This window comes from Callithrix jacchus, chromosome 14 (genome assembly GCF_049354715.1).
Source record: "Callithrix jacchus isolate 240 chromosome 14, calJac240_pri, whole genome shotgun sequence".
In the NCBI taxonomy this organism is placed as follows: Eukaryota; Metazoa; Chordata; class Mammalia; order Primates; family Cebidae; genus Callithrix; species Callithrix jacchus.
Window position 1 is genome coordinate 114,380,504 of NC_133515.1, and position 71,446 is coordinate 114,451,949.

Consider the following 71,446-nt stretch of genomic DNA (forward strand, 5'->3'; position numbering starts at 1 on the left):
TTTCTGATTTGGGCACCTGCTTCCCAGGGTCAGGAGTGTGAGCCCAGCAGAGCTCCCAGTGCTGAGCTAATGGTTCGTCATGCCAGCATCTCCAGAAATGCAGTGGGTCTGTGGCATCTTCCCAAGTGGAAGCGCAGCTCAGCCGTGGTGTCAGTGATTCACATCTCTCCTCCTCCTGGTTGGGAGGAGCAGCAACTGCCTCAGGCTCCTGTGCTGGCCTCCCTGGAGCTGGAGCCACCGACTGTGGGCACTGTCTGTTTCATTTGCATGTGGGTTTTCTCCTGCTGTAGAAATTGTGAATTCACTGTATGCAGAGGAAGATCTTGACCCAGGGCAGTGGAGGGCGGAGCGTCCGTGTCCTGGGCCGTCTGATTTTGTGGGCTCAGGAAAGTGAACATTTTCCTTTGTTGCATTTTTCTGCTTCCTACGGGTCTCTCCACCTGTGTGCGTCTCCCTACTCTCGCTGGCTTGTCTCCTCCCTGGCAGCTTCCCCGAGTGGCTGCGGCTTCTCCATTGCAATAGAATCATCTCAGGTTAGAGTTTCCCACTCTATCCAAACACGCCGGCCTCAGCCTTTCGCAAAACCCAAGGACGTGCAGCTTTGCTGGCATGCAAACATGAGGCCGATTGCATTTAAATTAGTTGAATTAAGTAAGTTGAGCACCCCGGTTCCACTCACACTGGCCAGATTCCAGGTGTGCAGTGACCATGTGGCCAGGACCCTGGCAGAGGATGGGCAGGTGTCAGCCCCCACAGGGCCTGCTGCTGTCCTACCTTGCACTGGTGCAGTGGCCAACTCTCCCTTCAGGTGGCTGGAGTTGTGGAAATAGACACAGTGGTTCTTCTCACCCACTGAGGTTACTTTTCCTGCCTTAGACGGGCATTGATAGTGATATGCTTCTGAACCACAGCCAGGGTCTGGGCCAGAACAGACGTTGGCATCTTCAGTGAGTTTACACCTGGATGTCGCTCAGCCACACAGCTGCCACGTTCATTCCAGCACAGGGATTCCTGTCAGACCACACTAGAATTTTATTGGAAATTACCTTAATAGTAATAGGTCTAGTTTTAAAACAATATTCAAAGTATGTGAATTTCTGTTTTACACACCATGTGTAGACCAGAACACAGTTGGCACAGGCCACTTTCAAAAATCAGAGCCAGGGCATTTTACATGATAACACCTAAAATAACTCCAAATAAACAACCTACCTCTACTCATTAGACTAGACACTATGACCAGCAGTAATTCCTCTCCCGTTTATTTTTAATCTTTAGAATTGCATGTGGCTTCCAATAACCTTTCATCAGAAGTGATGTGTTTGTAATTTAGAAGAATACTGTTTTGTATACACCTATGTACACATGCATTCATATATAGGTGTAGGTCTGAAGTGATGCTATGGAGAAAACATCATCCTTTGAGCAAATACTCAATGCATCATCTTAAAGGCCAGGGAGCATTTTTCACAGCCCTCTGTTGGAAGGCGACCTCATATTTCAGTGGCCACTTTCAAGAGCAGATGCAGGGACCACTCAGAAGGATTTGTTAACAGACGAACAAATGAAGCCTGACCTAAAACAGATGGGGCCTCCCTCTGCGACTTCCCGTTCACCGATCACAAAGGCAGACGGCTTTCACTGATTTCATACCATTTCTTTTTTGAATGGGGCTAACGCTTGCTCTGTTGACCCTTCCCCCAGAAACTGAAAGTGAGTGAAGCCCACAGTTAAGGTCTGGATGGGAGATTTTCCCAGCAACACGTCATGGGCACCAGGACCCCCTAGGAGGCCCCACTGCCTTGTGGGTGAGTGGGGCCATGATGGGAATGAGTTCCCTGCACCCAGCAGGGGTTACTCTGGGGGGTCAACACTTATTCCGACACACACTTTTCTGGCATATTTGTAAAACTCACAGTTCTTGTTAGGTCTTTTCTTTATATCTTAAAAAACTTGTCTGAAATAGGTGTTTAAAGACTGATAATAATGATGTAGTAATATTAAGTTTGGGTTTCATAGATGAAAAGTTTCTTTCTACTATTTTTATGATTGCCTTAGAGAAAACCACCCAAAGCAATAATCGGTTGTAAATGTGAATTGGCTTCCTCACACAGTCCTGGCTCTAGTTTTCTGATAGCTGAAATGAACCACTAGGAAATCCACATGAGGTTTTGCACTGTTCTTTCAGTGGCAGAATGGATAACCCGCCTAAACAAATATTCCTAAGAAAGTGGTTGTATACATGTGAAAAGTTCTTATGAACCAACAGAGGGAGGCTCCAGGCTCTGGAGGTCGAGGCGTCACTCCTGGCAAGCATGTGGTTGGCACCGTCCTGGGAGAGGCTTTACTGGCACGGCTTTGTTCCCTCTGCCCAGCCCCTCCCTAGTTGTAGGTGCTCTCACTGCAAAGCTCAGAACGACCCAGGAAGAAGAGGGACTGATGGTTCTGAACTTTTATCTGCTCCATTTGCAGTCTCGGGAAAAATAAAGCAAAATAACAGCCAGTGAGCAGACCCTGAAGCAGGATTCCCTGAGCAAGCGCCTCCTGGGGCTTCTTCGCCGCACACTGGCTGCGGTTTTGAGAAATGAGGGCCCATGGATTGCTCGTGTTAAGAATATTGAAGGAAGAGCTGGAGAGTGGAAGTGCTTCTGTTCACCCGGGTTTCCTGTGGCTGTGGGGCTTTGACGTCCACACTGCCTGCTCCCTGTGCGTCACTGCTGCTGGATGCTGGTGGCACCAGCCTGGTGGTCAAGGCAGCTGCCATCAGACCCCAGCTTCCTCCTCCAGCGCACAGCTCAGCGCCATTTTTCATCTGTAGGAACATCCCATGTTCCTTCTGATCAGCCTCAGCATGTCTCTGCCCTTATTACATTTCCCTGTTTGCTAGCAGTAACTGTTATTTATGTGAACCATTACCTGCAAACACTACTCACAGTACAGAATTTATTTCAATTAAGGACAGAGCTCTTCCTTTCTAAATGTCCCAGTTCTTTCATTTCCAGATACAATGAGCCAATGTCTTGTCACAGTCCCAGGACACTTTTAAGTCATTTTCATCAATGTTTTCTAACTGTTCTCAAGTTGTTCTGCTTATACAATGCAATTAAAATAGAGGTTCATTCTAATTAGAGAAGCAACAAAATAGATTAGTGTTGGGTTATAACTCAAAGTGTAAAACACAATATCCACGATTCCATATTGGTATACATGTTCAAAGAAAGAATAAAGGAAAGAAAGAAATGGGGAGAAGAGACAAACTGTTCATGCAGTACAAGTCCAGAAAATGTATCGATAAGGGGTGTATAACTTCCCGTTGTCCGTGTGTAGCTGCATGCAGATGCTGTGACCCCGATGAGGGGTGTATAAGTTCCTGTCCTCCGTGTGTGGCTGCATGCAGATGCTGTGACCTCGATGAGGGGTGTATAAGTTCCCATCCTCCGTGTGTAGCTGATACAGATGCTGTGACCTCGATGAGGGGTGTATAAGTTCCCGTCCTTCATGTGTGGCTGTATGCAGATGCTGTGACCCCGATGAGGGGTGTATAAGTTCCCGTCCTCCGTGTGTGGCTGCATGCAGATGCTGTGACCTCGATGAGGGGTGTATAAGTTCCCATCCTCCGTGTGTAGCTGATGCAGATGCTGTGACCTCGATGAGGGGTGTATAAGTTCCCGTCCTTCATGTGTGGCTGTATGCAGATGCCGTGACCTCGATGAGGGGTGTATAAGTTCCCGTCCTTCATGTGTGGCTGTAAGCAGATGCTGTGACCTCGATGAGGGGTGTATAACTTCCCGTCCTCCATGTGTGGCTGTATGCAGATGCTGTGACCTCGATGAGGGGTGTATAACTTCCTGTCCTTCATGTGTGGCTGCATGCAGATGCCGTGACCTCGATGAGGGGTGTATAACTTCCCGTCCTCCATGTGTAGCTGATGCAGATGCTGTGACCTCGATGAGGGGTGTATAACTTCCTGTCCTTCATGTGTGGCTGCATGCAGATGCTGTGACCTCGATGAGGGGTGTATAAGTTCCCGTCCTCCATGTGTAGCTGATGCAGATGCTGTGACCTTGATGAGGGGTGTATAACTTCCTGTCCTTCATGTGTGGCTGCATGCAGATGCTGTGACCTCGATGAGGGGTGTATAAGTTCTTGTCCTTCATGTGTAGCTGATGCAGATGCTGTGACCTCGATGAGGGGTGTATAACTTCCCGTCCTCCATGTGTGGCTGTATGCAGATGCTGTGACCTCGATGAGGGGTGTATAACTTCCCGTCCTCCATGTGTGGCTGCATGCAGATGCCGTGACCTCGATGAGGGGTGTATAACTTCCCGTCCTTCATGTGTGGCTGCATGCAGATGCCGTGACCTCGATGAGGGGTGTATAACTTCCCGTCCTTCATGTGTGGCTGCATGCAGATGCCGTGACCTCGATGAGGGGTGTATAAGTTCCCGTCCTTCATGTGTGGCTGCATGCAGATGCCGTGACCTCGATGAGGGGTGTATAACTTCCCGTCCTTCATGTGTGGCTGCATGCAGATGCCGTGACCTCGATGAGGGGTGTATAAGTTCCCATTCTTTGTGTGTTTGGCACAGAGTAACTTCCTCCAAGTCAGGCAATGTAGAAATGGGGTAAAAAGAAGCACTTTGTCCTGGAGAAACCTGGTGACTCTGCCCCAGCCAGGTACCTGTGGTCATTCCACAGTCATCAGTCTTGTGGAGAGCACGACATGACCCCTGATACAATATCATGGAAGAGTCCCTTCACCTCTGTGGTCCTCCCAGCAACCCATAAACTTAGCATCATCATGAAAAAAACATAAATTTAAATTGCATGTTTTAACTCAATTTTGTGAAATATCCTACAAAATATTTGACCAGTACTCCTCAAAACTGTCAAGGTTGTAAATAACAAGGGAAGTCTGGGAAACTGCTGCATCTGAGAGCTCAGGACCAGAGGAGACACAGCAGCTAAAATGTCATGTGATGTCCTGGATGGGATCTTGGAGCAGCAAAGGGGCACAGTGGGAACTGAGAAACACGAACGAATGACGGGCTTCAGTTGCTAATAAGGAGTCAGCATTGGCTCAGCCGTGTGGTAAGTCAGCCATGCCAATGTGAGATGCCAACAAGAGGAGCTGGTGACGGGCACGTGGGAGCTCAGTACTATCTCCACAAGCTTTCTGCACATCTAAAACTGTTCTAAAAACTAAAATCTACTTTTAAAAACATGATACAGATAATTCCCAATTACATTCAGAGATTTTTATGCCAGTTTTTTCAGTAATTGATAGAATAAGTAAATAAAAATTCAGTAAGGATATACAAGAAAAACATAGCATGTTAACCAACTTGACCTAATTTTCATTTATAGAACAACACCTAAATGCAAAAGCCACAGACTTCTCAAGTGCAAATGAAACTTTCTTCAAGACAGACCATATGCTGGGCCATAATGAAGGTTTAAGAAATTTAAAGTATTAAAAAACATAAAGAGTATATACTTTATCTAAAATGAAATTAAATTAGAAATCAATAATAATAAAATACCTAAACATTCTAAAATTTGTAATACACTTAAACAATGGATAAAGAGAAACTCTCAAGAAAATTAGAAATATCTGGAATTTAATAGTTATACCAGTATAATTTATTAAAATATATTACAGTCACCTACAACAGTATATGTGTATTATAAGCAGAGGTTTTAAAATCAATAAGCTTCTGTTTCACAAATGAAAAGAGCAAGTTAAAACTAAGATAATTAGAAAAGATAGTTTAAAAAAAGGAAAAATTAGTTGAATTAAAAAATAAAACAATATTAACATTATTTTTTGAAAAGCTTAACAAAATTGATAATTTTAGGAAAAAGTGAGACAATGCTAATGATCAGTAGCATGAATGACAGATGAGACATCACTACGGATCATACACACAGTAACAGGAAAAGAAGGAAATATTATGAACTGCATTACAGATATATATTTGTCAAACTTGAGGAAATAAACACATTCCTTGAAGAGTACAGCTTATCAAAATTGACACGAAAGGCTGAAAGCTTATATTTATTAGAGCTATTTAAAACATAATAAAAAAATCTTCCTAAAATATAATACCACAGGCATGTAGCCTTACTGGTGAATTGTATCCGTCATTCAGAATAGAAATGAGGCTGGGTGTGGTGACTCATGCCTCTGACTCCAGTGCCTTGGGAGGGTAAGGTGGGAGGATCTCTTGAGTCTAGGAGTTCGAGCCCAGTCTAGGCAACAGAGAGAGACCTGGTCTCTACAAAAAAATAGCCAGGCACAGTGCTGCGTGCTTGTGGTTCCAGCTACTCAGGAGGCTGAGGTGGGAGGATTGCTTGAGCCTGGGATGTTGAGGCTGAGGCTACATGACTGCACTACGGCATTGCCTAGGTGACAGAGCAAGGCCGTCTCAAAATAAATAAATAAAAAGAGAAAGGAGAGGAAGAGAAAAAGAAATCAGAAATGATACCAATCTTGCACAAACACTTTCAGAATATTAAGAAAGAAGGAATATTTCCCAACTTATTTTCTGAGGTCAGAACTACTGTGATGCTGCAAAGGTGCAGAAGGAGATTTTGGAGGTGATGATGTAGTGTTCCACACCCTGGTTAGGGTAGCTGATTTTTATTCACACTGCTGGATACAATTGCCAAAACTCAGGAAGTAGTGCAATTATGATTTCAGCATTTGGTCTTATACAAATTATACTTCAATACAAATTACACATGAAGAGACACATCTCAAATAGGCCTTTCTTTTGTTATTTCTGCTTCCACTGTCCTTCAGAGCAGCAGCACTCAGTCAGACTCTCACAGTCATTCCCTACTAGGCTGTGTTCCTTCTGATCCTCACACACCCTGTGTGTCCCATATTCAGGCTTCTCTTCCTAGAACACAGAGTATGTTATATCTCTCATGCTCCTAAATAGCTCCCCCTCTAAAGGCTGCCCATTGCTTTTAGGATAAACCCAGACTTCTCAGTACAGGCCTGCAGGCCCTGCCTGGCTCTCACCTTCACACCCTGTTCATGGACTCAGACAGTTTCTGCAATGGACACAAGAGTGGAGTGCAAGGGTGGCAGACGTGGCTGCTGTCTGGGGACACAGCCAACCTCATGCATAGTAATACCCATATGACTGAACCAGGAGAGGGACGTGCAGGGCCCACGTGAGCTGCCTTGGCTTTCTACATCTTCCATCTCTCAACAACTGAAGGGTACATCCTCCACCAAGACCCCCCAGGTCCCTGGATGCATCTAGATTGTTGTAATTTTTCATTTTTGATGACTACCAGATCACAAGACGCTTTAGGGCAAAAACAATCTTACTTCTCAGCAGTATTAACACCAAAACAAGACTGAGTATGCAGTAGGTCCTTATCCTTGAAGGCATGAATGATTTTGACTTTTACTAGTTTCTGTGTTCCACCAGCTAACTAGCTGAGCAGCACGCACCGGTGTTCACCGAGCCTGTGGCTCACCTGGCACTGCCGTTTCAGTGCTGTTCTGCGGAGCAGGGCATTGCTTCTCTGGGCTCTGTGGTTTTCAGATTCCATGTTGGTCCACTGTACTCTTCACTTCTATCTCCTCTTACAATATGAGACACACAATGAATTAAGCTCCATTTATTGCAAGTAACTTGGATTTTGAATTTAAAAGAACGAAAAAAAAAAAAAAAGATTGCACCAACAACATACCCAAATGTGCCCGTGATGGCCCCTTTCTTGAAGCTTTGTTGACTGCATGATTAATGACCTGTTTTTAGAAAATTGCAAGCATATTTTCACTTCTAAGTCATGTTACTTAACCTTCGATTTATTGACTGGTTAAAAAAAAAAACAGAAGATGTTATTTTATGTGGCAGACATTGTTAATTTGAGACTGTAGAACTGTAAAACAGAACTTCAAATTTCGATTATAAAACATTTAAATTGAAATCATAGCAACCTCACTTATGCCTCTCTGTTTTCTTAAGGTGGAACTAAATGATCATTTTCAGGCTTTTAACCTGTCATCTGTTTTTCCAACCCAAGCTATCAGCCAAATCAGTTAAGGCAGAAATACAAGGGGCTGCCAGCTGAATTTGGAGGGCCCATGGGTGGGCTGGAGCCGCGGGGTCATATGCAGAACCCAGAGTCCCGTGCAGCCCATCTTTCCTCAGCGAGAGCCAGAAGCTGGATCCGCCGCTGTGGTGGGAGTTCAGGGAGGAGGGAGGGCTCTGGCTCAGGTGCTTTGGATGTGGAGATGCTGTCTTGATATGTTAATTGGAAGCAGATTCAGGCTAAGGCCTCTGTTTCCTCACTGCTTGGCTTTGCGGGAAGTTTCGGTGAGACTTTTGGAAAAGGAGCTTTTATGTGCACATCTTGGGCACCAGCAGTGAATGCAGACATGCGAGTGAAGCCTGGTGCACAGCGGGCACTGGGTGAGTGTTCACTGAGATGGTGCTGGGAACTGCCCTGCACTTTCGATGGACTGTGAGTCACCCTATTTATCAGTGATGCTGCTTAAATGTCTTTTAACAAAACAACTCCTTGTTTTCTTTTCCATAGATTTTAACTTTATTGAGGCTCATGGCTTCTTGCCAATATTTTTGCCAAAACTCCCTAATCAGTCTTACTTCTTTTTGTCTTGCTATAGCAACTCACAGCCCAAACTGTTCTCTTCTCTGTCTTGGCATTGGTCTTCTAAAAATATCACGGAGTCACCTGAGTCCTCCTAGGTAAGTAGATGACTTTCCCATCACAATTCATCAAATTCCCCATCAGGCTGCAGCCATCTCTCTCTGCCCCACTGACTGAATGACTGGGAACCATTAGAATCTCTCAGACCCCATGGTCATGAATCCTGACCCTGGCATCTGTCCCCGCAGTCATGAAAGACTTCACTCCTCCCCATACTGAGCAAATTCCTGGGATCCTTCGATGTCCAACTTGCAAGGCCCAACTTGCTCCCCTGGAAGATGGTTCCTGGCACTTCATGGACATTGACCCACAGTTGTGCTGTAATTGTTTGTGGATGATCTTGTCCCACTGTAGAAAGTAAGACGCTGGGCAGCCTCTGGCCTGTCAGAGCAGGTGCAAGCCTGAAGCTCAGCCAGGCAGGTGCTCTGCAGAGGTCCCTGAGGATGCCTGACAGCCTAGGCTCATCTTCCCCACAGCTGGCCTCACGAGACAGCCTTGAATGATGGGGTTTAACACTTCCAAAATGTGTTTATGTTTTTTCATTTTTAATCAGTTTATTTTTCCCCATTTTAATTTTTAATCTTCATAAGCACACAGTAAGGGCATCTATTTGTGAGGTGCATGAGCTCTTTTGACATGGATATATGATGTATAAGAATCGCATCGGGGTATATGGAATGTCCATTGCCTCAGGCATTGATCACTTCTTTGTGTCAGGAACATTCCAATTCCACTCTTTTGGTTACTTTTAAATGTGCTACAAACTATTGCTGATTGTAGTCACCATATTGGGCTATCAAGTACTAGGTCTTCTTCTATCTACTATATTTTTGATCCATTAACCATTCCACATCCTCTCAACACCCCACTACCCTTCCCCACCTCTGGTAAGCATCATTCCCTACTGTATCTTCCTGGGTTCAAATTTTAGCTTCAACAAATGAATAAGAACATGTAAGGTTGTCTCTCGATGCCTGGCTTTTTTCATTTAACACAATGACTTCCAGTTCCATCCAAGTTGTTGCAGATGAAAGATCTCCTCTTTTTGTGTCTGAATAGTACTCCATTTTGCACATGAACCACATTTTCTTTACCTATTCATGTGTTGACGGACACAGGTTGCTTCCAAATCCTGGCTATTATGAGCAGTGCTGCAGCAAACATGGGAGTGCAGAGATCTCTTCAACAGATGGGTTCATTTGGGGGGTGGCATATATCCAGCAGCGGAATATCTGGATCATATGGTAGCTCTATGTCTGGTTTTTTGAGAGACCTCCAAACTGTTCTTCATATACTAATTTACATTCTCACTGGTGCAGGAGGGTTCCCTTTTCTCTACGTCCTTGCCAGCTTTGCTATTGACTGTCACTTGGATAAAACTCATGTTAACTGGAGTGAGATGGTGTCACATTGTAGTTTTGATCTGCATTCCTCCGACACTCAGTGGCACTAAGTACACTTTCTTATGCCTGCTTGCCATTCGTATGTCCTCTTGTGAGAAATGTCTGTTCAGTTCTTTTGCCCATTTTAACTGTGTTATTAGTTTTTTCCTATTGAGTTGTTTGAGCTTCTTTTATATTCTCATTATTAATTCCTTGTCAAATGGATAGTTTGTAAGTATTTTCTCCTATTTTGTGGGCTGCCTCTTCACCTTCGATTGTTTCCTTTGCTGTGCAGAAGCTTTTTAACTTTATGTGATCCCATTTGTCCATTTTTGCTTTGGTTGCCTGTGCTTGTAGGGTATTGATCAAGAAATCTTTGTCCAGACCAGTGTCCTGGAGAGTCCCCAGTGTTTTGTTTTAGTAGTTTCATAGTTTGAGATCTGGGATTTAAGTCTTTAATCCATTTGATTTGACTTGGCAAAAGAGAAAGGTTTAGTTTCATTCTTCCACATATGAATATTCAGTTTTCCAAGCACCATTTATTGAAGAGACTGTCTTTTCCCCAGTGTATGTTCTTGGTATCTTTGTCAAAAATGGGTTTACTGTAGGTTGTGGATTTGTTTCTTTGCTCTCTATTCTGTTCCTTTGGTCTATGTGTCTGTTTTTATTGCAGTACCATACTGTTTTAGTTATCATAGCTCTGTAGTATAATTTGAACTCAGGTAATGTGATTCCTTCAGTTTTGTTCTTTGTGCCCAAGATAGCTTTGGTTTTTCTGGATGATTTGTGGTTTCACATAACTTTTAGGATTTTTTTCTATTTCTGAGAAGAATCTCGTTGGTATTTAGATAGGAATTGCATTGGATCTGTAGATGGTTTTGGGTAGTATAGATATTTTAACAATATTTATTCTTCAAATCCATGAACATGAGATATTTTTTCTTTTTTGTGTGTGCTCCCTTTAATTTCTTATATCGAGGTTTTGTCATTTTCACTGTAAATGTATTTCATTTCTTTGGTTAAGTTTATTTCCAGTTATTTTATTTGTAGCTATTGTAAATGGGATTACTTTTTTTTGATATTATTTTCTGTTGACATATAGAAATGCTACTGATTTTTGTATGTTGATTTTTTATTCTGTGACTTTAGTAACTTTGTTTCTCAGTTCTAATAGTTTTTTTTTTTTTTTTGGTGGAGCCTTTAGGATTTTCTATATTATCTGCAAAGATGAATAAATTGACTTTTTTCTTTTCAATTGGGGTGCTCTTTGTTTTTTATCTCTTGTCTGATTGCTCTGGCCAGGACTTCTAGGGCTGTATTAATAGTGGTAAAAGTAGGCATCCTTGTCATATTCCAGATCTTAGAGAAGGCTCCCAGGATTTCCCTGCTCAAGACTTGCCTTGGGTCTACCATATATATGGCTTTTATTGTGCCGAAGTATGTTCATGCCATATCCAATATTTTGCAGGGTTTTCTTTTAATCTTGAAAGAGTGTTGAATTTTATCACATGCTTTCTCAGCAGCAGTTGAAATGATCATATGGTTTTGTTCTTCACTCTGCTGATATGATGTACCACACTGATTGATTTGTGTATGCCGAACCATCCTTGCATTCCAGGGATAAATCTCACTCAGTCATGATGAATGACTTTTTTGATGTACTGCTGAATTTGGTTAGATACTATTTTGTTGAGGATTTTTGCATCAATGTTCATTGGCTATATTGACTTGTATTACTGTTATTATTATGGCGGTATCTTTGGTTTTGGTTTCAAGGTAATACTGACCTTGTAGAATGAGTTTGGAAATCAAAATATATTTATATTTTAACAAGATGATCTTTAGCAAACAACCACACAAAAAACAAGTGAACAAATGAGAAAAGATTTGCTATGGAAGCCAGTGGCCTAGTAACTGGAAAGAGGATGCCATGGGACCACCCCTCCCACTGGCTGCCTGTGCCTTAGCAGCAGATGAGCTGCCTTCTAAAAACTCTTGCCTGGTGTTTACAAATCATGCAGTCATTTACTTCTGGCACAGATCTGCAGAGAAATGGAGATTTTTATTTTGCAAAATAAATCATGAATAGACTCCAAACTGCTGTCACTTTAGAATAGCCTTAATGAAACAATCGGTGGATTAGATGATCTTTGGCTGGCTCTGGGAGGCTGGAAACAGGAGGCCTGGTATCCTGAGGCTGGACTGGACCCATGGTGGCCAACGAATGCTCACTGCTTTTGGCTAAATGGATACACCTTTTAACTTAGTCTCCCACAGAGGCTGCTGACAGCATCTGCACAGCATTTCTCCTTCCCTCCGCCCTCCATGCATTCCCCTCACACCACACACATTTTGGCATTAGAATAAAAAAAACTGGAAATGTAGTGAGCATTGTGGTGTCAAAGTGCACAGGGGACAGGGGCTGTGGCACGGAACAGGCATAAGCCCATCGTGGACTGCATCCTGTTCTGACTTTACTAAAACTTACCACATGATGAAAATAAAATGGAGATTTTGTGTCATTATTCCTGGTGCCTAGGAAGATCTAATATGCCATGAATGGCTTTATCTGTTGCCCTGAATTTATATTTATCTTTTGACAATAGTGTTTACGTCAATGTTCCCTATAGACTAGAAGGAGCCTGATGCTCTAGAACACAGTCAGTAATAATGGAGAAACTTTGATGCGTGCATTTTCTAAGTTACTGGGTGGAAAATATGGGAGGCTGAGGAGACTGGATTTTCTCTATGTATTTAGTCTTGTAAAAAGCATCAGTATCACACATTGCACATTAGATAATGGATACAGGTTCATTTAAAGCTCAAAACAGCTTTGTGCATTCAGGTCATTATTCCTGCTTTACAGGAGCCAAAGCTGAGCTTCGAATTACACCCTGCTCTGGTGACCAGACAGTGATGGCAATGCCGAAGCCAGAGGCTGTATCTTCTGATTCCAATTCCCCACCTCTTTTCTCAGCACAGGCTTGCCCTAACTAGTCCCAAATGAAGTTAAGGACCGGCCTGCTGTTGTGGAGACAGAGTCTTCTCTGCTTTGCACATAACATGTTATTTGTTTAGGTTACAGCTAAAATACAACAACTCTTTTGGTGAATTTCTGTTGTTGGAGAAACAGCAGCTTAGACATGTGCACAAGATGCTGGCTACATGCACAATGTGGCCACAGGCTTTGAACTAGACCAGGAGGCAGAGCGCTTTGCAGGCAACATCCCAGGCCCCTTTGAAAAAGCCAGGTGACCGTGGGCAGATGCTGCCCAAACCCGTCAAGCCCAGGGTGTTCACAAGCCTGTAAAGAAGGATTGTGCATTTGCCTTGCGGATGATACTAAGCATAGGTGAAAGCAGGGGCTTGGTTTAGATTTTGGAGTGGAGGCCAGGGGAGGCTCTGGGCTGGCAGGCTGAGCAGCTGCTGGACTTCAGGACAAGCTCCCAATGTGGGAGGAGAGCACTGGCCATGCTGAAGAGGAAGACGTTGCACGCTTTGGCAGACGCAAACGTCTTAAGGGTGGGAAAGTTGGAGTGGCTGTAAGATAACACCATGGTGCTCAGCCGAATCTGCTTTCAATTATGATGATGTTGTCCCTAGAGCTATTCACAGCATCTGGGTATCAAAGTCCGTCCAGCGGTCTTCTGTCTCAAAGAACACGATCTTGAGCCAGCTCCTGTTTTCCATTTCTGAAGGAATGGAACTGCGTTTGGCCTCCAGTCATGCAGGCCGCCCAGATGCAGCACAAGTCTATGAATCATGTAATTGCTCAGCACACAGGAAATGTGCAGGGGGAGGCTGAGAAAACACAGAGGGGCAAGGGGGTGCAGCCTCTGCCTCAGCTCCAAATGTGGGCAAATCAGAGGCACATTCCTCTCTCTCCTGCGACTGTCCCATGGACCCCTCAGATGTGAAAATGTGCAGGACTTACTGCTTCCCCCACCCCAATTTTTGTTAAGGTCATTCACATAGGTGTTTACAGATTCAATCAGCTACGCTACAGAATATGAAAACTGTGTCAGAACCCAGAGCAAGAAGTGAGTTACAAGCACCAGGGAGATTTGCTTGAGATCGAATTTTCAGCCCAGAGGCTATATTCCTAATGCCCCATACGCAACTAATCCCAGTGAATGTGTATTCTTATAAAAGCTTTTTCCACACCCCATGCTCTGCTCTGGTGGCTTATGTAAATACATATGTTATTTGAGACGTGACTCTTATCAGGGGTGACTGTAAGGGAAAACTGTCATGTTGTCTTTTTTGGCATTTTCTCCTTTCATATTTCTGAAGATTATCTTCTGTATATACTGGAACTCTACCTATTGTCCAGCCTTACCAGGATGGCCAGGGACCCGGCCAGTGGCCCTCATGCAGATCGGCCCTGTAACCTCTCTCCTCGTGAACACCCAGCTTGTTCTCACCCTCTTGAGGCCTCACCAACACCCTAAAGAGCTCTGAACTAACACTGGGTGCCTCTCCTCTCTTGCCCTGGGGTTTAATCAACTTCTACATGGCAGTCTTTCATGTATCTATGAACAACTGTTCTAGCTCTGACCATGGACTCCCCCTCCTTGGCTCCTCAAGTTTTCTTTACTTAAAAGCAAAACAAGCTAGTTCCTTCAATAGTCTTCTCAGGACAAGACTCTGAGAGCTTCTATCTTCCTTGTTTCTTAAGTACATGTTATCGACCATATAGCGCGTGTCAGGCGAAGCCCCAACAATCAGGAGAGAGAATGATGGAAACCAAACCCTGAGCTTCAGAACTCCTCAGGTTTCTCTAAAACTTTGCTGTCTCCAAACATCCCTGCAAACCCTGACCAAAGGCGCCCCATGGAGTGTGGTGAACAGCTAAGGTCATCTGTGACAGGTGGACAGGTCTGGAAAGGCAGCCAGGCTGGAGTTTGCTGGCAGCCCCTTTCTCAGGAGCTTCTGTGCCTCCTCCCCACTCTGGGCGTTGGTCCCCAGCACCATTTTGTGAATTAAACAAAGCAGCTTCAAGGCGGCGGTTCTACCGTGCCGCTCCTCTTCCTCCACCTCACTCTTCTGAAGCTTTTTGTGCGAACATGAATGTTTTCTCAAGAAAATTTTCTAGTCTCCAAAGTGCTCAAGCACCTTCAGTCTCCCTGATATAGCACCCATATTGCTTTGGAGGCCACGTTGTCTTTGTTCCTCAGCAAGAAAAGCGAGCACATCTTCAGACACTGCTGAAGCTGTTCCCATGTAACTAAAGATCAGGATCCTATGGTGCCCAATCCGGAGGAACACATGTGTGAAAATAGCAATGTTCTGCGGAGAAAGAGAATGAATGGAATGGAGAATAACCTTAAAGACATTAAAAAGCACTAAAAGGTACAATAGATAAAAAGGCTGGTGGTAATATCAGACCATTCATTCATTCTTTCATGTCCACTCAGCAAATGTCTCCTGTCCACAAGTGCTGGGCCCTGCTGTGAGTGTGAGGGACCCACAGGGAGTGTGGCCAATGGGAATCTCTGTCCTGGAGCACTTTGCCCAGATGAGCAATTAGCCACGTGGATTCCAATGAGGTCAGGTGGTGGGCAGCGTTAAAGCAGGGGCTGCAGCGACATCTGGGAGGTGATGGCGGCTTGGGCTGACGTGGTTGAGATGCACGTGTGAAACCCACGCATTCCAGACAACTCTGAAAGCAAGCGACTGAAACCGGAGTCATGGGGAAATAAAGAAAATAAAAGATTGCTCCAAGATTTTAAAAGACGAAGTTGCTATTTCATGGAATTAGAAAGACTGTTGGGGGCCAGTTTGGTGGCGCAGGAGGTCAGTTTCAGAAACGTCAGCTCTGAGCTTCCCGATGATCATCTAAATGAAGATGTTCTAGGGACGCCAGAGATAAGATGGCGCCTCTCAGAATGGGGATTCATGTTACTGTTTGCCTTAGCTGTTCTTTAAAATATTTTTAAGTTTTCCCAAGTGATGTTTTATTAAGTGTGTCAGTTTAAGACGTATTTTTTCGGAGACATTTTCTCTATTTGGCTTAGCTTTCTGTCCTGTAGAGCAGCTCTTTGAGGGACAGGCCCCAAAACATATTAACTGAAGTGTTCGCAGCACTTTCGCTCCAAGATACGTTTGCAGAATGAAAAACCAATGAAGAGGAGCGTCGTGGCTGGCGACGTGTTTATTATTCCTCGTGAACCCCGGGGCTTTTTCACACATTTTCCTGGTCCGCATGGACTCACTGCTGCTTCATGTTACGGTTCACAGGGAGGGACAAATCCCTTCATGGGAAGAAGCGGGTGGGCCCGGGAGCTCATCTGCCAAAGGCCGGGGCTCTCAGGCGGGGCCGGGGAGGGCGGCCAGGGAGGGCCACGGAGGGCCAGGGAGGGCCTGGGGCCGGCTGCCACCCCGCACGTCTCCTCTGCTGCGAACATCCGTGCCGCTGCTGTAACGGGTAGCAACTGCTTCAACAAGAAGCTCGGAGCAGGTCGCTACTGTGCAGGAGGGCTCCGGGCACAGCTCCGGAAGCAGGGGCCGGCGTCATTCAACCCGGGGATGGAGCCCTGTCGCACATGGAAACGGCATTTGAATTCAGATTAAAGCCCAAATACAGAAGAAAAAGGGGTTTGCGAGCACCAGGCCGAGGGGGCAGTGCCCTTTGCAACTCCAGCATGCGCTCAGAATTAGACGTTCTTACCGAAGACTCAGGGCTTCCTCAAACAAGTCCGCGCCCTCGGGACCCTGGCACCACCTCCAGGGAACTGTGTCACCACCGGGAACTGTGCCGCCACCATACAGGAACCCTGTCGCCATCATCCGGGAACTGCGCCGCCAACATCCGGGAACCCTGTCGCCATCATCTGGGAACTGCGCCGCCAACATCCGGGAACTGTGCCGCCACCATCCGGGAACCCTGTCGCCATCATCCGGGAACTGCGCCGCCAACATCCGGGAACTGTGCCGCCGCCATCCGGGAACTGCGCCGCCAACATCCGGGAACCCTGTCGCCACCATCCGGGAACCCTGTCGCCATCATCCGGGAACTGCGCCGCCAACATCCGGGAACCGTGTCACCAGGGGGACCGTGCTGACACATCAGGGAGTTCCCAGATCGTGTCTTCCCTCTTAAGCCTCACGGGGGGCTCGGCTCCATTCAGACGTGGCTGGGCGCTGGGGGACGGTTCCAGGCACCCCCAGCACCGAGGAGTAGATGCGCAGTTGCCCGGCAGAGACTGAGCGGAGGAGCTGACATCCCTCTGGCCACAGTAAACAGCAGCACGTGTGGGCTGGAGGGGCCGCGTTTCCCGTCCACGGCAGTCCCCGGCGGCCAGGCCGGGCGCGTGAGTGAGTGTCCGCCTCGCCTCCGTCCGCGTGGACCCTGCTGGCTCCGCACGCTGGTCCCAGATGTGCTCCCTGAAAGTGCTCAGCACGCGACCCCTCTGGTTACGGGTTTCTTTTCCGTTTTGCTGCTGTCCCGGGCGCTGAGTGGAGCCCGGCTCCTTAATGGGCGCGGGACGCTGCCCACCCCGTGCCTCCGCTCAGCCTGACGCATCCCTTCTCCAAACCTAATTCCCCGTGTCCTTTTTACAAACTGGACTCTGCGCTGCACATTTTAAAAACGTCAGAGGACGTACCTCTCCAATCATCTGCATCATGTAGGGACTCCCATCGCCTACATTTCATCAGTGAAAAACAGAAACAGCGGAGAAGCATAAACTCCACCGGAGACGGGGGCTGGTGTCCCAGGGCGGCAGCTACAGCCTCTACCCTGGACTCTCCCTGGCGGACGCAGGGCCCTCCCAGCCCGGCCCCGACGCTACACTCCATGAGCTACTGACTCATCTTCCTGAGAAGAGGTCCCCGCAGCTCCCGCAGGGCCCCGGCCACCCGCTGCCCATCACTGAACGGTACCTGAGTGCATAAGTTAAATTCCTAACCAGCTTGCAGGTTCTTTAAGAGCAGCGATGATTTCATCTTCACCCTCGAGTCTGCTCTCTGCTTAGATCACCTCGGCAGGTCTTCTCTTGGCCAGGGATTTAATGGTACAGTTTGTCCCTCACAGGCTGATTCTGTTCTGTGCGGCGCTGTTTGAAAGGACATCTTTAGAAAACACGGGCCTTCTTGTGTTGAGGGGCCCTGGCGACGAGCGCTCAGAGCTCCCCTTCCAGCAGAGGTCTCAGTGGGCAGCTGCCTGAGGCAGGCCCCTTGAGCAGCTGAAACCCCACAGATAAGGAAAGGAGAGCTCAGTCAGATGCATCTGAAGCGACTTCCCACAGACCGTCGTGATCGAAATTCTACTGTCTGTGTGACACTTCGTGCTAATTGGTAGAGATCTCATCTGAGGACTTGAGTTTCTGTTTTTCACTGATGCTTTTTAACTTGGCATCAGGCTTCAGTGCCTTTAGCAACAGAAAGAGAGTGCTAGGTGTTTGGGAACCGCCAATTGGGGTCAGTACTGGTCTGGTGACTTTTCTTGCACATTCTGAATGCAATCTTTTCACGCCGGTGGTGGCAGGAGTTGGCTGTCCCTGTAGGAGTTGTGTGGATTATACAGAAACTCTACTGATATTTCTGCTCCCTGGTCAGGATAGGCAAGGCCACTGCAGGATGACAGCATGTTCACAAATCCGGTGGGTTTATCTGCACCCCACAGACGTGCTTGGTGTAGACTGTGGCAGATGTGGATTGAGATGGGTGGAATTAAGTCTCGTTAGAAACTTACTTGGCTCTAGGAAATTCCTTAGAATGTTTTTCCATCTAACTTTTATCTTGAAGGTTCTTATTAACAATCATCTATGCCATCACGGGGTTTGGGTTTGTGGAGCCTGGGCCGAGTGCCCCCCTTCCACTAGAGCAGCCTTGGGCAGGTTTCCTCATCTGGAAAACGGGTCATAAGAAGGACGAGCTGCCATTGCCAGGGGCGATCCCGAGGACCCTGGGAGCCAAGAGTGGCTCAGTTCTCACTCAGTGCCTGGACGATGAGTGGCTGGAGAACATGGAAGCTCACGTTGGAGGAACACTGTTTTACAAGAGCAAGGAGGAGAAAGAAGCAGCCATTTACCTTCTTACTTGAAAAAATTAAACCCTGTGAGACCCAAGGATTGTACCAGAGTCACCGACGCTTTGAGAGTAAACGAGCAAGAAGAACTGCTTGTGGGACAGTGTGTACACACACAGACAAGACACAGCAGAGAGCCAGAGGGCTGGTGAATGCCCTTGCCTTTGCCCGGCGTTGGCTCCTTCCTGATGCCGGTGAGTCCTGCATTCCTGTGCAGCTGCCCTGCTCCACCAGCCTAGTGGTGCTGACCCATCCTCTCACATACAGCCTCAGCCTGCAGCTTCCCCAGCAGCTCACACTTGGCTGCCGTCCTTGCCTCGGCCATGACTCACGAATGTGGCCTGAACCCAGGGTGCAGCAGGTTTTGCTGCTGGTTCCCTGCATGACTGAACCAGAAGCACCATATCTCCCATCTGGCTCTGGCTCTTCTTCACTGCCTCCAAGAGGACATATGCAGCCTCCACTGTGTCCTGGGTGTGAGCTGGGCACCCAGACCCCAGTTCTCTAGAAGGAGGTGCAGGATGAGGAGAGGTACGGTTGAATAGAATTCTCCTACGGGGTTTGTTAATACTGAGGGGACTGCCCTGCATCCCCCAGCTCCCTCCCATTCTTCCTCCCTAGCCCCACGTGGCATCAAGCCCCAGCTCATCCTGGTTGGTCCTGATGCTGGATGGCACATAGAGCTGGGCTTGGAGTTGGAGTCTGAGTTTCCGGCAGCTGTATCTTCAAGGAAACTCCATCCCATGTTTTTGACACAAAAATATCGTGCTGTTCCAGGCACAGGTGCTGCCCCCCAGAGAATCTCACAGCTGAGAATGCATTTACAGATGGAGGTGGCGTGACCTTAGCTCCAGAGGTATCCCCAGATTCAGTGTAGGTTGGGTAGATTATACGCTTGGAGATTTCTTAAGAAGAAAAGGAATGTTAATTAAAAACCAAGGGACAATCTCAGACGCAACAGCAGGATTTCACGCAGAGGAAATAACACGTCTGCTCTCTCCTTCACCTCCTTCCCACCTTTCCTTTTTCTGACCTTTAAAATTTTTGGAGGGTAGCAAATGAAGGAAACAAAGGAGATAATAAAAACCCAAAAAGGAGACTGCGTTCATTCTTAAACTATATTAATCATCTCTTGCATGTACAGGTGAAAGTCACCGTGGTAGAAATGAGATGTTTTTAATGAGGGAGATCTGGAACTAACCCTCTCTCTGCTTATCTGCTTCGTGGCCAGGGGACTGGGGATTAAATGCATTCAGGGATGCAACAGTCTTCTCTGATGTGGCGATTATTGTGATGATCGGTTTTTAGGTTTGCTCACAGATCCTGACCTCAAAGGGGCTCTGAGGCAGGTCCTCCATTCCCAGGTGGAGCCAGCGGAACAGAAGGATGTCAGCAGAACAGAAGGATGAGCGGCAGCAAGAGCTTTTCTTTCTCATTTTGGTCTCAATCGGCCCTGTCTGGGCTGCTGCCTTTGCAATCCAGCTCTCAGACAGAGACAAGTCACTGACACTAAGGGCAGCCTCCCGTCCTGACTGTGAGGAAAAGGGTGAGTGTTAACAACCAAGTCTGAGGCCTGAAGTCGACACACGTGGCCTGCCTGGCATGTTGGAGTCATGGAAGGATAGGGCTGAGAAAAGCTCAGCCAGCAAGGAAGAGCGAGCAAGCCCTGTGCATGCAGCCCGCAGGAACCATGCACAGTGTGACCTAGGACTCACTGTGCCTGGGATGTCACTGTGCCTGGGGTCCCACTGTGCCTGGGATGTCACTGTGCCTGGGGTCCCACTGTGCCTGGGATGTCACTGTGCCTGGGGTCCCACTGTGCCTGGGATGTCACTGTGCCTGGGGTCCCACTGTGCCTCCAAGATGAAGGAGTGCCACCCATTGAGGACATTGCTTGTGAGGGGCTGAGGCTCAAGTGCCTGAGGTTCTGCTGGTTCCAGATGTGGGGAACTTGTGTTGCCCGTGTTGGCTGCCCTCCTCCTGGGGCTGGACGTGGCTGTCCACCCACAAGGTGGCTGTGCCTATGGCTGATGTGTAACCTGGCCACCCAGCACTCAGCCGGCTGAGGCACAGCTCTGGAAGCAGCACAGACCCCAGGTGAACAGTGGGTGTCCCCCCCCACACGGCAGCCCCTCGGGGTCTAGGTCTTCTCCTGCTACAGCCACCTCATCAGAGCTGATGGTGCCCAGAGCATTGCAGAGCAGAGACCTCACACTGTTGAAAGTAGAAAGTTTCCCTGGAATTCCAAACCTGCTGAAGTAGCCTTCACAACTGAAGTTGAGAAAAGTACATTTTCACTTAAATGAAGGCTGAGAGAGAATGTGTGGCCATCATACCCAAATCACAATAAATGCAAAATAAAGTTGTTCAGGACAAAGAAAAATGATAACAATTGGAAATTCTAGCTCACACCAAAGATTAAAGAGTGCCAAAAATGGTAAATGGTGGAGGGGAAAGAACTGTTTTAATGACATCATCTGGGAACTACAACATATGCAGAAGAATAATCACTGACAACACAGCACAAAAGCCGAGAGGAGGGTGAGGTAAGGATTTTATAGTTGCATAAAGTGTTATATTTATTAAATCTAATACTTTAAGTATTTATATTTTAATTTCCAGATGACTCCATGAAAATAAATAAGGAGTCATAGTTTAAAACACACACACACACACAAGGTACATAATCCATACTAAAATAAACATCAAAAAACCCTTACAAAACAATGACAATCCAGAGGATCAGGAAGGCGGAACAGAGGAAATAAGAGTTTCAGACGTCGACTTCAACCCAGCCACATCACTAGCTCCGATGTGCATGGACTAAACACTGCCACTGAGAGAGACTGTCCGAGCAGGGCAAAGGCAAGCCTCCATATACGCTTTTACAAAGAAACACTCTTTTGCGACAAAGATGCAAATAGATTCAAACTGAAAAGACAAACAAATGTACAGCACAAAATGCTTGTTATCAAGAAGCTGCACAGGTGTACCTATTGCAGATGAGACAGATGGTGAGAAGGACCAGCATCACCAGGGACAGAGAAGGATGTTTTCTAGGAATGAGTCCACTTGCTTAGGAAACCTAATGATGATAAGCACGTATGTACCTGATACAAAATAACAAAGTACGTGAAGCAAAAATGATCACAGTTAAAGGATAAATGCTTAAATTCACAGTTTGACAATTCTGATAACTATATATCAGGAGTTCATAGAAAAAACCAGTCAAATGACCAGATAGAAGAGATTATAACTAGAGCACTGGGAGAAAACCACAAATGCAATGATGAGCTAATACTTTAGAAATATTTAAAAATGTGGGACACTAAGGAAAAGTATATGGGCTGGAAACCCTAAAAACCAGCATCAGAAGGAAGTGGGAAAGGAAATGTCAGAAATACATCTGGAGGAAGGAAAACACAATCAAGGATAAAGTTTTGCAAATCCAAAATCACATGATAGAAATAAGTTCAAATATATCACTTTTTCCTACCAAACACAGAGAGGTTAACCTCACATATTAGAATACAAAATTATCAGTAGCAAAGGAGAACTTACAAACCAAGGGCAAAAAAATAAGGAAATGAAACCACTAAGTATTCACAGAAAGAAAGTTTCTATGGCAAAATTAATCTTAGCTCAAATAAAATTTAAGGAAGAAATAATAAACAGCAGGATGGACACTGCACGTGAGCAGTAGGACCAAGGAGGTGATGAAGTCCAGTGCTGGCCTCACCTCCAGGACGTACAGGCAGACTGACGAGAGGAGCAGATCCAGAGAGGAACGCTGGGATCCGTACTTCTCAATTTAAATGGAAAATAGACAGAAACGTTAGGGTTTATTAAAGGTTTAAAAGCCACAACACATACTGAATACACATTATTTTCTAGTACATGTGATACTTATCAAATAGGATCTGTATTAAGTTGAAAACAAAATTACAGAAAAAAAAAAAAGACGTGGGGACCAAACAATTAATAGAAGTCAAAACAAAAATCAAACCTGGCTGGGCACAGTGGCTCATGTCTATAATTCCATTACTTTGGGAGGCCGAGGCGGGCGGATCACCCGAGGTCGGGAGTTTGAGACCAGCCTGGCCAACATGGTGAAACCCTGTCTGCACTAAAAATACAAAAATTAGCCAGGCGTGGCAGCAGGTGCCTGTAGTCAGAGCTACTTGGGAGGCTGAGGCAGGAGAATTGCTTGAACCTGGGAGGAAGAGGTTTCAGTGAGCCAAGATTGTGCCACTGCACTCCAGCCTGGGTGACAGAGGGAGACTCCCTCTCAAAAAAGAAAAGAAAAGAAAAAAACCCACATATTATATTTTGGGGGAAATGGCACAGTGATTAAATGGTAAATCACTATAAATGTTATAAATGTGAAGGAATTCACTTAGAATAAAGATAAAATGCTAGAGTTCAATCCACAATATATGACAGCCTGGCATTCTGGAGGATGGCACAGAAAAGGGTGCTGTCCCAAGGAAGGGTGGCCCTCAGGTCATGGATGGGGAAGGAAACCCCCAGTCCTGGATAGAGAAGGAAACCCCCAGTCCTGGATAGAGAAGGACACCCCCAGTCCTGGATAGAGGATACCCCCAGTCCTGGATAGAGAAGGACACCCCCAGTCCTGGATAGAGAAGGAAACCCCCAGTCCTGGATAGAGGACACCCCCAGTCCTGGATAGAGAAGGACTCCCCCAGTCCTGGATAGAGGATACCCCCAGTCCTGGATAAAGAAGGATGCCCCCAAAACCTGTATGGAGAAGGACACCCCCCAGTCCTGGATAGAGAAGGAAACCCCTAGTCCTGGATAGAGGAGGACACCCCAGTCCTGGATAGAGGATACCCCCAGTCCTGGATAAAGAAGGATGCCCCCAAAACCTGTATGGAGAAGGACACCCCCCAGTCCTGGATGGAGAATGCTGTCCCTCAGTTTCCTAATGGAGACAAATACCTTTGGGACCTCATGGGGAAGGATGGGAAGGAGCCTTCCCATCCATAGTTGTCCTGACCTGTTAATGTAGATTTGGGGAAATAAACATGAGGTTAAACTTTACTTCTAACCCTTTCAGTCAACATTTTATAAATACTAGATTTCATTTTATAAAGATAAATCAAATGTGTAACACAAATAGGGTATAACAACAGATTAAACCTATTTTTCTAAATCTGAGTCCTGGCAATGGGCTCTATTATTCTGTATTTGTAAAACTTTTCAAACTTGAAAATAAGAGCTCATTGAAGAAAACGTGACCGTTCAAAAATTAGTTTATTCTATGGACTCCCTTGGAGGGGTTATGATCTACAATTCCTAGTGGATATATATTACGAGCTCAGTGGTGAAAACACACAATAAGAAAATATTCTATTTTGTTAGAAATTAATGTTGAGTGAATACTAATCAAAACTTTAAAACCCAAATTGGGCATAAGAATAGATTATTCCATTTAATTCTCTACTGACTTTAAATGTAATTGCTAAATTTACCCTTTGCCCATTTCACCTCCTTCAAATCTCCCAGTAATTCTTTGTTTTCCTCTCCTGTCAATATTCTGTTCTCATTTATTTATTTTTTCCTATTTCCTGATTTTTTTGAACAACTCCGAGGGACTCGTGTTTTGTTTGCATTAGGATGAGTTCATTACACAAACCCCTGAAGCAACTACACCCTCACCACAGAGAGCACCTGAGACTCCAGACGGAGCATGGGGCCTCTCCTGGCATCGACTCAGGCTACCTGACAAGTGAGTACAAATTGTTTAATTTTTTAGGTCCCTTATGGAAAAAGAAGGATTTTAATAACCATTCATTTAAAATGCACATGGACATTTTATAACTGACATTTCTTGCCCTTTCTGCACTATGGCCTCGTGAGTAACTGCCTCTGAAGAAGGTCATGTTCCTCGGTCTCCTCGTGCTCCCCAGGCTCCAAAAGGCAAAGGCAGAAATTCCGTGGATATAAAACACTGAAATGTTCCGTTTCTGAAGGAAAAGGCTATAGAGCAAAGAGAAGAATGGGGATAGAATGTCATGCTATTGCCTGGTGGCATTTCATTTTGATTTTCATACCTTGCCACAGATGGAACCACTAAGCCCAACCCAGTGACTTGTCTCTTCTGAGAAGACCTATGATATTCCTTTCCTTAGAATCACAACTTTCTCTTTTCAGGTGAGACGAAGCTCTTCTAGGTCAAGGGTTAAGTAACTTCTGTAAGTTTACTTAGCCAGTGAAGGGTAGGGTGGGAATCAGCTGGAACCTTCCAGAATGTGAAGCCCATGCTGCAGATGCCCTGCCATGTGCTCACCCTTTGCTGGGGTTTCTGCATCTGAAATTGTGACATGGGAAATGTCCACATCACACATGTAACATGTATGCTTTCTGTGCCCTCTAATCTGATAAGAGATGTGGGTGTTTTTCTTGTTTTACTGATTTAATATGGCAAAGACCTTTCACTGGAAATGGAAGGAAATCTCCCTCTCCAGTACAGCTGGGAAGCTGTGAGGACAGTGGGGGAGGGGGTGACGATGACCCACGAGAAAAGAAAGGGCAGGAGGGGAGACACAGCCATGGAGTACGGGGGAGATGATGACCCAGGAGAAGGGAATGGACAGGAGGGGAGACACAGCCATTTAGTCGGGGGAGATGACCCAGGAGAAGGGAACTGGCAAGAGGGGAGACACAGCCATAGAGTCGGGGGAGATGACCCAGGAGAAGGGAATGGACAGGAGGGAGACACAGCCATGGAGTTGGGGGAGATGACCCAGGAGAAGGGAATGGACAGGAGGGAGACACAGCCATGGAGTCGGGGGAGATGATGACGCAGGAGAAGGGAATGGACAGGAGGGAAGACACAGCCATGGAGTCAGGGGAGATGACCCAGGATAAGGGAAAGGACAGGAGGGAAGGTGCCAGCCAAGGTGCCCTGGTAATTTGCATTTAATGGGGAGCCCCACAGGAATCTGGGTGAATGTGATACTGCCTTTGTCTTCACGAGGCCACTGTGGTATTCATGGTATCTGTGTGAAGAGCAGACTGAGGAGTGAGATGGGAAAAGCTGTTTCTGACCGAAGGAGGGTGCTGCCAACAGGAGAGGGAGGGTCCGGAAAGGTGAGAGGTGGCCCCAGCAGATTGCACCAGGAGGCTGGAGAACAGCGAGGTGAGGTGCTAGGTGACTAGAGTCACGCAGAGGAGGAATCAGATCAGGGTTTTGCACAAGGGGGTGGATAGATTGCTGTTTATCCTGGACCTCACCGTCCTGATTTGTCTGTACACTTTGTACGTCCAAGCCATCAAGTCTGGGATAATCGACTCCAACAGGAGCGTTGAAGCTCTCAGACGTTCACGCACAGAGCGGTGCTTGGAGCTGACTGACCTCCTGCAGGAAGCAGCAGAGGCGCCCGGGGCTCCGTGTCCTCAGACAGTGACCCAGAGGATGCCACAGACCCATTTTCTCAGAAAACAACCAAGAGATGCAGAGGGCTCTACGTCCTCCCACATGACCAGGAAGAAACCGAGACCGCTATGTCTTCAGACAGTCCAGGAGGGACGCCGGGGGCCCCATGGTCAGGACAGCGGGGTTCTAGTTCTTCCTGAATGCCAGCCGGTCCCTCTATCTTGAACACTTTTTGTCATTGAAGTAAGGATTGAGGGTGCGCTTACCTGCAGCCAAAACAGTCTTCAGTGGTGTAAACGTGCAGGTGACTGAGTCTCTATGACGCGTGCGCCTGGGAACCCGGCAGGTCCGTCCCTGGGCTGCGGGGGGCGTTCTGCAAATCTAACTACCCAGAGTCAAGGTTTGCTCATGTATGAACGTCAGTCGTCCCCACAGCCATTTACACCAAAACCACGGGGAAATGGCACGGATTTATCCAAGGGTAGTAGCAAGTGCAGCTGTTTCCTAAAAGGTTCCAGAAGATTGCCCAGAATCTCAAAATGCACAGGAAGCCCCAGTGCCTGGTGGGAACCTGACAGGCTCACCATGGCTGGAAAATGCTGCCACTTTTTGTAAGTCCACTTTTGAAAATGGGCATGAACATGAGAACGTGACCATTCCTATTTTGTTCATTTCATGTATTCAACAAGTGTTTTCAGCCGTCCTTGTGTTAGGTGTAGGGTAGATGCCAAAACATGGAACGCGCTGCCCTTCAGAACACCGTCAAGTGGGGAGGAGAGGCCTTGAGTCAGTGAACCCACTGGTAGCTGGTAAGTGTGCATGTGTGTGAGAGAGAACGACTGTAGAAATGATTTTGAGGAAAAGTGCATTGCTGAGATATTGTGGAAATTTTAGCCCAAAAATATGACTTTCAAAAATAGGACTCTAGATTTTCTGTTAATGGAAACTCTTTTCAGAAATTTGGCTTAAAAAGTATCTTTGAGATAGTATTTTTGAAGGGGAGGCTTGACCTCACTTTCCTAAATAATAGATACCCCTGAGAGTTTACATTTTAATAGGTGAACTATTATTGACTCTTCAAATTCAGGTGCTTATAAACAAAGCAGACACCACCAAGACTTACATGAAGCAAGAGTCTAAGGAAACAAAACCACTGGAGCCTGGAGAGGCAGGGCAGGAGGCAACGCCCTGTCACCGGGAACTGGGGAGCCGGCCCACGCTATCCCCCAAAAAGAAGTGCCCAGTCTCCACGCCCTGCAGAGCAGGCCCACGCCGCCCCCAGGACATGGTGACAGCCCAGGCAGAGCAGAGAGGACCCCAGATCAGAACATGATGAGGGCAAACCTAAAAACATGAATTGTAAAAGCCACTGTCTTCCTAAAAAGATGAGTCTTAAGGCTGCCATCCTAATAATACAAAGCATTTAAATGTTTCCCATGATGGAGAAAAATGTTAAGTGTTCCTTTTTTCTTGTTTCATGAATGAAAACCCATACTAAAGTATAACATACATCATTTGTCTTTAGCATTATATTTTAAAATTTTAAATGTTTCACCAGGATTTGGAAAAATACCTAAAGTATTAGAGCCATCAGAGAAACAACACATAACTTTTTGTGACTTAAAGAGATTAGATGCTGGCGCTGCGGGTGGAGGCAAGTCCCATGGGGTGGCATGTCGTGACCACACAGGAAGCTGCCTTAAGAAGCCGCTTTTCCCCTCACCACACACTCAGCCACCATGTCCTGTGTCACCAAAATATTTGAACCAGGGTCACAAACAAAGTTCTATTCCTTACCAGATTTTAAAAAAGTTATTAGGTCTTTTAAAACCTAACTTGTCAAATGAGAATAAAGCTCCTCTCTGTGAAGCACAAATTAAACAATTCAGGAGCCAGATGGAAAACAGCTTCTGGTGCCTGCAGCGGCTCAGGGAGCTTCAGGTCGCCACTGAACTAAAACGCTTTATCAGGAACGAATAGAAAACAGGGGTCATTATAATACATATTAAGAACCAGGTGCTGCACCCTCAAGAGGCCTCACACCTTATACACCAGGGGGTCAGGGGTCCAGGTCAGTTAACCAAAATGAACAGGATTTGGCACAGGACAAGTGGAGTAAAATTCTGGACATTCCGGCTGCCATGTCCGTACACTTGGACCACTTGCTCACCTGTGTGAAAGTCAGGATAAGACAGCACTTGCCTCAGCTCTCCCAGGACCTTCCTCACATCCTACTGGAACTACAGAGACCCTCCCCACCTCCTCCTGGGAACACAGGACCCTCCCCACCTCCTCCTGGGAGCACAGGGACCCTCCCCACCTCCTCCTGGGAACACAGGACCCTCCCCACCTCCTCCTGGGAGCACAGGACCCTCCCCACCTCCTCCTGGGAACACAGGGACCCTCCCCACCTCCTCCTGGGAGCACAGGGACCCTCCCCACCTCCTCCTGGGAACACAGGACCCTCCCCACCTCCTCCTGGGAACACAGGACCCTCCCCACCTCCTCCTGCGAACACAGGGACCCTCCCCACCTCCTCCTGGGAGCACAGGACCCTCCCACCTCCTCCTGGGAACACAGGGACCCTCCCCACCTCCTCCTGGGAACACAGGGACCCTCCCCACCTCCTACTGGAACTACAGAGACCCTCCCCACCTCCTCCTGGGAGCACAGGGACCCTCCCCACCTCCTACTGGGAGCACAGGGACCCTCCCCACCTCCTACTGGGAACACAGAGACCCTCCCGCCTCCTCCTGGGAACACAGGGACCCTCCCCACCTCCTCCTGGGAACACAGGGACCCTCCCCACCTCCTCCTGGGAACACAGGGACCCTCCCCACCTCCTCCTGGGAACACAGGGACCCTACAGGACCCTTCCCACCTCCTCCTGCGAACACAGGGACCCTCCCCACCTCCTCCTGGGAACACAGGGACCCCCCTACCTCCTCCTGGGAACACAGGGACCCTCCCCACCTCCTCCTGGGAACACAGGGACCCCCCTACCTCCTCCTGGGAACACAGGGACCCTCCCCACCTCCACCTGGGAACACAGGGACCCCCCTACCTCCTCCTGGGAACACAGGGACCCTCCCACCTCCTCCTGGGAACACAGGGACCCTCCCCACCTCCTAGGAACACAGGGACCCTCCCCACCTCCTCCTGGGAACTACAGAGACCCTCCCCACCTCCTCCTGGGAGCACAGGGACCCTCCCCACCTCCTCCTGGGAACACAGGGACCCTCCCCACCTCCTCCTGGGAGCACAGGGACCCTCCCCACCTCCTCCTGGGAACTACAGAGACCCTCCCCACCTCCTCCTGGGAACACAGGGACCCTCCCCACCTCCTCCTGGGAACACAGGGACCCCCCTACCTCCTCCTGGGAACACAGGGACCCTCCCACCTCCTCCTGGGAACACAGGGACCCTCCCCACCTCCACCTGGGAACACAGGGACCCCCCTACCTCCTCCTGGGAACACAGGGACCCTCCCCACCTCCTCCTGGGAACACAGGGACCCTCCCCACCTCCTCCTGGGAGCACAGGGACCCTCCCCACCTCCTCCTGGGAACTACAGAGACCCTCCCCACCTCCTCCTGGGAACACAGGGACCCTCCCCACCTCCTCCTGGGAACACAGGGACCCTCCCCACCTCCTCCTGGGAACACAGGGACCCTCCCCACCTCCTCCTGGGAACACAGGGACCCTCCCCACCTCCTCCTGGGAACACAGGGACCCTCCCCACCTCCTCCTGGGAACACAGGGACCCTCCCCACCTCCTCCTGGAACTACAGAGACCCTCCCCACCTCCTCCTGGGAACACAGGGACCCTCCCCACCTCCTGGGAACACAGGGACCCTCCCCACCTCCTCCTGGGAGCACAGGACCCTCCCCACCTCCTCCTGGGAACACAGGGACCCTCCCCACCTCCTCCTGGGAACACAGGGACCCTCCCCACCTCCTCCTGGGAGCACTGGGACCCTCCCCACCTCCTCCTGGGAACACTACAAATGTGTAGTGAATCCTCAGCAATAGAAGACAGGTTTCAGTTCCCACCCTGGGCACCAGTGACCCCCGGAGAAGGCAGGTGTGATCAGAGTGTGGGAGTGGCCTCCCCAGACAGTGTGGTCAGCAAGACGACTGTGAAGGATGCTGAGGTCTGGTCGGCCCCTGCTCGGGTCCTGAAGTGGCCAGAACACACCATTCTCTTCTGAAAATCAGACATCAGCCACATGGGAATTGATCCAATAACCCCAGTGTCCCCAGCAAGGAAAAATGTCGTTTCTTGTGGCATCACTCAGTCAGCCCTGCTCCACACCATGCAGTGCCACTGTGGGCTCTGAAGACCTGTCTGCATCTAAGGGGACAGGAGTCAGGAAAGCACAGGCATTTATTCACCACATGCCATGCACAGGAAAAATCACTATTCGTTGTGTTTTCTTAAATGAGGAAGCTGAGTACAGAACAAGTAATGTTTCCTGAAGCCACAGTCGTAGCTGTTTGTGGGAACCTGGAGTTTGTATTCTGGAGGGATGTCCCTGTGAGCCGGGTGTGGTGATTCCCGGGAGCCACGCTGTCCCCTCGCCATTACTGCAAGGACGGGGTGCTGTGGACATGCATCCTAGAAGCCTGTTCTGCTGTGATCCCAGCCCAGGGGTGGAGAGCAGGAGAGCCAGTGCCCCACCTGGACAGCAGGACTCCCCACGGAGAAGAAAGTCACATGCTACCATCTGGGGTACAGTCAGAAACTTCTGTGGGGATGAAGTGTTTGAAAGAAACTTATGTGACATGCAGCTGCATTCTCATATTCTGAAGCATTTTTTGGAAATGCTTAATCCATTGATGTAGAAATGGGACCCTGCCGACACTCAGCCATCCATATGCAGAGGAGCAGGCTCGGTCCAAGCCCATGGCCACCAGGCATCCTGTGTACAGCTCTGATGTAGGAATGCACATTGCTTCTGCAGCAACACTGCGCTCCAGCCAGGCTCAATGAAGCTGTTTTTGAATAGGCTTGCCTCTTCTTAGCATGGAAGAGCTGGTCAGTGTGCGGCGGTGGTTGGGGCAGAGCTGGCTAGGAGGTGAAGGACATCGTAGTTTTAGCATAAATTGGGTTCAGAGACTCCTCGAGATACACGATGTGCATGGGACGGACTGAGGATGTTCTGCTTTTAGATACACTTTCTGTCTCTGGCATCAGCTCACAGATATACAGACATGTCTCTGTTTTGTGGGGCAGCCAGAGTCGAATAGGCACAAAGGGGTTGCTGGAAGCCATTTTTTCATTTGGCAAAGTTTTGGTTAGTTGAGAAACTGGATTTATTTGTTGAGCACTGTATTTGCAAGCGTTCGAGAGTCATCACTGAACAAAACCATCCCAAGCGCATGCCCTGGGGAGCTCACAGTATGTGGGATGAGTGCTGAACACTAGCAGGTATTTTTAAGTAAATTGTGTTATGTCAGAAGACAGCAGGTGCCCTAGTTTTTGGGTTTTGTTGACAAGGCTGTGGTGCCTGTGGCCATGCAGGCAGCATCTCAGGGCAGCCTTGTGGATACCCTGCTGTCCGGGAAGGAGGGCAGCCTTGTGGATACCCTGCTGTCCGGGAAGGAGGGCAGCCTTGTGGATACCCTGCTGTCAGGGAAGGAGGGAAGTCTTGTGGATACCCTGCTGTCCGGGAAGGAGGGCAGCCTTGTGGATACCCTGCTGTCCGGGAAGGAGGGCAGCCTTGTGGATACCCTGCTGTCCGGGAAGGAGGGAAGTCTTGTGGATACCCTGCTGTCCGGGAAGGAGGGCAGCCTTGTGGACACCCTGCTGTCCGGGAAGGAGGGAAGTCTTGTGGATACCCTGCTGTCTGGGAAGGAGGGAAGTCTTGTGGATACCCTGCTGTCCGGGAAGGAGGGCAGCCTTGTGGATACCCTGCTGTCCGGGAAGGAGGGAAGTCTTGTGGATACCCTGCTGTCTGGGAAGGAGGGCAGCCTTGTGGATACCCTGCTGTCCGGGAAGGAGGGAAGTCTTGTGGACACCCTGCTGTCTGGGAAGGAGGGAAGTCTTGTGGATACCCTGCTGTCTGGGAAGGAGGGAAGTCTTGTGGATACCCTGCTGTCTGGGAAGGAGGCCTGCGGCAGGCACTGAGACAACAGAATTCATACAAAGAGAACAGCAGGTGGGGCTCTGACAGGGATGTCTCTCCAATGGCTAAAGAACAGGGAAGAGCCTGTGGGCCGAGGACACAGGATAGTGGGGGCAGTGGTGGGAATGGTAGATAGGTAGGACCTCCTGAGACCCTCGCAGTACCCAAGAGTGCATGGACAGCTCTTACCTGAGAGCGTCTGGGTGAATCAGGAAGCCTCGCAGGATTTTAAGCAAGGAAGTGATGGGATTTGTCACCTTTTAAAGAGGATTGTCGGGCTTCTCAAGTGAGCAGGGCTGGGCTAGGAAGGTGGCACCTGCCCCAGTCAGAAGGGGTGTCTGCACAGTTCAGGCCAGTCTGGCAGCAGCAGTCCCAGGAACTGCTTTCTGTGTGTGCAAGTGGGTCCCTTGGGATTTTCTGAGGAATTAGATTAGGGTAAGAAAGAAAGGAAGAAAGAGATGAGTTATTAACTCAACACATTTGCATAAGCAGCTGGGGGAGGTGCTGCCGCACCTGGGGTGGGGTTCACGGTGCAGACGGTACTCACGGTCCTGGAGCGAGTGCCCGAAGGCACTGCATGCAAGTACCTCTGTGTCCCACCTCTCTCACTGCAGGCTCCATCCCAAGACTTATTCTGGTCACATCATCTCCAGGCAGAAGCAGGTGGAAGCCAGCGCACCTTCCCTGTTTCATTCTTCCCCATGCAGAGACCTCAGAAGCCTCACCAATGACTGTGCAGCAGTAAGACCCTGAGTGACTGCGTGGAGCAGAGCCCTCTGCTGACAGCTGCGCAGCTTCCATGGGTGAGAAATGAGTCTTCACTGCCTGCAGTCACCGAGGGTGGGGAAGTTGGACATTCAGTTCTGAGCCTGTTGAGCTCCCCATTAGATGTCCAAGTGCAGACATCAAGCAGGAACTTGATACATGAGTGAGCAGTCTGGAAGTGCATGAACTTTATGTCATGGAAAATGATAACCACCCCCCAAAAATGCAACTCAGTAGATAAACTGAACTAGTTTGAGTTTCTAAAGAGCAAGCCGTACAATAAAATTAATGTGAAGGAAAACTATGCAAATTAACATGATGCTGTAATTCGTAATGTTAGGTGACTAAACCTTTTTATCTCAGTAATAGTTTGCAGAACATTGGTCAGTTTAGAAAATTGCTGAGGCATGGTGAAGTTGCCGAACATCCCAGAAACCTTGCTCTGTATCCTGTCATAAAATTGATAATATTAAAAGCCATCATCTTTAAAATGAAGATGACCCCATGACATTTGGGCATAGGAGTTCCCCAAGGTCTTATAATTCTTTAATTTAAACTTTGAATGGTGTTTCATTTTCAGCAACCACCTGCATAAATAATTCATCCTCTTTAAAGGGAACTAAGCAGCTGGGATAACTGACCATTTTGAAAGGGAGAAGACGAACGTGCATGTTATGGAAAGGCCATGTTTCCTATAAGGTTTTGTCTCTGAGGATTTGTGTGGTGCTGAATGAAAAAATATCAAATCAACTAAAATATTTTTCTTGAAAATATCATAAAGTTACAAAATAAAGTTTCTTTTGTGTGATGTTAAATAGAAATGAAATTGATAAGTAGAATATTTAAAATACATAATACAGCCTCCGTGTAGATAATTTTAATCCAGTCCAGTCTTTTAAAGCCAACATAGTTTTTTGGTTTCATGTTAAGTATAGACATGATTTTTCAATTGCTTGTTTCAAATTTTCTTAGAAAGAGACTGTATGCTGCTCTAAATAGCAAGTACAAGGTTGGTAAGGTAGCTTCAGGGATATTGGCTGTTGACTGGTGATATTAAATTCACCTGATTTCCACTCTGTCATGCTGGAGCCTTGTTCCATTTACAAAGAGATAACAATGTAAGTCCAGTAAACCAGCAAGTTTACTTTTAAACAAAATTCTCTGCATTTCCTGAGGCCTCAGGTACCAGACATGCACGGTCAGCTGCAGGTACTAAAAGGCGAACAACTTGGTCTCCCTTCTTCACTTGTTACTAAAACAAGAAATTATTTAAAACATGAAAAATATTGCTCATTAAAAAATTAAATATAAATATGTTAAATATAAGGCCAGGATTTATAATTTACTTAAAGAAGTGGCCATGTCCTAGCTCTACTTATGGAAAAGTCCCACTGCTAGACTGACTCTATGATGGCAAAGGCATGTGGCATCTTTTTTTAGCCGACAGGAGAAATGCATGCTTCCTGAGCCACCTGAGGTTGATGGTCTTGAAGGGATATTATTTATGTCTCGGCAAAAGATCAGTGGAGACAGTGCTGTTTTAGCTAGGGCCTTAGGGATGAGCTAGTCACTTCTTTCTCTAGTTTCTTTGAGTTTGATCTGATATCAATGTAAATCATAAAAAAAAAGAAAAATTGGCAGCAGCACTGTGGCTCCCTGTGGAAATGCTGTCACTGAGCGGCACTTCCATAGGTGCCTTTATTTACCTTTATAATTCAGCGCTATTTGTGATCACACGCGCCTAAGAAATGAGCCCGGATTGAATATGAATAACACCATCTCGTAGGCAGCCTCTACTTACAGCTCTGTAATTGCCCCAGAGAGAATTTCTTTTCTTGCTTTTGTCCCCGAATCTAGGATTGTTTCAAAGTTCATGTATTGTATCTGATGAGTTTCTCTCCATCCTGTTTCTTTAAGACTTAACTTTTTTAGCAGGGTTTTAGAATCAGGGCAAAATTGAGAGAAAGAAACGGAGGTTTCCCACATGTCCCCTACACACAGGCTGACAGCTACCAGCCTCTTCCCTGCTGAAGTGAACAGTGGTTCAGTGGATGAGCCTCCAAGCGCATGCACTATCACACAGGTCCACAGCTTCTTTTGGGGTTCACTCTTGACCTTTGGCCAGATGGAGAAGCGTGGAGAGCCTAGGAAGTCGAGTTTGCTCCTGGGGGTCCTGCAGGGGAGCCTGTATTATGCACAGACCTCCAAATTCTGCAGAAGAAGAGGGGTCACTTTGAGCGCATGTTCCTGAGAAATGGTCTGACTACATGCACATTTAGAAAGAGGGCCAAGGAAAGGAGAGATGTGCATTTAGCTGGGCTTCAGAAGGATCCAGAGGTCAGAGAATAAAGGAACTGACAGGGATTAAGGGTGTTTCCTCCAACCCCATGCCCAGCACGGAGTGCCTGTACTCCCACTGACAAAGGCCTCTTTCTCCATCATGCTGAAAAACTCGTGCTTTGAATGAAGAGAACTTCCAAATGGGCTTTGTATGAGCAACATGACTGTTTATTCACCTGGGTGCAGGTGGGCTAAGGCCGAAAAGGGCATTAGCAAAGGGCAGTGGGATAGGAGTTGGTTTTATAGGTTTGAGTAGTTTTTTGGGGGGTGGGGGTGCTGCAGAGTAAGTTCAGTTACAGTGGTGGGGGGTAGGGACAAGGGAGTATACATAACCACAAGTTCAGTTACAATGGCAGGCTTGGGTGAGAGGTACTTACATGGTCACAAGAAGGGTTAAGATGGCAGGGCTGGGTGAGGGGCTTGTCCGGGGAGGCTCCACCACCGGCCACTCAGGGACCATGGCAAACACAGGCAAGGGCGGGAGACATCAGTCCAAGGAAGCAGGACTTCAGACTTTTAGGCTCCAGGCTTGCATATGGAGACGTGACATACCTGTCTTTCTGTATATAGAGGGAAGAGGGGGTGATCACAGGTTTTAGGGAGTGGGGGCGAAGTTTCTCAAGGCTTCTTGGAGTGGGGTTGTGGGCAGGGGAAACCTAAAAATAGGAAAGAATTTAGACTGCTGGGAGATTTGGGGGAAAGGGGTAATGTTGTGGGTTGTTAGAAGGAGCATTTGTCATATTGACTGGTTTTTGCTTGTATATGATTTTGTGGGAATTGAGAGATTAATGGTTTAAGAGAAGGAGAAAGACAGTATTAGAAGAGGTTAAGTGTGTGGAGGGAGAATTTTTGTTTCTATGGTGTATGAGGAAGCCTGTGGTATCATAAGCAACCACTTTTATTAACAAGCTTGGGTTTGAGCAGAGAACGGGAGCTGGATGAAGAGTGAAATGTTCACTGTAGTTGCCTGGAGGAAACATGGAAATCAGCAACTGAATAAAAGCAGAGCGTGTGAAAGTCAATGAGTGCAGGGAATGTGGGCACAGTCAGGAAACAGCAGGGACAGACTTTCTGAGATGCGGTTTACGAGCAGGGGCGACTGCATAAAGCTGGAGAAGGCGAGGGGCTGAACGGAAGTGTGTGAGGTGTAAAGAGAACGCTTTGGAGGCGGTGAGAGCCAGAGGGTAAGTGGGGCGTGGACTGCAATTCTGAGGGGTTCTAAGAGCATCAGGGCAGCTGCTGCTGCTGCGCGTGGTCACGAGGGCCAGCCCAGGGCTGGGAGGTTAAGTTGTTTGGATAAAAAAGGCCACAGGGCATGGGCCTGGCTCCTGTGTGAGAATCCTGACCGCACAGCCCTGGACTTAGCAGCATATAATGAAAAAGTGTCGAGACAGGTTGGGGAGAGCCAGGGAGGGAACAGTTTTTAGAGCTGTTTTTAAGGAGCGAAAGGAGGAGTGAGGAAAGGATTTGGGATTAATAGGGTTGGATGTTTTCTTTAGTGAGTTTGTACAATGGCTTAGTTGGAATAGCAAAACCTGGTATCCACAGGTGAAAGCAGAAACCACACCCAGGAAGGAGAGAAGCTGTTGTTTGGCGGAGGGGGTTGGGGTTTGGGAAATTTACTGGATACGGTTGGCAGGGGGAGCGTGTGTATGCTGGCGAAAGATTATAACAGATGGGGAAGAAATTTGGGCTTCGGAAGGGGATACATGATACCCCTTTGAGTACAGATGCTGAAGAAGCAGGAGAGTGAATTAAAAGGCCATGTTGCAAGAGACAGGTGATAACAGGGTTTATGCCTTTTAAAGCCTGTTGTGGGATGGGGTACAGGGCTGGGCAGGGTAAGGGTCGCCAGGTTCTAAGGGGATGAGGAGGGGTGACTGACTTGTAGCAACAGATGGGAAGGTGGTATTTCACACCCTAGGGTCAAGGTTGGGGAACACAGGGGAGCTATTGACGAAGGTACAGGTTTGGGGAGGCGGGTGGCAATGAGGCGTGGCTGTAGCCCAGGAACCGTGAAGGAGGCAGCCAATTTCACTAGGATATCCCGGCCTAACAGGGGAACTGGACACGTGGGGATGATTAGGAAAGAATATGGAAGGGAGAGCTGGCCTGAGTGACACCAGACCTGGGGAGTTGTGAGAGGCCTGGAGGCCCTACCGTCAAGTCCCACCACAGTTATGGAGGCCAAGGAGACAGGTCCTTGAAAAGAAGGCAGCGTGGGGTGGGTGCCTCCGTGCTGATTAAGAAAAGGATGGACTTACCCTCCACGTAAGAGCTACCCGAAGTTTGGCATCTGTGATGGTCTAGGGGGCTTCCTAGATGCTCGGGCAACGTCAGTCTTCAGCCGCCAAGTCGAGGGTTGGAGCTTCAGGAGCTCTGGGAGCAGCGACGTGAGTCAGACAGTCGACTTTCTGTGGGGCCCCGCACAGACGGGGCAGGGCTCAGGAGAAGTCCCGAGCTGCGGGCATTCCTTGGCCCAGTGGCCAGGTTTCTGACACTTGAAGGAAGGTCCGGGAGGGGTGGCTGGTCGCGCTGCAGCCTGAAGCTTTTGAGGTCTCTGTGAGCCTGTGATGTGGCTGGGGTTTGTCTTATGGAAGAGACAGCATCTGCAGTTCTGAGATGTGCTACCGCCAGGCAGATTTTTCCCTATTATCGAACACCTTGAAGGTGAGCTAGCTTAATTCCTGTTGTGGGGTTTGAGGGCCAGATTTTAATTTCTGTACCTTTTTGTAATGTTGGGGTTGACTGGGTGATAAAATGCATATTAAGCATTTTTTAGGGGTGAGAGTGGAAGGGTGACATTTAAGTTACTCCAGGTGGGACTATTGGAGTGGGTGAAGTATTGGAGGATTTGATGAAAAGGAGCCTAACTAGCGGCCAGTTTGGGAAACGCTGGATAAAGGAAAAGGGATGTGCACCCTAACTATGCCTTTGGCTCCAGCCACCTCTGGAAGGGGGCATTGTTGAGCAGAGGCAGAGGAGTCAGCTGCAGGACTACACTGTAAGCCGGACGGCGTTTGAGGTGGGGAGGTGACAGGAAGGGCATGAGGAGGTGGGTTGTGGGCAGAGGAAGAAGAGGAAGGCTCTGGGGGTGGGGTTAGGTCCTGGTTGAGGGCCTGGTTCAGACAGGTGGGGAGGAAAAAGGGTCGATGGACAAGGATGGGGATGCTCTGGCTTACCCACAGAGCGCAGAGTAAGGAGGGGCAGACGGAAGGGAAGAGGAGTAGAGATTAGGGAGGGATTGGTGTGTAAAAAAAGTGCCTGGACATAGTGAATTTCAGACCATTTGCCCTTGTTGTGACGAAAATTGTCTAAATTTTGTAAAATAGAGAGGTTGAAAGCGCCATTTTTTTGGCCAGTTGGAGCCATTGTCTAACTTGTATTGTGGCCATGCAGTGTTACAGAAGAGACATTTGGGTTTTAGGTCAGGAGACAGTTGAGGAGGCTTGAGGTTCTTTAGAACACAGGCCAGCGGAGAGGAGGGAGGGAGAGAGGACAGGAGTTTGCCCAAGGTTCTGGAAAGGCAGCGGAGATAAGGAGAATGGGCACGCAGCCCAGCCGCTCAACAGGTGTCCCTCGGTGAGCCTGGGTTGAACCTCGTCATTGGTGAGCGGTCAAAGAGAGCGTCCTCTACATTGACCTGCCACCAATATCAGCCATGAGCCTGGTGGGCGGGCGACTAGGGTGAACGTGTCCACGATAGTCAAACTCCTGGGAAAACTGAGTGTCTGGATCCCTGACCTACATAGGATTTTCCAGTCATGAACCTCACGGAAGAACCTAGTTTACCTGATTTTCCTTGTCTTTGCAGTGGAAAAAGGATGAAACCAAAAGTGGGGGGAAGTGGAAAGGACAAGACAGAAGGATGGGAAAGCAGAAAAAAGGGACTGCTCACCACAACAGTTTGGGTAGCTTTTGGGGGGCAGGGGTGCTGCGGAGTCAGTTCAGTTACTGTGGTGGGGGGTGGAGCAAGGAGTATACATGAGCACAAGTTCAGTTATGGCAGGGCTGGGTGAGAGGAACTTACTTACATTATCACAAGAACAGTTAAGATGGCAGGGCTGGGTGAGGGGCTCGTCTGGGGAGGCTCCCGCAGGGCGATCACGGACAATGGGGAACGAAGGCGGGGGTGGGAGGCATCAGCGGAGGCAAGCAGGACTTCAGACTTTCAGGCTTCAGGCTTCAGGCTTGCATATGGAGACCTGATACATCGTTACTTCTTTATGTTTTCACTATATACACATAGAAAATAATACACAGTTATATATCTGCCACGTGTATATGTACTTAATATGTTATTATTCAGTGTAATATGCATATTAAATATTAGGTTGGGGCAAATATTAGGTGTCTCCCGTGCCTGGCTGTCACTCCCTGTGTATTCAGACACGCTCCCTGTGAAGGTGTCTCCCGTGTCTGGCTGTCACTCCCTGTGTACTGGGACACTCTCCCTGTGAAGGTGTCTCCTTTGCCCGGCTGTCACTCCCTGTGTAGTCGGACACGCTCCCTGTGAAGGTGTCTCCCGTGTCCGGCTGTCACTCCCTGTGTACTGGGACACTCTCCCTGTGAAGGTGTCTCCTGTGCACAGGTGTCACTCCCTGTGTACTGGGACACTCTCCCTGTGAAGGTGTCTGCTTTCATGCCTTTCTCACATCCTAGCTATGGCAGGAGCCCTGGGGTCGGGCATTCTTTAGAGCTGATGCTGCAGTGGAGCTGCCACCACTGATGGCACAAACGCACTCACACACTCTATGTTGTTCTCTCCAAAGAGCCATTTCTGCTTTTAAAAATAGGACCACAGCAGATATTAGTTTCCAGAAAATGCTTTTGGGACATCTTCCCAGCACAGAGCACCACCCTGTTGTAACCTCAGGAGCCTTTTCCAGCCACAGGAAGCTTCCAGGAACGTAGGCCAGCTGAGTAACTGCACGGTGTCAAGTGCATTGCCGTGCTGGGCAGCAGCATCAAGGAAAGCAACTGCCTCGAATTTCATAGCCTCTTGCCCATCCACACAGAAATCACTGACATTAGTGCTAGATATGTGTGATAAACAGCAAAGATAAGATAGGTGTCTTTCGAAGGCACCTATTAAAATGAAAAACTAGCCTTATTCTGTTAGCACTTGGATAGGACTTCTTGTTTTTCAAACTAGCTTTTGATATGGCTTGAGGCAAAGTACCCTGAGCAGCTGAGGCAGCACAAAGTGAGAACCCAGAGAGGGGTGTGAGGGACTTGGCGTGAGCTGCGGCTCCAAGGGGCAGGGACAGGAACATGCCCTCCGGGCTCGGGCTCTGCGTCAGGAATCCGCCAAGCACATGCTCATGGCCCCTGCCATGAGTCCATCCCCGCCATGCGCACAGCGAGGGAAATGTCACTGCCTCTGTGGTAATGCATGTGCCGGCAGCCAAGGAAGAGAAAACACAATTGCAGTAAAGGAACAATATCACAAGAAAGCGAAAGATGATGAACACAGCCTAGACGGGGAAGCGCTGCGGCTGGAGCACTGCCGCCCTCCGGAACCTGTTCAGCAGGCAGGGCAGGGACTTCCCGCCATGGCCTCTCCTGCTGGCTGGCGTCACTCAGCTCCACAGTCCTTACTGTCATCTGTAGACAAATGATCCCAAGCTTTCGTCTTGACTCTGAAGGCCTCTCCTGAGCTCTGGACTTGTGATACTTCATGTTCCAGCTCAGCTGTCTCACAATGTCTGGACAAGAGGTAACAGGCACTTCTGATGCCAGGGAGAAGCCAGCAGGACCTGTGGACAGACCCCACAGCACCACACCCACCCGCGGCTCTCACAGAAGCCTGGAGGTCCAGCTTCCTCTGCTGCAGAGGCTGTAGCACATTTCAAAGCTCTCGTGTTTACCTGCAGGCCCTCCTGGTTATTTCCCCTGGGGAAACTGAAGTGAGGAGGGAGGTGCCGTCAGGGTGGCATGTGGGACTCACGTCTCAGACAATGTGCAGGGCCCTTGTGAATACCAAGACGCTGAATCTTTGAAGCAGCTCATTAGCTGTTACTCATGTCGTTCTACACATGAGGAAACTTTCAGAGAACTTAACTTACCCCAGTGATACAGACGATGGTTATGGAGTGGTAGCTCGTGTTCTAGGCATAGAGAATCCATTGGCAAGCAGCAGAAGGCCGTTATTCAAAGGATCATGCAGGACTGGATTGCAGAGGGAGCTCTGAGATTAACTGACCTTGGGTTCTCTCCAGCGCACAGTGTCACAGGAGATATCCTACAGGAAATAAGGAAGCTCAGCCTCAGTTCACTGACTCTGCGCTCTGCAGCAGCAATGATGCTTCTCAACCTGCGTGGGCATCAAGAGAAAGGACAGATTAGGGCTGTGACATAGGCCACAGTCATCTCACCGTGGCGGAAGGATGTGTGTGTTTGCGACTGCATGCTTGATCAACAGGATTCTCAAGAAAGAGGCTGAAGTGAGCCTTCCAAAACGTTTTTCTGCAGTCAGTTTCCATCTCTATGTAGGTATGTAAAATAGGGCACCCGTGGCTCAAGCCTGTAATCCCAGCACTTTGGGAGGCTGAGGCAGGTGGATCACGAGGTCAAGAGATCGAGACCATCCTGGTCAACATGGTGAAACCCCGTCTCTACTAAAAATACAAAAAATTAGCTGGGCTCGGTGGCACGTGCCTGTAATCCCAGCTACTCAGGAGGCTGAGGCAGGAGAATTGCCTGAACCCAGGAGGCGGAGGTTGCGGTGAGCCGAGATAGCGCCATTGCACTCCAGCCTGGGTAACAAGAGCGAAACTCCATCTAAAAAAGAAAAAAGGAATTGCTCACTGCTTTTCCAGTTCTGTAACTGGGAGGTTGACATGAAGGAACATGCTTATCAATCACCTGGATTCCATTGAAATTCCAAACCTCTTCTGGCTTCATAGATTTCATTCCCTATTACTTTCTTTCCATTGAAAAAAAATCAGATTGTTACATTCACTCATGGTGAAAATGTTTGATGATGGAACAAAACCTTTAGTTGAAAATAAAATTGTTCATTATATGCAGGGAAGTCATATCCTGAAAAAATAAGCTGCAGAATTGAAGAGAAAAGCCTCCTTCAAAAACTGTTCCCTGCTTTCACTGAGGTCGCAGCGTCTCCTGGAAAATGCTGCAGGGGTGTGAACAAGGGATGGTGGCGATTCTCGGTGCTTCTTCAGCTCCTGCTGCAGGAGGGCAGACAGAAACAGGCCATGCAAGGATGCAAGCAGGGCAGGCACCAGCTCTAGGCTCCAGCAGGGCCAGGAGGGGCATCAGGAGGAGAAGGCAACATAATGAGTATGTGTGAATAATTTAACAGCAAAGAAGCTGGCAGGTTATTGTGGCCTAAAGACTCACAGGTGAGTCACGGGCTGAAATAAATAGCGGGTTTTCATGACAGTGTTATTACTTTAAGAAAATACTGATCTTGCTGAGGGTGACATTAAAGTGGAGGGGAGGCTAAAGGGATCGCTGTGATTGGCTAAAAATAAAACATTAAAATAAGGAGTTTCTGCTGCTCAACTCCGAGAAATGCAGAGGTGACCTATTCACTGCAGCGGAGCCTGAAGAACAGGAACAAGGATTAGGTGAGGAGCAAACAAGTAATCCTCTCACTTAAACAGTTACCCGACATAGTCCCCCAAATCGCATCCATGAAGCGTGTGCTGAAAGTGTTATCTGAGGTCAGTAGGATTACGTGGATTCTTAAATAACCAATATTGGGAATATTAACTCCATTTTAAAAAATCAGGTCCCAAGACACAGAATAGACAATTCAGATAGAAATCTGCATGTGATAAAAGTGATGTAAATAGAACTACCTATTTGAAAAAATATATAATCTTATACTTTCCACAAGCTGCAAGGAATAAAGTGAATAAATATTTTTTCACAGGAGCAAAAAGACTTTGGCCAAAAAACAATAAACAAGATTAATGGTAAATAACAAACCAAGATAAAATCCATGCAGCCTATGTGACTAGACATGCCTTAGCCTCCCTGCCTCCCACCCTCTAGCCTCCCTGCCTCCCACCCTCCAGCCTGCCCTTTCCCTTCACTTCAAGCAGGACCCAGTGTCCTTATTCGTGTCCATGTGTTTTCAGTATTTAGCTCCTATTTATAAGTGAGAAGATGGAATATTTGGTTTTCTGTTTCTGTGTAAATTCGGTTAGGGTAATGGCCTCCAGCTGCATCCACGTTGCTGCAAAAAACATGATTTCATTCTTTTTTTATGACTGTATGGTCTTCTGTGGTATATATGTTCCACATTTCCTTTAACCAATCCACTATTGATGAGCATTTGGGTTGATTCCATGTCTTCACTACTCTGAATAGTGCTGCAGTGAACATACATATGCATGAATCTTTATGTTAGAATGATTCCTATTCCTTTGAGTTTATCCCACATAATAGGATTACTAGGTTGAATGATAGTTCTAAGTTCTTTGAGAAAACTACAAACTGATTTGCACAGTGGCTAAACAAATTTACATTCCCACTGGCATTGCATAAGAATTCCCTTTTCTCTGCAGCCTCATTAGCATCTATTATTTTTTGAGTTTTTATTATTAGCCATTCTGAGTGGTGTGTGATAGTATCTCACTGTAGTTTTGATGGGTATTTATTATTGCTGTCAAACACTTTTCGATGTGCTTGTTGGCCATGTTTATGTCTTTTCAGAAGTGTCTGTTCCTGTCCTTTGCCATTTATTAAAGGGGTTGCTTTTTGCTTAGTACGTTTCTTATAGATTCTGGCTATTAGACCACTGTCAGATGCAGAGTTTGCAAACATTTTCTCACATTCTGCAGGTTATCTGTTTACTCTGTTGATAGTTTCTTCTGCTATGCAGAAATTCTAGTTTAATTATGTCTCATTTGTCAATTTTTGGTTTTGTAGCAATTGCTTTTGGTGACTTTGTCATGAAATCTTTGCCAGGGCTTATGTGCAGAATAGTATTTTCTAGGTTTTCTTCCAGGGCTTTTATAGTTTTAGGTTTTATATTTAATTCTTTAATTAATCTGGAGTTGACTTTTGTATATGGTCAAAGGAAGAGGTCCAGTTTCAATTTTCTGCATATGGCTAGCTGGTTATCTCATAACCATTTATTGAATAAAGAGTTATTTCCCCTCTTGCTTTTTTAAAAATTAATTTTGTCGAAGATCAGATGGTTGTAGGTGTGTAGCTTTATTTCTGGGTTCTCTAACCTGTTGCATTGGTCTATGTGTCTGTTTTTACACCAATACCATGCTGTTTTAGTTACCATAGCCTTGTAGTATAGTTTGAAGTCAGGTAATGTGACGCCTCTGGCTTTGTTCTTTTTGCTTAGGATTGTTTGACTATTTGGACTCTTTTTGGTTGCATATGAACTTTAGAATCCTTTTTTTCTAATTCTGTGAAAAATGTCATTAGCAGTTTGATAGGAGTAGCCTTAAACCTGTGAGCCACTTTGGGCAGTGTGGCCAGTTTAACAGTATTAATCCTTCCTATCCTTAAGCATGGTATTTATTTCCATTCGTCTGTGTTGTCTGTTTTCTTTCAGCAGTGTTTTGTAATTCTCATTGTAGAGGTTTTTTTGCCTGCCCCTTCTTTCTAGCTGCTTCTAATATTTTTTTTCTTTCATGCTGACCTTAGAGAATCTAATGACTCTGTGTCTTCGGGTTGGTTGTCTTCTACGGTGTCTCACAGGGGTTCTCTGCATTTCTTTAATGTCGACCTCTGTATTGAGGTTGAGGAAATTTTTACGGACAATATCCTCAAATATGTTTTCCAAGTTGCTTTCTTTCATTCTCTTGCTTTTGAGGATTTCATGAGTCACAGCATTGGTCCTTTTACATAATACCACATTTTTTCAGAAATTTTGCTTATTCTTTTTAATTTATTTTTAAAACTTTTGTCTGAGTTGCTTTGAAGAACTGGTCTTTGAGCACTGAGATTCTTTAATTTTTTTAGCTTGATCTATTATGCTATTAACACTTCTGCTTATATTATGAAACTTTTATAGTGAGGTTTTTAGCTCTGTCATAGCAATGTAGTTCTTTCTTAACATGGCTATTTTGTCTTTTAGCTCTTGTATTATTTTCTTGGATTACTTTTATTTCTTGGATTGGGTTTTGACTTTCTCTGCATCTCTGTGATTTCTGTTTCTATCCATATTCTGAATTCTATGCCTGTCATTTCAGCCATTTCAACCTGATTAAGAACCATTTCTGGAAGCCAGCCCAGTCATTTGGAGGTAAGCAGATACTGGCTTTTAGAGTTACCAGTGTTCTTGTGCTGATTCTTTCTCATCTGTGTGGGCTGATGTTCCTTTCATCTTGGAAGTTGCTGTCCTTTAGATGGGGTTTATTGCTTATAACTTATTTGATGCTCTTGGGGGTTTGACTGTAGTGTAAATTGGGTTCAGTCAATTGGCTTTATTTCTGGAAGATTCAGGGAGCCAAGGCGCAGTTCAGCACTCCTGAGCTGCATACTCTCACCCTGGGGTCTAGTACCAGGACCACAGCTTTGCTCTCTGGTTACACCTCACTTGAGGTTAAGCACCTGCTGTGCTGGAGGGGCTGAGCTCTTCCCAGTCTTTTGGCAACAATGCTGCAATGGGGGCTAAACAGTAGCAGTGGGGTCTACACTTGTATGTGCATGCCTGAGGCAGCAGAAGCATATATTTTAAAATGTGAAGTTAGAGGTTGGTTTCTGTGTTGTGTGTGTTTTTTAGTAGGTTCAGAGTTGTGCAACCCTTACCAGTAACAACTTTTTAATCACCTAAGGAAGATGCATTGCTCATTTCTCCCTCAGCCAAGGCACTGCCACAAGCAATGCAGTTTCTGTCTCTGTAGATCTGCCTGTTGAGGGCGTTTTATACAAAGAGAATCACACAATCATTTGTGACTGGCTTTTTTTCACTCAGCATATTGTTTGCAAGGTTCATCTGTGTGGTAGCAGGAATACGTCCTTCATTTCTGTCCACTTCAGATGAATATCCCCTTGTGTGACTGCAACATATTATATTTATCCGTTTACTATTTGATATACATGTAGTTTGTTTTTTGCCTTTTGGCTATGTTCAATAAGACTTATATGTTTTTGTAAACATGTTTCCAATTCTCTTGCATATATACCTAGAAGTGGAATTACTGGATTGTGTTGTAACTCTGTTTGTCATTTTAAGAAAACATCAAAGCTGAACTATTTTCCAAAATGGTAACACACTTCTTGAGCACCAATTAACCATAAATGTAAGGGATTATTTCAGAAATATACATGTCCAGTCATTTATGTGTCTCTTTTGCCCTTTCCATCCTGGCATGATAACTGAAGCTTTGTAGCAAATTTTGAAACCAAAAATTTTGAATATTTCAAATGTATTTTTAAAATATTGTTTTGAATATTCTGCATGCTTTGTATTTTCCTATCAATTTTAGAATTATAGCACAGTTAGTTAAAAGCCAGTTAGAATTTTGACAGCAATTACATTAAATTTGTAGATCAACTTAGAGAATATTACCACATTAACAATGCTAAGTCTTGCAATCAGTAGCATAGGGTGTCTTCCATGTATATGGATCCTCTTCAGTTTCCTTTTACAATGTTTTATAGCTTTTTAGTATACAAGTCTCACTTATCTTAAATTTAAACATAAGTATTTATTGTCTTTATACTATTTAAAAATATTTCTAAATTTTAGTTTGAAATTAATTTTTGCATATTGATCTTGTATCCTGCCAGTTTAAGCTTTTTAATTTTTGAAATAATTTTTTATGTATAAGACCATGTAATCTGCAAATAGATAGTTTTATTTATTCCTTTCCAAACTTGATTAGTGTATTATCATAAAATGGTGATGAATTTTGTTGAAAAATTTTTTTACATCAACTAAAATGAAAGCAATATGGGGTGTTGCTCTTAGCTTTTGTGTATTTGATAAGTCATCCTTACAGGTATGACAATATCTAATGTGGTTTAATTTTCCTCATGATTAATGATATTCAGCACCTTTCCATATACACCAAAGCTATTTTTATGTCTTCTTTGGAGACTTGTCTGTTCAGGTTCTTCACTAACTTTTTGAGCTGTTTTATGACAAATTGTTGTTTTCCTGCTATTGAGTTGTAGAAGTTCTTTATAAATTTTGGATATTAATCCGTTAACAGGTATGTGGTTTGTAATTATTTTTTTTTCCACAGGGTGGGTGACTTTTTATTTTATTGATTGTTTCCTTTGCTGTACAGAAGCTTTTTGATTCAATGTAGTTTTATTTTTTTATTTTTGGTTTTCTAGTATAAGTTTTTGGTATTAATATTTTTAAAAAATATTGCCAAGGCAAGGCCAAGAAGTTTTTGTCTTCTACATTCTATTCTAGACATTATGGTTTCAGGTTGTCCATTTAGATCTTTCATTCATTTTAACTTTTGTATATGGTGTGAAATGTGCATCCAGTTTTATTATGTTTCATGTGAAAATCCAGTTTTCCTGGCACCAAAATGCTTTACATTTTCTTTCCTTTTTATTTTAATTATGCTTCATTATTGTCTTACAAATATAATGCCTTGTAAATTATTTGATCTTTTGACCTGGAGGCTTTGAAGACTTTTTTCCTTAAGATCTAAGAGTTTTTATAGTAGAACGATAAATCGTTCTACTATAAGGACACATGTACACGAATGTTCATTGCAGCACTGTTTACAATAGCTAAGACCTGGAATCAACCCAAATGCCCATTGATAATAGACTGGATTGGAAAAATGTGGCACATATACACCATGGAATGTTATGCAGCAATCAGAAATGATGAGTTTGTGTCGTTTGTAGGGACATGGATGAATCCGGAGAACATCATCCTCAGCAAACTGACACAAGAACAGAAAATGAAACACCGCATATTCTCACTCATAGGTGGGTGATGAAAAATGAGAACACATGGACACAGAAAGGGGAGTACTAAACACTGGGGTCTATTGGGGGAAAAAGTGGAGGGCCAGTGGGAGGGGGAGGTGGGAAAGGATAGCCTGGGGAGAAATGCCAAATGTGGGTGAAGGGGAGAAGGAAAGCAAAGCACACTGCCATGTGTGTACCTACGCAACTGTCTTGCATGCTATGCTCATGTACCCCAAAACCTAAAATCCAATAAAAAATTAAAAAAAAAAAAAAAAAAGATCTAAGAGTTTCGTTGGGATGTATTGTTGTTGGTCTTTCTGAGTCAATTTTCCTACTAAGCTAGTACATCTTTAAATATATAGACTAATAGCTTCTTTTGTTTTTGGAAGGTTTTCTCAGATTATTTTAAATATTTGTTATATTCTATAGCTTTGGGGTTCTTGCCTTCGTGGATCCTAATTATACATATGTTGTTTCAACCATTTTCTCCGTAATTATCTTAAATTCTTGATTTTCTCACTTTCATTGGATTTTTCTGCATTTATTCAGTAGGTCATGGTAAATTTTCAGTTTAGGTTATTTTTCATGGTGCACTTTACTTTTCTCTCTCTTTCTGATGTAACTTTGTTTTCACCATTTCCTTCCTGTGTTTAATCAACTGTCATTTCATTCTCACTGTGGTTTTTCCTTTTTTTTTCCTTTTTGTTTTACAGTGCCTAGATGTTTTTATATCTCCCAAATAATTGTCTAAGAATAGTTCATATAGTTTAAAATGTTAGGTTAAAATTTTATTCTGCTTCATGTTTCTTTTGGGAGTTTGAAGAGCAAACTGGATATTGTTTTTGGACTACTAATTTTAATGTAGTAGCTTTATTGAAATTAACATATTTTTAAAAATTAATTTTATGGATTTGTGGATGGTTTATAAGATTCCTAGTTCCACACCACCCTCTTCTGTCCATACAGTTAAGCATGGTTTCATTAATGGACTTCTGCTGCTGCTGCAGCTGGTGGTGGTAAAGGTGGGGCTTCTGTTCTCTTTGACCATGTGGAACTTGAAACTTTCATCTTCTTTTCTTCACCTTTATCGACTCCCAAAGAGTGCTTCTCCCTTAGTGCTTTTGCTTGCTGCTACCCCATAAGCAATGCACTTTGAAGACTGCCCCTCCAATTAAACCTACCTGAAGGTTCCTCTGCTGCAGTCACTTCTTTGAAATATCCAAATACCTTTTCATTATTTTCACATTTAGGATGATTTTTCTCTTTAGGACTGTGATTTTAAATTAATCTCAAGCCTGATGCTAACTTTGTTCTTCTTTCTTCTCTGCAGTTGTTTTTAAGCCCCCGTGCCCGCTGCGAAGGCTTTTGGAAGAAGCATGAAAACAATCTTCCTTTTTATTATTTTTTCTTACGTAGAAGTGACTTTAAGTTTGAGATGATTCTGTGTCCAGTACATTGAGAGTGTTTTCTGGTTTTTTTTAAGATTCATATTAATGTTTTGTATTTGGGGAGATTATTTGGGGAGGTACAGATTTCAGAAACTACCGTTATTCCTGTTAAATATTTTAACAAAAACAATATTTTGCTTTTTAAATCTAATATTGTAAATTTTTATTAACTGTAAGAAACTTTCAAAGATCAGAACACACACTTTGTCAAAGAAGAAATACAAATAACAAACATGTGAAAAGAAATTGTTCAATATTATCAGGAATCTTAGGTATGAGGTTTAAACCATAATAGATCATTAAACATTTGTAAGGTCATTAAAAATGCATTGCCAATGTTAGCTTAACACCGCTGGTCTCAGGCACTCCTAGGTACAATAACTGAAAGTCTCAGTATATGGGACGAATGTAAAAAATGTTCCTATATTTAATTTTAGCCATTTAACTTCCAGAAATTTATTGTGATCAAATAATAAACAATGAATATAAAATTTATCTTTAATGGTGTTCTGAAGAACTGTTTATTGGCCAGAGTTGGAAATAAGAGTTGGTTAAATAAATCATGGTTTATATAACACAAACTATGTCATGTTTAGAAAAATATTTAGTGATGATAAGTATTACTCATAATTTGTTTTTAGCAAAAAGGGTACAAAACTGTGTATACAAGCATTCCATTTTTCTTAAGAAATTTTGCTTGTATGCATGTAGAAGAAAACAAAATATTACCAATAATTTTATCATGCTGTACAACTGTTGGGTTTTGTTTCATTTTTCTTTGTACTTTTAAGTTTGGCATATGCATTTTTCAATAAAAATATATAAATTTTAAAACAGAAACATGAATTAAATACATAGCCAAACTTTCTAAATTCACTAGTTCTGAACAAAGTATTCAAATAATTGTGACTTAACAGCACTGCTAGGTTATCCTACAAAATTGGCTCATATTTTTCTTTTATCTACTGTAAAAATTAAAGGAGTCACTTATTAACTTATTGATGCCAGAATGTGAGATAAATATGTCATATATTTTTAAAATCATATATAAAATTATTGATATAGACACATTCTACGAAGTGTTTTATAAGAAACAACAAAATCCCCATCACTTACTGAAATGTGTTGGGCTGCGTTTCTGCAGTGCGGCCTTTTTCCATAGGTGTCACCTCTCTCAGGTCATCAGGCTCTGATGGCCTCATGGGTCACACCGTTGTGTCTGTGAGTCACCCCCTCCCTGCCCTTCTTTGAAGGGCCAGGTCTGCTCACACCAGTGCCACATCCATCCCTGCATTGCAGGTTTCCTGGGGCCCTGCAGTGCATTTCTATGTCCCCATGGGAGCCCTGCTCCCAGCTGCCTCCTCTTCACCTGTGCTTCAATTTGGGGGCTCCTGCCCACCTGCTGAGCTCCTCATACCTGTTTGGCCTGAACCACATGCTTTCAGTCTCAACTCTCTGTTCCCTGCTCTCCTTCCCTTCTAAATCCCCAGGGTGTGGCCTCCAGGCTGCACTTCAGTCTCAGAACTCTGAGTTCACATTAGCAAGAAGCTAATGGAGTTGTTTCTCCATGTGCCCAAGTCAACCCAACATTTATCTAATTCACCTCGGCTGCACCAGTGCCAGCAGGTCTCCTGAGTCTGTTACAAGCATGCTTTCATGCTAATCTGTTAAACACACACCAGACACAACACATATCACACACCACACACACTACACACACCACATGTATCACACATCACACCATTCATCATACACTACACCCCAAATACACCACACATCCCAGACACACCACACACCACAGACCACATATCACACACACCACACCCTCCACACCAAACACACAACAAACACATCACATACCACACACAATGACACACCACGTCACACCAAACACCACATATCACACATACTACATGCCACACACACTATACACCCCACACCACACACACCACAAACACAATACATACACACCACACACCACACACCACACACATTATATACCACATACCACAGACATCACACGCCACACACCACACTGTACACACACCACACAGCACACTTATCACATACACCACACATCACACACACCATACATCATGCACACCACACACCCCACATCTCACATAGCACACACCACACACATCACACCACACATCACACCACACACATCACACAGACCAAACACCACACACACCACACACCACAGACATTACACGCCACACACACCATACACCACACACAACACATACATCACATGCACACATCACATAGCACATACAGCAGACATCACATACCTCACAAATCACACACCACACACCAAACATCACACATCACACACACACCACATACCACCCAACACAGACATCACATGCAATACACACTGCACACACTTACACACATCATACCCACCATACACATCACACACATCACACCCCACACACACCACAAAAACCATACACACCACACATCACATACATCACACACCACAAAAACCACACACATCACACACACCACACCGCATAAACCACACACACCCCACACTACAAATATCACAGCTACACACACCATACCACAGATACCACTTACGACACACACGCATGCTGAGAAACTATTAATCTAACAAGTCAACTGCTAAGTGCCTCACTATGGAATAGGCGGTGCCCCCTGATTTACCTGCCCTTAGACATTGGCTCACGACCCTCACGTACCTCTGTTGCATATAATGATGAAGTTTTCTGTGATTTTGGCACACTAGCTAGTGCTTAGAGGATCTTCCAAAAGGCATAAAAATGGCTTGTTACCAGTAGAAATTAGGTCCAGGCAAAATGCAAGATAAAGTAAAATCAGTCAGAAAACTATACAACTGTGACAAGAAAACAGATTACTATATATCTGGAAACTCAATCAAGTTTAATACATATTTTCGCTTTTTATGTAGAGAATATTTTTACCACTCCAAAAAGTACAGAGAATAATTTTATAGTAATTTGCCAGTTGCTTGGAAAAAGGCACACCTGAAAATTTAACATGTTTTCTTCTGATCTTTTTAAGAAAATAAAACAAAGCAACATGATATTCACATAAACTCCCCCAATTACATTCCCACCATCCTTTCTCCAGAGATAATTGCTCTAATGTAAAGTTGGTAAGTACCCGCTTTATAAAGTGCTTTATGCTTTTACTATACATGCAAGAAGTTGACTTAAAACTAAGAGTTACATATGTATACTTACAACTACATTGCTGTGGGTAAATTTACATGTCCCCACATGCGAACAGGCACAGGTGAGTACAGGTCATTCTTTGTTCGCTGCCTTGTGACACTGCACTCTCTGTCACTCACCATTTTCATCTATGTCCTTGCCCATGAACACTGGCCTGCCTACATTTTTGCTACCATGGCCCATGGTGTGCTGTGCACCCTTAGCCTTGGCTCCTTGTGCCTGACATGAGCCCCTGCAGGAAAGAGTGGCTGGGCCTGGGCTCTGCATAAGCACACCTCCAGATTTCCCTTCCTGACGCACCGCACAGGTCAGAGCTCCTGCTATTGTACAGGCAGGGCCTCTGCAGGGGCTCAGGCGTGCAGCGTTCAGTCTCAGAGTATCCGTGTGGTCCTGGGCCAGTTCTGCATGAAAGTCTTGGCCTCAATTTCTCTGGTGTGGTCCTGCACCAGCTTCCCATGGAAGTCTTGGCCTCAGTTTCCCCCGTGCTGCCATTTCTCATGTGTGCCTGGTTGCTTCCACCACATGAACCGGCCTTGTCAGTGCTGCGTCACTGCCACACCTCCTTGTCATCAGCCTGGCTTTGGGGGAGCTCTGGGCTCTGTTATTGGTTCCCTCTGAAATTTTCCCCAGCTCCTGTATTGGATCCCACTCTTTATACATGGACAAAAATTTGATTGCATATTTGATTTCAATCAGCTGCATGCCAGCCCATGATGATCTAGATAGACTAGATTCTCTAGTGGGAAGCCTGGTCCCTTCTCACTGCCTTTTGTATAACAATTGTGTCCTTTTGGTCAGGGCTCAGTGGGATTCTCTGTAAATGTCCAGATAGTGACTGTTTTAGACTCGGTTTGTCACACTGTCTCTGTCACAGCTATTCGCGGTTGCAGCACCTGGAAGCCTGGAAAGGAGGAAGGTCTGAGTCCCCACATGAGCATGGCCTGGGGCATGGAGGCTGGACCGGCCCAGGGGCAACAGCTGTGGACCTGTCTCACACACACAATCTAAGGAATCCATTTCTAAAAGTGTATTGTAACTTGCTGTATACTAAGAAATGCCTGCATAAAATAAAAATCGTGTAACTTACCTGTCCTTTTCAGGAACAGAAATCTGTAGAACTGTGGGAAGTTAGTGATATCCTCTGTTTTCACTTATTTTTAAAAACTGAATCGTGTTTTCCCAATTATGTATACCAAAGCTGAGCAGCTTCTGTTGATTCAGCAATGTGTGTGTGTGTGTGTGTGTGTGTGTGTGTGCATGCACATGCTTGTGCATCATTTGCAGTATAATTCCTGGAGCTGGTGAGGTAAAGGGAGCTCCTTCATCTATTCTGGTTTTGTTTTTTCCCCTGAATACACAAGATGCGAGTGTTGGTTTCTACAGGGTTCTTGTTCAGAGTTTGCTGACTTAGGCTGAATGACTCTTCACGTGTCTGTACAGTTGTTCATGGGCTCTGGAGTCTGACATATTTGCAAGCTCATGAATAAACCAGGCCCTTCCAACATTTGCTCTGGTCCTGTTCACCAGGAACGTTAGACCGAGTCATTGCTATGGAAGGAACTCAGGTTAGAGGAGCGCATCTATATCCCAAATGATCTTTCTCAACTTTCACCTAATACCTTTGCAGAGTCTGTGAAAGGAAAACCCTCTTAAACCTACATAGATTTCATTAAAAGAAATACATTGTGGAGCCCTAAGAAATCTTTTTTTCTTTTTTTCTTGAAAACTGGTATATGGTGAAGGCATTCATTACTTTGAGTGATAGGATTTCCATTTAATTCCTCTTGAGAGAGTCAGATGGTATGATACAAAGATAACAGGGTTTGTATGGATATGGAGTCTGGCTTTGCATTGTTAAATACCTCCATGGCCTCAGGCAAGAAACTGAACCTCTCTGAACTCCAGTGTTCCTGCTCTAAAAATGCCTTTTGCTTCCTTCTCTCCAGGACCGCTGGCCAAGCTTGGAAAGTACTTTGAGAAATGCAAACTATGCACTTTTTCCAGCTGTCTGGGCTTACATGGAGACATTGCTCCAAGCCTGGAGCCTCCCAGCCCACACAAGCACTGTGTGTCACCTGAGATTGGGGTCCTAACATCCAGGAGCCAGTCCCTCCTCCAGCCATGTTGCGAGCGCAGCAACACAGCCAACCTTAAAAAGGTGGCTTCTGCCATGTGGAGCCTCAGGTCTTAGCTTCTCCCAGGCCATCTGGAGTAAGAAATTCCAATAGCCACTGTCATTTCCTGGTGTTCTGGGAATCTCACCCTCCAAAGAGAAGAGGACACACTCTCAGCTTGCTGCCCCCGGACAGGAGGGCTTCCCACTTTACCTGCAACTCTCGCCCATGAGATCCTCAGCTGGCTGGTGAAACATGAACCCCGGTATCCTCTGGCACAGCTCTCCTCACATGGACTTGTGCTTCCTCCCTTGCCCTGGTCACTGGGCCTGCTGAGATTTCTACTCAGGATAAGGAAACTGCCTCTACCCCTGATGTTTTCACAGCCCCTGCCCCTGGCCTCTGCTCACCTTGATTGCAGGAGCCCCACATCCTGCAATTAGTGAATTCTGAGGCACAGAGTTCCCAAATCTCCTTCTGCCTCAGGGCCTGGCCCACATCTCTCAGTGCCAGTTTCTATTTCTAAACAATAAGGTTCAAGGACCTGACCCCTTTGGGGCTCACCTTGAACACTCTGCAGCCCCATCACCTTTCCAGGGAACAACGGATGCTTTCTCACACTTCCTTTCTGTGTAACTCCTGCTGTTCTCATCAAAACATCAGGAGCCATACGCATGTCCCACTGGGCCTCCTAATCTTGTCTTTCTCAAGTCCACTGGCATTGACTTTAATTTAGCTTCTGCCATCTCTGTGTGAGCCCTAAAGCACTGACTTCTGATGTCTGCCCTTCTAAGCATCCTCATTCAGTCTGGTGCTGCACTTGCTCTTTGAATCCTTGAATTTTCCACATTCTCCAACTCAACCCCTTCGTTCCAGCTCCAACCTGCTACATACTCACTACAAATCCTCCTCCTCCTCTTCGTGAAACACATTAGGCTATGTGTCTTCAGATTCAGTGAGAAGCTGCGGCGTGGGCTTAGGACAGACCACCCACGTGGTGGCCTGGCCCTCTTGATGGCAGAGGTGCAGGCTGAACTTCCCTTCACCTTTAATATTCAGTTCCCTCATTTGTAAGACCAGAATAATTGTAGTACTTACCTCAGTGGCATACTGAGAAGATTAAATCAATTAAATTTCCATACCTAAAACAGAGAATGTGCTCAGCAAAGGTCATCTCTGGTCTTCCCCACTCACTCCTCATGCGACGGCCCCAGCCTTCACCACTACACTCATTCCACCAAGCAGACAGCCACACCTCATTCAGAGTCGAGTGGGCCCGGCCCCCAGGCTTCTCACTCCAAATGCGGGAGTTAAATCCCCATCGTAGTCCACAGGGAGAGAGGATGCCCTTGTCCAGGACAAGGAAGGTTCTCCTGCCTGAGCTCCTGCTCCAGTCTCCTCCTGTGTCTCCTGGGTTCCAAACCATCGTGTTCTGTGCTGACGTAGATTCTGTGCAGGTTCGGTGCCGTAGGGTTCTGTGCCGTCAGGTTCTGGTTCCGTGCAGTCAGGTTCCGTACAAGTTCTGTGCCGTCAGGTTCTGGCTCTGTGCAGTTGGTTCCGGTTCTGTGCTGTGAGGTTCGGGTCCCATGCCATCGGTTTCTGTGCCATCAGGTTCTGGTTCTGTGCCGTGAGGTTCCGGTTCCATGCTGTCAGGTTCCGGTCCCATGCCATCGGTTTCTGTGCCATCAGGTTCTGGTTCTGTGCCGTGAGGTTCCGGTCCCGTGCTGTCAGGTTCCGGTTCCATGCTGTCAGGTTCCAGTCCAATGCCATCGGTTTCTGTGCCATCAGGTTCTGGTTCTGTGCCGTCAGGTTCCGGTTCAGTGCTGTCAGGTTCCGGTCCCATGCCATCAGTTTCTGTGCCATCAAGTTCTGGTTCTGTGCCGTGAGGTTCCGGTTCAGTGCTGTCAGGTTCCGGTCCCGTGCTGTCAGTTTCCGGTTCCATGCTGTCAGGTTCCGGTTTTATGCCATCGGTTTCTGTGCCATCAGGTTCTGGTTCTGTGCCGTCAGGTTCCGGTTCTGTGCTGTCGGGATCCGGTCCCCTGCTGTCAGGTTCCGGTTCCGCACCTTCGGGTTCCATGCTGCAGGACCGCCAGGCTCCTGGTCGTTACCCCTTCTCCAGACCTCCCTCCACTCCACCCCTCTTCACGGAAAGCTGCCCTGAGAGCTTCTCATCTGAGGCTCTCTCTCATCTACCCAATTTAAAACATGAAAGACAGAATGTCACCGAGTTCTGGGTCTTTCTGCACGTCTTATGGAATATCCCACAGCAAAACAACACAAACTTTCACTAATTGTTCTTAGAGTATCCCATCATATCTGGACATTCAAATTCCCTAAGGAAACTAATTCTACTCTGGGGTATGTAGAAAAAATACGAATTAAAATGCCGATAGGGTCTTCGGAGGCAGCTTGCTAAGTGCCTGAGGGTGAAATGGAAGACACTTGGCCTCACAAGTGAAGACTGTGGCCTCGGTCAGTGCTTGGCGGTCAGAACATGCGCAAAACCACACACGGGAGATTCTTTGACAATCCAGGACTCTTTAGAAAAATTAAATTGAGGCCAGGAGCCATGGCTCTGGCCTGAAATCCCAGCACTTTGGGAGACTGAGGCACGTGGATTAGGAGGTCAGGAGATAGAGACCATCCTGGCCAACATGGTGAAACCCCCATCTCTACTAAAAATACAAAAATTAGCCATGATGGCACCCGACTGTAGTCCCAGCTACTCGGGAGGCTGAGGCAGGAGAATTGCTTGAACCCAAGAGGCAGAGGTTGCAGTGAGCCGAGATCGTGCCACTGCACTCCAGCAGGATGACAGTGAGAGACATTGTCTCCAGAAAAAAAAAATAAGAAAGAAAGAAAAGGAAAAATTAAATTGAACCCTGCCGAATAATCAAGTACTACAGGGCTTTTTTCTTAGGGAGCCAGGGGGAGTCTCGGTGAGTGAGGATCATTTGAAGGAATCTTTTGTCACCACTGTGGATATGTCTGGAGTCAGAAAAGTCAAGTTCATCCACCACCTCCAGGTTGGCACCCAGGAGATGAATTCTACTTCATTCTGTAATCACCTCACCTCAGAAGACAAAAAGAAAACGACAGTGTGAAGGATTGCAAAGTCGGCGTGTGTATCGTGCGTGGGACTCGCCTATGGAATATCCTGATTTGTTTCTTGATGTTGAGGGAACACCTCAGTGGAAGTTCAACAGATGGATCCACTGCCCGGGAGCTTCAGCTGCCATGCAGCCGACCTGCCTCCATCTTCACAGTCTAAGCATTCGGTTTCTCACCAGAGTTTGCCTTTCATTCTTATTCTCATTACATTCATCTATTTAGCTTAACATGTTTAACTGAACAAAGATGCTAATAAATATTAAATGCCTATTTTCCATGAAAAGCACTGGCTAGGTGCTTTGGGATATAAAAATGAGATTTATATTCAACTTAATAATCATATTTTATGTTCTTAAAAACTGTCTTTGAATATGGAAAAGTCTTGAATTTGGCATAAAAATGTAGAATTCCATTTATTTGTTTATTTTGTAGAGATGTGGGTCCCCCTAAAGTTGCACAGGCTGGTTTCAAACTCCTGGGCTCAAGAGGTCCTTCTGCCTTGGCCTCCCAAAATGTTGAGATTAGAGGCATGAGCCACTGGACACCGCCACATTCTATTATTTTAAACACAGAATGGAGACAGTAGAGCTGTTCTGTGATTCAGTCCACACATCAACACATTGCAGAAAGTTTACTGAGTATGAAGGAGCCTTTCTGAGGAATGTGGAGATCAATTATCTTTACTAAGTTTAGGTTCAAGCCAATCAGTGGCACATAGATTTTCAGGAAGTGGAATAATCTCTAGGATAAGAGCATTGGCCTAATAGGGAAAAATCTAGAATTTATTAGGTAGTTTCATAAAAATATACTATTAAGTATTTTTAACATTTAACATTTTAAAATAACTTTAAATCTAAAATAAAATTTTTACTTGGATGGCATAGGTCACAGTTATGTCCAGTGAACCTGTCATCCACCAGATAGACTACAAGAAGAAATAATTTCCAAATTTAAGTGCATTTGTGCACTGGAAGCTATATAGGCATAGCTACAATGGCCAGTGGGACCTCTCGAGTGACTCCTGAAATCTACGAGCTTATTGGAATAAGGAGAGGGCAGATTGACAAATGGCTATAAGACAGGGTGGAAAAGACAGGTGTTCTTGAAAATGGACAGCAGTCACATAATAAAGACGTTACTGTCGCTGGGATAAGTGGGGAAAAGGGAGTGGTTTGCAGAAAAAGTGGCATCTGAAATAGAAAATGAAAGCAAGGACACATCAAAGTAGAAAGGAGTGGATGGGGTCAGGAAAGACCCAGGAATTAAGTGTCATTGACCAGGAAGGATGTAGAAGAACTATAAAGAAAAGCTTAGCAATGTCAATGGCATTGAGAAATGTCTTAGAAGTGTTGGTGGGATCCAGACTTCCAGATGGCAGGGCTGAGAAGCTCAGCTAAGGAGCCTCGACTGTGTTCTACTAAGAAGCCTGGACTGTGTTCTGGAATTTGCTGCTCTGAATTGCCTAGGTGTGGCGTGGTACAGCTGGAAATCAATGCCTGCAATGTGGAAGGTCTGTGCTGGTGGCTTTCCACTTGGGGATGATATTGGAAAGTGCTTATTTTCTGCATTCATATCTTGCTGGATATGGCATGTCTTCCTGAGAGTGTGAGGACCACGTGCTTGTCCCGGCCTCCCAGGAGGATGACTGGCAGGCTCTTTGTGGTGCATCCCGTGCCTCTTCAGAGTGAGGCTGAGACTTAGACGTGGACAGCTTTTTTAGTCATAACACCCGAAATTCACAATCCTAATTTAGCAAAAATCTACCCAGCTATTTCCATGCATTTTTAAATGTTAACTAACAGACGGAGATTTCATTTTATTTATATATGCATACCAGATAGCAAAACTGTTAAAGAAAAATAGACTGTATTTAAACCAACAGTGTGATGAAGAGCAGTTCCAGAACTGGAATCAGGAGAGCGCCATTCCTTCCCTTGCCTGAAACTCTAACACATGTTTGCTTCTGTTCCATTCTCATCCTGGGGAGGGTCTGGAAGGGGCCAACAGTGGGCAACCCTGAAACACTGTGTCTGGGATCATTCTTTCTGGAGTATATTTGTTTGAAAAATGCTTCAGTTCTTTGGTAGTCTCAAATCAGGCAAGGCCAGTTTTATGGAAAATATAGTACTAGTTTCCAAGTTGGTTAAAGAAAATATAGTCATCATCTTTTCTGTAAGGTGAAAATTACCCATTAAACAGCTTTATTTCCTCTCAATTTTCCTAAATGGCAGAGTAGCAGAAGGAAGGTCCTTCCTATGAGAAATAAGCTGGCAGCTGCAGGAGTTCAGTGGCAGAGAAGAGAGGGCCAAAATCCCAAGGGGAGCAGGACAGTGGGCTGGGTCTGTGGCCTTCACCATGGGCCGCCACTCCAGGGTTATTATTAGTGATTAAAATCTCACTAGAGTTACACAGAAATACTCAGATTTTGATCAAAATAGCATTTTTCCTAAAGCAAGAAAATAAAGATTGAACTTATTTTAAAATGTTTAATTCAAAATGTTGCTTATACTTAAAGAATATTATAATTATTTGAAAATTTTTACTCATCAGAAACAGTTGATTCATAGAGAAATGCCAGATCAATGGGGTGTTACTGTCCTTGAGTGAGATTTCTCATAAGGTGGGAAGCTGGATGGACACAGTCTATTCTGAGACAGCCTTTATGAGCCTCTAGAAGCCAAAGGATTCATTTCAAACGTGCTTGGTGACTATCATGAAGACACTCACAAAGAAACACAAAACTCTTTGAAAACTGGAAGATTTTATATCTATTCACAGCCACATGCTCACACAGCCCAAAATACCCACAGCATTAACTTGATTAAGAAGGCGGGGTAGAAGCAAAACAACTTTAAACAAAGTCATTTGACGCAGGAAGTCCCAGTTCGTTAGGGCTCTATTTAGATGCCTCTGATTGCGCTTCTGAGCTGAGAATCCAGGCTCTGAGGAGCACACTCCAGAGTTAGACACAGCAGCTGCTCCCGACTACGCTCCATTCATGGGAAACTACACTTGGTCTGATTGTCTCTCTGAATAACTATGATATCACTGTGGAACTAGCTTGAAAAAAATAGCAAAGGGAAATTTAGCAAAACTGTGCAGTAGCTGTGTTTTGAATTTTGGAGGAATTTTATGTTATAACTAGAAATTTCACTATACTCATTATACAAGCCAAATGCTAGAATGCAAGCATAGTTTTTTTTTTTTATTTTTTATTGGATTTTAGGTTTTGGGGTACATGAGCAGAGCATGCAAGACAGTTGTGTAGGTACACACATGGCAGTGTGCTTTTCTTTCCTTTTCCCCTTCACCCACATTTGGCATTTCTCCCCAGGCTATCCCTCCCCAGCTCCTCCTCCTACTGGCCCTCCCCTTTTCCCCCCAATAGACCCCAGTGTTTAGTACTCCCCTTTCTGTGTCCATGTGTTCTCATTTTTCATCACCCGCCTATGAGTGAGAATATGCGGTGTTTCATTTTCTGTTCTTGTGTCAGTTTGCTGAGGATGATGTTCTCCGGATTCATCCATGTCCCTACAAACGACACAAACTCATCATTTCTGATTGCTGCATAACATTCCATGGTGTATATGTGCCACATTTTTCCAATCTAGTCTATTATCAGTGGGCATTTGGGTTGATTCCAGGTCTTTGCTATTGTAAACAGTGCTGCAATGAACATTCGTGTACATGTGTCCTTATAGTAGAACGATTTATAGTCTTTTGGATATATACCCAGTAATGGGATTGCTGCGTCAAATGGAATTTCTATTTCTAAGGCCTTGAGGAATCGCCACACCATCTTCCACAATGGTTGAACTAATTTACACTCCCACCAACAGTGTAAAAGTGTTCCTTTTTCTCCACATCCTCTCCAGCATCTGTTGTCTCCAGATTTTTTAATGATCGCCATTCTAACTGGCGTGAGATGGTATCTCAATGTGGTTTTGATTTGCATCTCTCTGATGACCAGAGATGATGAGCATTTTTTCATATGATTGTTGGCCTCATATATGTCTTCTTTCGTAAAGTGTCTGTTCATATCCTTTGCCCACTTTTGAATGGGCTTGTTTGTTTTTTTCCTGTAAATCCGTTTGAGTTCTTTGTAAATTCTGTATACCAGCCCTTTGTCAGATGGGTAAACTGCAAAAATTTTTTCCCATTCTGTTGGTTGCCGATCCACTCTAGTGACTGTTTCTTTTGCTGTGCAGAAGCTGTGGAGTTTGATTAGGTCCCATTTGTCTATTTTGGCTTTTGTTGCCAATGCTTTTGGTGTTTTGTTCATGAAGTCCTTGCCTACTCCTATGTCCTGGATAGTTTTGCCTAGATTTCCTTCTAGGGTTTTTATCGTACCAGGTCTTATGTTTAGGTCTTTAATCCATCTGGAGTTAATTTTAGTGTGAGGTGTCAGGAAGGAGTCCAGTTTCTGCTTTCTGCACATGGCTAGCCAGTTTTCCCAACACCATTTGTTAAACAGGGAATCCTTTCCCCATTGCTTGTTTTTGTCAGGTTTATCAAAGATTGTATAGTTGTAGATATGTTGTGTTGCCTCCGGTGCCTCTGTTTTGTTCTATTGGTCTATATCTCTGTTTTGGTACCAGTACCATGCTGTTTTGATTACTGTAGCCTTGTAGTATAGTTTGAAATCCGGTAGTGTGATGCCCCCCGCTGTGTTCTTTATGCTTAGAATTGACTTGGCTATGCGGGCTCTCTTTTGGTTCCATATGAAGTTCATGGTGGTTTTTTCCAGTTCTGTGAAGAAAGTCAATGGTAGCTTGATGGGGATAGCGTTGATTCTGTAAATTACTTTGGGCAGTATAGCCATTTTCACGATATTAATTCTTCCTAACCATGAACATGGAATGTTTCTCCATCTGTTTGTGTCCTCTCTGATTTCGTTGAGGAGTGGTTTGTAGTTCTCCTTGAAGAGGTCCCTTACATTCCTTGTGAGTTGTATTCCAAGGTATTTTATTCTTTTTGTAGCAATTGTGAATGGCAGTTCGTTCTTGATTTGACTCTCTTTAAGTCTGCTATTGGTGTAGACGAATGCTTGTGATTTTTGCACATTGATTTTATATCCTGAGACTTTGCTGAAGCTGCTTATCAGTTTCAGGAGTTTTTAGGCTGAGGCGATGGGGTCTTCTAGGTATACTATCATGTCGTCTGCAAATAGAGACAATTTGGCTTCCACCTTTCCTATTTGAATACCCTTTATTTCTTTTTCTTGCCTGATATATTGAATAGGAGTGGTGAGAGAGGGCATCCTTGTCTAGTGCCAGATTTCAAAGGGAATGCTTCCAGTTTTTGCCCATTCAGTATGATATTGGCTGTTGGTTTGTCATAAATAGCTTTTATTACTTTGAGATATGTTCCATCGATACCGAGTTTATTGAGGGTTTTTAGCATAAAGGGCTGTTGAATTTTGTCAAATGCCTTCTCTGCGTCAATTGAGATAATCATGTGGTTTTTGTTTTTGGTTCTGTTTATGTGGTGAATTACATTGATAGACTTGCGTATGTTGAATCAGCCTTGCATCCTGAGGGTGAATCCTACTCGATCATGATGAAGAAGTTTTTTGATTTGCTGTTGCAATCGTCTTGCCAATATTTTATTGAAGATTTTTGCATCTATGTTCATCATGGATATTGTCCTGAAGTTTTGTTTTCTTGGTGGGTCTCTGCCGGGTTTTGGTATCAGAATGATGTTGGTCTCGTAAAATGATTTGGGAAGGATTCCCTCTTTTTGGATTGTTTGAAATAGTTTTAGAAGGAATGGTACCAGCTCCTCTTTATGTGTCTGGTAGAATTTGGCTGTGAACCTGTCTGTACCTGGGCTTTTTTTGAGTGGTAGGCTCTTAATTGCTGCCTCGACTTCAGACCTTGTTATTGGTATATTCATAGTTTCAGCTTCCTCCTGGTTTAGGCTTGGGAGGACACAGGAGTCCAGGAATTTATCCATTTCTTCCAGGTTTACTAGTTTATGTGCATAGAGTTTTTTGTAATATTCTCTGATGATGGTTTGAATTTCTGTGGAATCTGTGGTGATTTCCCCTTTATCATTTTTTATTGCATCTATTTGGTTGTTCTCTCTTTTATTTTTAATCAGTCTGGCTAGTGGTCTGTCTATTTTGTTGATCTTTTCAAAAAACCAGCTCTCGGATTTATTGATTTTTTGAAGGGTTTTTCGTGTCTCAATCTCCTTCAGCTCAGCTCTGATCTTAGTTATTTCTTGTCTTCTGCTGGGTTTTGAGTTTTGTTGATCTTGCTCCTCTAGCTCTTTCAATTTTGATGATAGGGTGTCAATTTTGGATCTCTCCATTCTCCTCATATGGGCACTTATTGCTAAATGTGTCCCAGAGGTTCTGGCATGTTGTGTCTTCGTTCTCATTGGTTTCGAAGAACTTCTTTATTTCTGTCTTCATTTCATTGTTTACCCAGTCAACATTCAAGAGCCAGTTGTTCAGTTTCCACGAAGCTGTGCGGTTCTGGGTTGGTTTCTGTATTCTGAGTTCTAACTTGATTGCACTATGGTCTGAGAGACTGTTTGTTATGACTTCAGTTGTTTTGCATTTGCTGAGGAGTGCTTTACTTCCAATTATGTGGTCAATTTTAGAGTAGGTGTGATGTGGTGCTGAGAAGAATGTGTATTCTGTGGATTTGGGGTGGAGAGTTCTGTAAATGTCTATCAGGTTTGCTTGCTCCAGGTCTGAGTTCAAGCCCTGGATATCCTTGCTGATTTTCTGTCTGGTTGATCTGTCTAATATTGACAGTGGAGTGTTAAAGTCTCCCACTATTATTGTGTGGGAGTCTAAGTCTCTTTGTAAGTCGTTAAGAACTTGCCTTATCTATCTGGGCGCTCCTGCATTGGGTCCATATATGTTCAGGATCGTTAGCTCTTCTTGTTGTATCTATCCTTTTACCATTATGTAATGGCCTTCTTTGTCTCTTTTGATCTTTGTTGCTTTAAAGCGTATTTTATCAGAGATGAGAATTGCAACTCCTGCTTTTTTTTGCTCTCCATTTGCTTGGTAAATCTTCCTCCATCCCTTTATTTTGAACCTTTGTGTATCCTTGCATGTGAGATGGGTTTCCTGGATACAGCACACTGATGGGTTTTGGCTTTTTATCCAATTTGCCAGTCTGTATCTTTTGATTGGTGCATTTAGTCCATTTACATTTAGGGTTAATATTGTTATGTGTGAATTTGATACTGCCATTTTGATGCTAAGTGGCTGCTTTGCCTGTTAGTTGTTGTAGATTCTTCATTATGTTGAAGCTCTTTAGCATTTAGTGTGATTTAGGAATGGCTGGTACTGGTTGTTTTTTTCTATGTGTAGTGCCTCTTTTAGGAGCTCTTGTAAAGCAGGCGTGGTGGTGACAAAATCTCTGAGTACTTGATTATTCGCAAAGGATTTTATTTTTCCTTCACTTCTGAAGCTCAGTTTGGCTGGATATAAAATTCTGGGTTGAAAGTTCCTTTCTGTACGAATGTTGAATATTTGCCCCCACTCTCTTCTGGCTTGTAGTGTTTCTGCCGAGAGATCTGCTGTGAGTCTGATGGGCTTCCCTTTGTGGGTGACCCGACCTTTCTCTCTGGCTGCCCTTAGTATTTTCTCCTTTATTTCAACCTTGTTGAATCTGACGATTATATGCCTTGGGGTTGCTCTTCTTGCAGAATATCTTTGTTGTGTTCTCTGTATTTCCTGCATTTGAGTGTTGGCCTGTCTTGCTAGGTGGGGGAAATTTTTCTGGATGATGTCCTGAAGAGTATTTTCCAGCTTGGATTCATTCTCTTCGTCCCCTTCTGGTACACCTATCAAACGTAGGTTAGGTCTTTTCACATAGTCCCACATTTCTTGGAGACTTTGTTCATTCCTTTTTGCGCTTTTTTCTCTAATCTTGGTTTCTCGTTTTATTTCATTGAGTTGGTCTTCGACTTCAGATATTCTTTCTTCTGCTTGGTCAATTCGGCTATTGAAACTTGTGCATGCTTCGTGAAGTTCTCGTATTGTGTTTTTCAGCTCCTTTAATTCATTCATATTCCTCTCTAAGTTATCCATTCTTGTTATCATTTCCTCATATCTTTTTTTAAGTTCCTTAGTTTCTTTGCATTGATTTAATACATGTTCTTTTAGCTCACAAAAGTTTCTCATTATCCACCTTCTGAAGTCTAATTCCATCATTTCATCACAGTCATTCTCCATCCAGCTTTGTTCCCTTGCTGGTGAGGAGTTTTGGTCCTTTCTAGGAGGTGAGGTGTTCTGGTTTCAGGTGTTTTCCTCCTTTTTTCGCTGGTTTCTTCCCATCTTTGTGGATTTATCCGCTTGTCGTCTGCGTAGTTGCTGACTTTTCGATTGGGTCTCTGAGAGGACACCCAGATTGTTGATGATGAAGTATTTCTGTTACTTGGTTTTTCTTCTACCAGTATAGCCCCTTCGCTGCACGACTGCTGAGGTCCACTCCAGGCCCTGCTTGTCTGGGGTGCACCTCTAGCAGCTGTGGCACAGTGAGGGATGCTACCAGTTTCTTTTTTTGCATCTTTGTCCCAGATGATGCCTGCCAAATGTCAGTCTTTTGGATATAGAGGGGTCAGGGAGCTGCTTGAGGAGACAGTCTGTACTTTATAGGAGTTCAATTGCTGAGCTGTGAGCTCTGTTGTTCATTCAGGGCTGTTAGGCTGCTATGTTTGATTCTGCTGCAACAGAGCTCATTAAAAAAAACCCTTTTTTTCTCAAATGCTCTGTGTTGGGGGGTTCGGGCTTTATTTTTGGATGTTCGTTGAGGTGTCCTGCCCAGCTAGGAGGCAGACTAGCCACTGTTTGCCTGCCGAGGCTCCGCCCTGCTGTTGTGTGGTTCGCCCTGTTGCTGCAGGCTCTGCTGTTCTGCTGTGGTCTCCGCCACGCCCTGCGGTGGAGTCTCTCTGTTGTCGCGGGTTGCCTCGGCAACAGCAGGCTGTGTCAGCAGTGGGCGTGTATCTCAGTAGGGACGGGTTGCCTCGGCAACGGCTGGCTGCATCAGCAGTGGGCGTGTATCTCAGTTGGGGCAGGTTGCCTCGGTAATGGTGGACGCCCCTCCCCCATAGAGTGTCTCGGACCGTCTGCACGGGGATTGTTTGAAATCGCGGTTTTGTTTGTCCCACTGGGCTACCCCAAACGCTCTGTCCCTGCAATCCCCTGGGCTGGCCCACTGTCCAAGTCTCGTTCAGTCTCAAGTCCAGCCCTCTCAAGTCTCAGGTTGCTGGTTCAACAGGGCACCTGGACAAGCGCTCCCTGTGGGGAGTGCTGGGTGGGGCCAGCTGCCACCACCCCGGCTGCCGGCTTCGCCGGGCAGAGGTACTGCCTGGCGTCCCACGTCTCCTTTATACTTGGGAGTTTCCCCATTCTGTGGGCAACAAAGATCAGTCTGGAAATGCAGCTCCGACTCACCTCTCCTCAGATTCAACGAGAGCTCCCGCAAGCATAGTTTTTAACAGAAATTTAAAGTCCAAAAACTAAATCACCACTTTATTTTTAATCTTTTCAATTGCTTGAAAATTTTCTGGAATCTATTAATGCTTCATCTATAAAGAAAAGAAAATTCGAGTTTCATAAAACCAGATTCAGAATGAGACATGTGAAATATCTAGAGGACGGCAAAGGCCTGGGCACCTGTTGGTCTGCCCTAAACAACTTTTTGGTGTGTGAGTCATATGCGACACCTACATAAAAAAAGCTTCTATTCAACAAACATAAAAGTTAGAATAAAAGCATCTACTTCTTGCAGAGATTCAGTTATGTCCTGTGACGATTAAGTTAATACTCTAAACCCAAATTGGAAATGGCTTCTTGCTTGAAATTTGCCAACGTCTGCTCTATGTTCAACCCTTGCCTTGTGAAGAGGTTGAAACCTGCTAAAATTCTTACTATTGAAGCCCAAGAGCAGTGATGCTGAGTAACACGTTTGCTGAGATGGGCACCACCTGCTCAGCCGTGCCTGTCACCACTGCGTGTCCTTTGGTATCAGTGAGGAAGGAACCAGCTGCAGGGCAGAGCAGGCAGTGATATACCCACAGTGCCTGAGCTCCTGAGAGCCATCCCCAGAAAGCTTTCAGAGAGGCAGAGGCCAGAAAGACAGGGACAGAAGCCAGTACACCCATCACTCATCCTGTCTTTTCCCCTGAACTATTCAGCTATTCCAGACATCACTTTCTAATTTTATGAGGGGGCGGTAAACAAGACGACTCCAGGGGTTTTCTCACCATAATACTTAACCATTTTGGTTATTGGTTTTCTAATTGCAGTCCTGGAGTTACTAATTTGTTTCTCCTCCAGCATGGAGGGTCTTTTCTTTCCAAAGTGGACGTGACTGAAAAGGCTTATCTTCATAGTGAAAAATCAGAGACTTTAATCACCGGAGGTCAGAGAATGTGCTCTACACCACTCCAGGAGGCCATGAGTTCCCTGCAGACACAAACAGACTCACCTGTGCACCTCCAATAATTTATAGAGTCTTGGCACATGATCTGTACTTATTAAATTTGCACTTAGTTAATCTGTCCTCCCTTATTATGGAACCATTTTACACACATAAGCATTTTCCAAATAAATATCTCATTTTTTGAAATAAAAACTAAATGTCGTATTTTTTTAAGAAAGTGCTCACTTTTGGGAGAGGGATCCAAGATGGCTGATTAGGAGCAGCTCAGGATTGCAGCTCCCGGTGAAAACGCAGAGGGTGACTAGATGCTGCATTTCCAGATGGATTTTTATCGCCCACAGACCAGGAGATTCCCAGGCAGAGGAGCCCCATGGGTCGCCAGTGTGGGTGTTTTGGCTGGTGTGGCTGTTTTGCTGGCACCCTGGCATGGTGGTTCTCCATACAAAATACACAGACTGGGCACCGTTTTAGCTGGCAATTGGAGCTCTGGGAAGGCAGAGTTGCCCATTCATCTGATTAAAAAGGGGACTGAAACAGGGAGCCAGGCCAGGATATTCCCAGGCAAAAAAGTGCCACGCATCTCAGTGCTGCTGTTTCAGCTGGTGCAGTGGGTTGCCACATGGGAAATCACACAGATCCTGGCACCTTTTCAACAGGCGACTGGAACACGTGGGAGACAGTCGACTGTTCAACTAAAAAAAAGGGGGGCTCTGAGGCAGGGAGCCAGATGATCAGGCTTGGCTGGTTTCACCCCCACAAAAAACAGCAATTGGAAATGCTCTGGATTCAGAGTTTCACAGCAAGCACACCTGAACCTGGGATGGTCCAGCTCTGTGGGGGAGGGGCATCCACCATTACCGAGGCAGTCCACCACTATGGAGGTAGTTTGCCATCACTGAGGCAGCCCACCATTACAGAGACAGTCTGCCATTATAGAGTTGGGCCACCATTGCTGAGGCAGTTCTAACTACACCCATATAAACAGGACTGCAGGGAAGTTCACATGGCACCTGGGCAGAGCCCACAGCAGCTCAGCAAAGCCTCTGCAGGCAGACAGTGACTAGGCTGCCTCATCACTGGTCAGGGCAGCCCTAACAAAAGGCAACAGCACAACAGAAACTCATAAATAAAGCCCTAACTCCCTGGGACAGAGCACCTGGGGGAAAAGGGGGGGGTGATGGTTTATGAGTTCTGCTGCAGCAGACTTAAATGTATCTGCCTAGCAGCTCTGAATAAACAACAGAGCTCATAGCTCAGCACTTGAGCACCTATAAAGGACAGACGGTCTTCTCAAGCAGCTCCCTGACCCCCATATATCCAAAGAGTCACTTCATAAAAGAGAGCTCAGACTCACATATGGCAGGTATCCTTCTGGGACAAAGATAGCAGAAGAAGAAACTGGCAGCTACCCTTACTGTTCTGCAGCTGCTGCAGGTGATCCCCAGGCAAGCAGGGCCTGGAGTGGACCTCAGCAGTCCTACAGCTGAGGGGCCAGACTGTTAGAAGGAAAACTAAGAAACAGGAAGAAATAACTTCATGATCAACAAACTGTATGTCCACTCAGAGACCCAATCCAAAAGTCAACAACTATAAAGATGACAGGTGGACAAATCCACAAAGATGGGAAGAAACCAGTGCAAAAAGAATGAAAACATCCAAAACCAGAACACCTCTCCTCCTACAAGGGATCACAACTCCTCACCAGCAAGAGAACAAGGCTGGATGGAGAATGAGTGTGATGAATTGACAGAAATAGGCTTCAGAAGGTGGGTAATAAGAAACTTCTGTGAGCTAAAAGAACATGTTCTAATCCAATGCAAAGAAACTAAGAACGTTGAATAAAGATTTGACGAAATGCTAATGAGAATAAACAACTTAGAGAGGAATATAAGTGAATTGATGGAGCTGAAAAACACAACATAACTTTGCGAAGCATACACAAGCTTCAACAGCTGAATTGACCAACCAGAAGAAGGGATATCAGAGGTCGAAGATCAACTCAATGAAATAAAACAAGAAGGCAAGATTAGAGAAAAAAGGGTAAAAAGGAATGAACAAAGTCTCCAAGAAATATGGGACTATGTGAAAAGACCTAACCTACATTTGATAGGAGTACCTGTATGTGACAGAGAAAATGAATCCAAGCTGGAAAATACTCTTCAGGATATTATCCAGGAAAATTTCCCCCACCTAGCAAGGCAGGCCAATATTCAAGTCTAGGAAATACAGAGAACACCACAAAGATATTCCTCAAGAAGAGCAACCCCAAGGAACATAATCATCAGATTCACCAGGGTTGAAATGAAGGAGAAAATGCTAAGGGCAGCCAGAGGGAAAGGTCTGGTTACCCACAAAGGGAAGCCCATCAGACTCACAGCAGATCTCTCAGCAGAAACCCTATAAGCCAGAAGAGACTTGGGGCCAATATTCAACATCCTTAAAGAAAAGATCTTTCAACCCAGAATTTCATATCCAGCCAAACTGAGCTTCATAAGGGAAGGAAAAATAAGATCCTTTGC

The 71,446-nt window shown here is 45.5% G+C and overlaps 2 protein-coding genes and 1 long non-coding RNA gene across 16 annotated transcripts; 1 reads left to right on the plus strand and 2 right to left on the minus strand.

Moving 5' to 3' along the window:
- Positions 1–5,845: 5,845 nt before the first annotated feature.
- Positions 5,846–17,237, minus strand: LOC144579203 (uncharacterized). Its single transcript, XM_078348533.1, has 2 exons — positions 16,750–17,237; positions 5,846–16,615 (listed from the first exon to the last, which is right to left on the minus strand). Exons 1-2 carry the CDS (start codon positions 17,064–17,066, stop codon positions 16,597–16,599), a joined length of 336 nt encoding a protein of 111 aa, XP_078204659.1. The 5' UTR covers positions 17,067–17,237; the 3' UTR covers positions 5,846–16,596.
- Positions 17,113–50,906, plus strand: LOC103790878 (uncharacterized). Of its 14 annotated transcripts, XR_013526237.1 has the most exons (7): positions 17,113–19,641; positions 20,419–21,656; positions 24,747–24,859; positions 33,345–33,440; positions 45,927–45,979; positions 48,553–48,636; positions 49,949–50,568. XR_013526237.1 is itself a non-coding variant. In XM_078348531.1 (5 exons), the coding sequence occupies exon 1, from the start codon at positions 32,028–32,030 to the stop codon at positions 32,637–32,639; it is 612 nt and encodes a 203-aa protein (XP_078204657.1). In that variant the 5' UTR covers positions 31,994–32,027; the 3' UTR covers positions 32,640–32,670; positions 33,345–33,440; positions 45,927–45,979; positions 48,553–48,636; positions 49,949–50,906. The 14 variants fall into 14 exon arrangements, 3 of the variants coding, with proteins under 3 accessions (XP_078204657.1, XP_078204656.1, XP_078204655.1); XR_013526238.1 differs by lacking the exon at positions 45,927–45,979; XR_013526234.1 differs by lacking the exons at positions 33,345–33,440; positions 45,927–45,979; positions 48,553–48,636; positions 49,949–50,568 and adding exons at positions 25,195–25,284; positions 26,434–27,318; positions 27,597–28,016.
- Positions 33,913–43,741, minus strand: LOC118147429 (uncharacterized). Its single transcript, XR_004733872.3, has 4 exons — positions 41,811–43,741; positions 38,007–39,977; positions 36,120–36,302; positions 33,913–35,613 (listed from the first exon to the last, which is right to left on the minus strand). It is a non-coding gene; the product is annotated as an uncharacterized LOC118147429 (long non-coding RNA).
- Positions 50,907–71,446: the final 20,540 nt, after the last annotated feature.

What these genes read in the sequence shown, in the direction of transcription:
- LOC144579203 (XM_078348533.1), bottom strand. Translation starts at nt 17,066, where the DNA reads ATGGTGGCGACAGGGTTCCCGGATGTTGGCGGCGCAGTTCCCGGATGG.
- LOC103790878 (XM_078348530.1), top strand. Translation starts at nt 32,028, where the DNA reads ATGCAGGCAGCATCTCAGGGCAGCCTTGTGGATACCCTGCTGTCCGGG.